At 39.6% G+C, this 72089-nt stretch overlaps 2 protein-coding genes across 2 annotated transcripts; one reads left to right on the top strand and one right to left on the bottom strand.

The window, feature by feature from the left end:
• Window positions 1-38379: 38379 nt before the first annotated feature.
• LOC107782355 (L-ascorbate peroxidase 3) lies at window positions 38380-42314 on the top strand. The gene is made up of 8 exons (XM_016603229.2): window positions 38380-38730; window positions 39729-39778; window positions 39999-40064; window positions 40180-40228; window positions 40705-40790; window positions 40893-40957; window positions 41058-41157; window positions 41842-42314. Exons 1-8 carry the CDS (start codon window positions 38487-38489, stop codon window positions 42100-42102), a joined length of 921 nt encoding a protein of 306 aa, XP_016458715.1. The 5' UTR covers window positions 38380-38486; the 3' UTR covers window positions 42103-42314.
• On the bottom strand, window positions 41813-44751 carry LOC107782354 (protein POLLENLESS 3-LIKE 2-like). The gene is made up of 4 exons (XM_075249991.1): window positions 44415-44751; window positions 43908-44120; window positions 43660-43815; window positions 41813-43563 (listed from the first exon to the last, which is right to left on the bottom strand). The coding sequence occupies exons 1-4, from the start codon at window positions 44580-44582 to the stop codon at window positions 42691-42693; spliced, it is 1410 nt and encodes a 469-aa protein (XP_075106092.1). The 5' UTR covers window positions 44583-44751; the 3' UTR covers window positions 41813-42690.
• Window positions 44752-72089: the final 27338 nt, after the last annotated feature.

Raw genomic sequence — 72089 nt, 5'->3', positions numbered from 1 at the left:
TACACTATATATAACTAAGAACATTTTGTTCTGAAACGCTAATTCAATTTCAAATCAGAGAAATTTAAGCCTTAATTTTCAAATTTTATATGACACATTTAAAAATATTTTTTTATTATCATAAATTTTATATCCCTTTAATCCAAGTACCTCCATCCAACTAAAACAATCTAATTCTTGTTCATACAAAAACTCGCATGAAAGTGTGAGATGAGAAATCGAAGTAGTTGCTCTATATTTTCCTACTCCTCTTTATGTTGTACTGTTGGGCTAAACTAGCCCAAATATATTCTTAACATGGTGTGATATTGTCCGCTTTGAGCCAAACCCGCATGGTTTTTCCCAAAAAGCTTCATACCATTAAGAGATTTCTACACATTATATGTAGACTCACAATCTTTTCAGCTACCAATGTGGCACTTTGTTCACACAAACAACAATATCTCCCTCGAATGTCAGATTATTATATGACAACCGAAGCCCGCACAAGCATCTTATTGTGTGCACGTCTCCAAGATTGTAAGGGTAAAGAAACCGAGCCCCACGCTATCATCCCGCCATCACTATACTCGTCCCGCTGAACCTGGGCTCTGATACTAGTTGTTGGACTAAACAATTCCAAATACACTCTGAACATGGTGCGATATTGTCTGTTTTGGGACAAACCCGCACGATTTTTCCCAAAAGGCCTCACACCATTAAGAGATCCCTACACCTTATATATAGACTCCCAATCTTTTTAGCTACTAATGTGGGACTTTGTTTGCAGACCCAACATGTATCTTCAATGAAACTAAAAGTTTGAAGGAAATTTTAAACTTAAAAAAACATAAAGATACGACATGGCAAGTTATTAAATGAATAAGCGAATAACTAAAAAAGTTATCATTATCACTAGTGAAGAATTTTTTGATATAAAGTACTCCATCTATTCCAGTTTATGTAAACCTATTTCCTTTTTGGTCCATTTCAAAAAGAATGATTCGTTTTTAAATTTGGAAATAATTTTGCTTAAATTTCCAGTTCTATCCTTAATGAGAAGCTTTTATAACCACACAAATACTCTGGACCCTTTTCTGACTTATTTAGGACCACAAATTTTAAAAGTCTTTATTTTTTAGAATTTTTTCGTTCTCATACACCATTTGAAATGTTATTACCAAAAATGTACCAGTTTCGGTATTTACCTGACCTAAACACGTTTTAGCTACAAAAAATATACATTTGTTTAAACTAGACTTCTTTATGTGGTAGGCTTCCTTATTAAGATGCGGGATTTTGGGATAGCTTATATTACAGTTAGAGATTTTAACAGCACAATCATCGCACCATAACCAAGGCAATATATCTGTAAAATCCTTCTATTACACAGATTTCCTCTAGTTATCATCGCACCATAATCAAGGCAACATATATGTAGAATCCTTCTATTAAGCAGATTTCCTCTGGTTTTCCATAAACAAGTCAACAAACTGGAAAAAAAGCTTTTAAAGAAAATAATTGCAAACAATTAGCTACAATTGAATTGAATTTCGCGGCATAATGTCAAAATTGACAATTATGCTTCAGCTCAATGGTCGGTAGGATAGTGTTGGGATATACAAAGATTTTGATGTTGAAGGAATTGTAGTCAATGAAGATTCAAATTATAGTAAACTGAATTCCGCAATTGTATCGAAATTAAATACACTGTCAACAAATGTTGTCCTCCAATGAAAATTCAAAATGATATGGGAGTTCGAGTATATATGGAGACGAATAAGGAAAATAAAAACTTAGGAATGTATCTGCTGTGTATAATAGTACGTGATTTTGATTTGGAATGCAGTATGTCGAATGCGAACACAATTGCAGGTTTGCTATGTTTTTCTAGTGCTGATGTTTTTCAATTTCAAGTGTTCTACAAATTTACAACAAATTATCTACAACTATACTACCTAACACATCTAGTTCAACTATTATGTCTCTAAATACAATTGAAGTGTAACTGTTACACATTACTTAAGGTCTGAAAAACTAAAATGTGATCACAGAGCAAAGTATCTACAAATATTCTATCAAATACTGAACACCTGAATATACAAAGGTCCGAATTACTATACTTTTAATTGAGTGCAGATACTTCTGATTATCGTAATACTAACGTGGTACAATTCTCAAACAATTGTAACACAATTGGAGAAGTATCAGGAATACTGAAGTTGAATGATGTGCCAACATCTCCGCAAATTGTAGAATATGAAAATATCATCATAATAGAACATACGCCAAATGTGATTGAAGTAGGCCAAGTTTACCAAGACAAACAAATAATTGTCAGTACAATGAGGCACTATTCTGTCATGAATAAGTTTCAATTTAGGGTGAAAAGGTCCAGTGCAAGAAGGTAGGAATATTTTATTTGTCAAGTTCATATTGTGTATAAGTTGTAGTTTTTATGTATATAAATTGTTTAAAATAATTTGTTGTGCATAAACAACTTTGTACTCTGTAGCTACAATTTGCATAAAAGTTTTTGAATTGTTTTTATTCTATAGCTACTACCTCATATGTGTTAGGGATAGTTGTCATGACCCAAATTCTCCCGCCGTGAACTGTCATGACGGCACCTAGTTTCTACAACTAGGTAAGCCTAACAATTTGCGGAAAAAAGGAAACAAAGATACAAAACTAGCAATTTACGGGTAATATAATAGAAAGTTTAAGATGCCGCTTGACATATACAATAACAACACTCTCGATCAATATTAACACTCCAAAACTCAGAATCTCATGAATCACAAACTAGAGGAAATACATAATGTCTAACTTTGGAAGTCTAAACAAAATACTTACAGAAGGTCTATAGCTAAAAGAGAGAATAGAGACGGACTCCTCGGTCAGCGGACGTGGAAAATATACCTCGAAGTCTCTGAGAATTGCCTCGTCTCACTGATAGTATGGCTGAGCCGAAGAACCTGGATCTGTATATGAAAAACATGTGCAGAAAAGGGTATGAGTACACCACAGCAGTACCCAGTAAGTGCCAAGCCTAACCTCGATCGAGTAGTGACGAGGAATTTCAGGGCCCTACTGGTTATATACATAAAAAAAGGTAAATAGTACGAAATGTGACAGTATAATTAAAGCACTAACAGTTAATAGAGAACAAAATCACACAAAGAATGTAACTCAATACATAGAGATAGCAACAGGGGATATCCCAGGATATCGTCCCGTAGTCCCATACGTAAAAGTGCAGGGGATCTCCTGGAATACCAATCTGTAGTCCCAAAGTAAATATCCAGTAAAGGGGAATCTCCGGGGTGTCGTCCCGTAGTCCTAAATATAAACATGCAGGTGGATCTCCCAGAATACTGATCCGTAGTCCCAAAGTAAACATGCAGGGGGATCTCCCAGGATATCGTCCCGTAGTCCCAAAGTAAACAAACAACAGTATCAAGAAAGAATCTATAGTTCTAATCATGGATAAATAGGAATTCTACTCTAAACATACTGCACAGAATACAATAAGCGGTTAAATTAGGTAAGAAAATTAGAACACATAAGCATGCTTTTCTTAAGCTAAACAAGAGGCTTCAAGTATAAGTATTGCACAATTATAAGAAAAACACAGATATTTACTTAATAAAAACGGGAATTTTCAACAATTAGCACGTGTACGCCCTCGTCACCTCACGTACACGACACTCATATAACAACAATACCAAAATCCTAAGGGGGGTTCCCCCCACAAGGTTAGGCAAGCAACTTACCTCGAACCGGCTCAAAATCAATGCGAAATCACGCTCTTGCCACGAGTATCTATCTCCGGGTGGCCCAAATCTAATCAAATTACTATCATAATGTAAATACAAGTACAAACAACTAATTTAGCTAATAAAATCGAAGCTAAGGCAAGAAATTAGAAAAATGCTCAAAAATCCTCCCCGGGCCCACATAATGAAATCAGGTAAAAGTTAGGGATTATGAACCCCCATTCACTCACGAGTTCACTCGTACCAAAATTATCCAAATCCAATGTCAAAATCCCAATCAAAACTCAAAATCTTAGTTGAAGAACTCTATTCCATTTTTTCCAATTTTTCACCCCAAATTCAAAATTAAAGGATAAAATTAATAATAGATTAGTGGGATATAACCAAAATCAAGTGTAGAATAATTACCCAATTTATATCTCTGAAAATCTCTCAAAACCTCGTCCAAATCCGAGCTCCCAAACTCTAGTTTTGATAAAAATGACTAACCCTCGATTTTGAAACTTTATAATCTGCCTAGGTAAATCCTTCTTCGCGAAAGCGGAAGGACCCTCGTGTTCGTGAAGAACAACTTGACTTGGACCATAATTCCTTCATCGCGAACTCGATGAACCAGAAGCAAACGCGATAGCCACTCTCTCAATCCTATGCGAACGGGGGACCCTTTTCGCGAACACGTAGGCATATGACCTCTCAGCTTTGCGAACGCAGAACCAACATCCCGAACGCGAAGCGTTAAATTCCCACATGCCCCAGCTCCTTTTCACGAACGCGAAACCCCACTCGCGAACATGAAGAAGGAAACCAGAACTGGAGACTTTTGAAATCTTCTTCTTAAGTCTAAAGGTTCGTTAACGACCCGAAATCAACCCGAGGCCCCCAGGACCTCAACCAAACATACCAACAAGTTCTAAAACACCATACGAACTTAGTTCAACCCTTAAATCACATCAAACAACGCTATAACCACGAATCGCCCTCCAATCCAAACCTAAAGAACTTGAAATTTCAAGAATTCTACAACCGATGCCGAAACCAACCAATCCAAGTCCGATTGACCCCCAAGTTTTGCACACAAGTCACATTCAGCACTACGGAGCTATTCCAACTCTCGGAATCGGATCCCAACACCGATATCAAAATCTCACTATCGATCCGAAAACTTCAAAAATTCAACTTTCGGCATTTCAAGCCTAAATAAGCTACGAACCTCCAAAACACAATCCGAACACGCCCCTAAGCCCGAAATCGCTCAACGGAGCTAACAAAATCGATAGAATTCCATTCTGAGGCCGTCTTCATACTGTTCTAACTATGGTCCAAATTCTAAAGTTTAAGCTCTCATTTAGGGACTAAGTGTCCCAAAACACTCCGAAACTCAAAACGAATCTTCCCGGCAACTCACAATAGTAGAAACAAACACGGGGAAATCAGTTAATAGGGGATCAGGGCGTTAATTCTCAAAATGACCGGCTGGGTCGTTACATCTTCCCTCACTTAAAACATTCGTTCGTCCTCGAATGAGCATATAGACATACCTGAAGTAGTGAAAAGATGAGGGTAACGACTGCGCATATCCTGCTCGGTCTCCCAAGTCATCTCCTCGACCAGCTTACCCCGCCACTGAACCTTCACTGATGCAATGTTCTTTAACCTCAACTTTCGAACCTACTTGTCCAATATCGCCACTAGCTCCTCAACATAGGATAGATCTTTGTACAACTGGACTAAATTGAAATCCAACATGTGCGACGGATCACCGTGATACCCCCGGAGCATCGAAACATGGAATACCGGATGAACTCCTGCCAAGCTGGGAGGTAAGGCAAGCTCATAAGCAACCTCCCCAACACGTCTCAATACCTCAAAAGGACCAACAAGCCTCAGACTCAATTTTCCCTTCTTCCCAAATCTCATAACGCCCTTCATAGGCGAAACCCAAAGCAAGAACCGCTCTCCCACCATATAGGAAACATCACCAACCTTTCGGTCTCCATAACTCTTCTATCTGGACAAGGCTGTGCGAAGTCTATCCTGAATCACCTTAACCTTCTCCAAGGCATCTTGAACCAAGTATGTGCTCAATAATCTAGCCTTGTCCGGCTCGAACCAACCCACCGGGGATCTACACCGCCTACAGTACAAAGCCTCATACAACGCCATCTGAATGTAGGATTGATAATTGTTGTTGTAGGTAAACTCCGCCAGTGGAAAGAACTGATCCCAAGACCCTCCAAACTCCATCACACACGCACAGAGCATATCCTTAAGAATCTGAATAGTGTGCTCGGACTGCCCATCTATCCGGGGGTGAAATGTTGTGCTCAACTCCACTTGAGTACCCAACTCATACTGTACGGCCCTCTAGAACCATGATGTGAACTAAGTACCTCTATCTGAAATGATGGAAACTGGAATACCATGAAGTCGAACATTCTCCCAGATATAAATCTCAGCCAACTACTCTGAAGAGTAGGTAGTACACACATGAATGAAATGTGCGGACTTGGTCAGTTTATCCATAATCACCCAAATGGCATCAAACTTCCTCGAAGTTCGTAGGAGTCCAACTATGAAGTCCATGGAGATATGCTCCCACTTCCACTCCGAAATCTCTATCTGCTAAAGCAAACCACCCGGTTTCTGGTGCTCATACTTTACCTGCTGACAATTAAGGCACCTAGTGATAACTGGGAATTATGATGCATTCTACACTTCTTCATGCTTACGTTTTGATAAGAAATGTGCACAAAATAGTCCCAAAAGGCTCACAAGTTGTGCTTGATTGCAGGTTTGATCAACAACGTGACAAGATGTCAAAAACCAGCTCAAAAAGGAGTGAAACTTGCACTAGTACCAAAACAAGACAAAGCTCAGTCAAACAGGGCATATGCGACCGCACACCATTCTGTGAGGTCCGTACAAGTAAAGTTCAGAGAGTATGCAACTCAGGCAAAAAGGGGCATTGCAGACGCACTTGATTGTCTGCGGTCCGTATTGGAGTCACTGTGGTCATACTCGATTTAGTGCGATCCACAAAGGCCAGCGTTCAGAGAGTTGCCAGTTGAGGATTGAAGCCCAATGCGGTCCGCGCTCCATTTAATGCGGACCGCACTAGAAGCCACCGCGACTGCACTCGATTTTGTGTGGTCCGCATTGCCCAAGTTCAGAGAGCTAGATATTCAAGTCAAGAGCCTTAGACCGGACGCACGTGATTTTGTGCGGTCTGCACTAGCCCCGCAAGGGTATTTTTGTCCAGATTTTTCAGCTTAGTATAAATTACTTCTTTGCCCATTTTTAGGTTATCAGATAGTTTGTATTGATGGCTGCGCTCGTGACTTCGATATTTTTAGCTGTTTTGAGTAATTTTAGCTTTCTTTCAACATTGAATCTTCAAGTTTAATTTAGAAATTAATTAATATGAGTTTTTCTTCATCTATTTCTTTTTTTTTTCTTTTCTAATTATGAGTAGCTAGACCCATAAGCTAGGGTTGTGGCTCAACCCTAGTGTGGGTAATTGATGGGTCTTGTGTTTTAGGGCCTGATTGACTATGGGTGTTTGATATTTGGACTAATTTCATGTTTAATTGCTGAATTAATGGTTGCAAACACTAGTTTGTATTTAGTTGACTTTGGCTCTTCTTGAAAAAGAGAGCCTAAGTCTCTGAAATTGGTCCAACAAGGAATTGGGGCGTACTCAAGAGATTGATAGCCCAAGTTAAAGGGTTAAACCTAGAGATAGTAATACCCAACTTGAACCTTGATTACTTTTGCATATTTATATACCCAATTGGTATTGAGAAAGTCAATTCGGGCAAAATCACTCGAACTACCGAGAGGTGTAGAGTGAGTAGAATCGTGCAATGGTTATATCATATTCCCCAAATGTGACAATCATGCCTTAGACTCAAGTAACCGTCAATTGACCACCTAGGCGAAAGTCACTACCCTAATGACTTTTATCCATTTGAACAACTCGCAATAGTTTAATCTTAACTTATTTTAGCTTAATTGATCATTGTAGTTCTATACAATTAGAAGTAAATCAAAACCCAAAATGTTTAGAAGTGCAATTAAGAGGAAATACACAACTCCACTTTAGATAGACACCTAACTCCAACTTCTAGCTCCCTGTGGAAATCAATCCCGACCTTATTCGGGTAAAAGCTGCTTCGACCTCTCTCGCTACTCAATAGTAGTTCAGGTTTGGCTTCGATCACTTTTTGGCGCCGTTGCCGGGGAGCTAACAGTTTTAGCTATCTATCTAAATAGATTTTTGTATTGTTCTTCTTTCCTTCTTTGTTACTAACTTGTTTGTGTCACAACTTCAGGTACGAAATGACAGCGAATGTTAATGACCCTCTTGGAAATGTGATTGCGGGGGAGAGGTAGATGATGTTGAAAATGATGAGGTGCCTCTTATACCTACAGGACAACGTAGATGCCGCCAGGCCAATGCTAATGCCAATGATAATATTCCAAGCCCTCCTCCACCACCTCCAAGAGTGGCTCCGAGAGTGCTTCCAAACCAAGGCTACGCAAGTGCAATTATCCCGCCCCGGATTCGGGCGGGCAATTTTCAAATAAGCAATGTGATGCTTGTTACACCCCGCAATACTACGTCAATATTATATCCCGCAGTATTATATTACGACAATGTTACCTTGTGCAGTAATATGTTATGATGGTGTTACCCTCTGCAGTAATATATTACGACGGTGTTACGTCCTGCAATAAAATATTACGATGATGTTATGCCTTGCAGTATTACATTACGATGATATCACGTTTCGCAGTATTAAGTTACGACGATATTGCACCCTATAGTATTGTGCGTTGAAATTTGTTGTAAGGTAATTGACATCAGTCCAAGGAAAAGATTATTTGGAGATTATAAGGATTATGCTATTTCACAAGTGATGAATAAATTCGTAAAGGTGAAAGGGGAAACAAGTCAAAGAAAATGAATTTTTCGTCCAAGTTTGGCATATTGGGGTAAAATGCGGTACGAGCTAAAATATCCGATAATTATGAACTAGTACCATGCAAGGTACCATATGACCACGGTAGTATAATGTATAAAGTATATATGAAGTATTTTAAAAGAATAAATAGAATTTTAAGTAACTTTGTGGTAATCTTTAAATTATGCGAGTAATTGATTAATTGCCGGGTAACGGGATATTACCCGGTTAACTAATAAATGGATAAATTAATAAAATCACACCCCAAGACACGTGGCAGCATGCCACCATCCAACATAGGACTCATAGTCATAAATATTTGCATAACTTGTAACGTGTAAAGGCACCAAAATGACTCATTCTAAATTAGTCATTTTAAAAGCAAGACTTGGTTTACTTAAGTAAAAGAGTCCTTTCCGATTCTTGGAAATATTTTCATAGACACTTTGTCTTTAAGAGCAAAAAATGTTCAAGAACAGAAGTGTAATCAAAATTTGTCCAATAATTTCAAAACCAAGCGAAATTCGTCCCATTTCAAGGAAATTTAATGTAAATTTCGCAAAAGCAAATTTCGTTCAACAATTTCGCAGAAACATGTATGTTAAGGCCCTCCCTTCTTTCTTTTGGCATGATCCAAATTATACTAAAGAAATGAGCAAATACACAGTTTCTATAAATTACTCTATTCATAGAAATAGTAGGGGTGTCTATATTCTTGATTCCCCATGAGAATTATTATTATCTTTTATTTATGGGTCTCAGAATAATACGCAGTTGGAAAAGTTTATCCGGAAAGAATATTGAGATTATTATATATTTTTCATGAATTTCACTCATTTATACATGTGCATTAACCCATGACCAAAAGGCGTTATATACGCGTAGATATGTAAATATATGTATATGGGATATGGGAAAAAAGTTACGGCGTTATATACGCACCACCACTTGATCAGCTGGTATATGATGATGATGTTGCCCGCAGTGGCTGAAATATGATTCAAACGGCGTTATATACGCGTATATATGTATGTATATATATGTATATGGAATATGGGAAAGGTTATGGCGTTATATACGCACCACCACCTGATCAGCTGGTATACGATGATGGTTTTACCCACAATGGCCAATATGATATGATGGGATGCCCTCAGAGGCTGATGATATTATGAAACATGTACCTATGCACGACATGACATTCATACGCATATGCATGACGCTAAAAGTAATTTATGATTTACAAAGTTATTCAGACTTACAGGTTGAGTCATGTACTCTATATTTCTTCCATGTCTCTTATGTACTTATTTATGTGCCTTACATACTCGGTACATTATTCGTACTGACGTCCCTTTTGCTTAGGGACACTGCGTTTCATGCCCGCAAGTCCCGATAGACAGGTCGAGAGCCCTCCAAGTAGGCTATCAGCTCAGCGGAAGATGTTGGTGCGCTCAATTTGCTTCGGAGTTACTTGTTTGGTTAGTATGATTTAGACGTGTATTGTTTGGTATGACGGGCCTCTCCCGACCTTTATGAAATTTATGTACTCTTAGAGGCTTTTAGACATATGTCGCATACATGAAAGATTGTACGGCCATGTCGGCCTATGTTTTGAGTTTATAAATGATTATATTGGCCTATTAGGCATGTATGTCACGTGTATATGATGATGTAATAAGAAAAATATATTATTGGTACTCGGTTAAGTAAGGTACCGGGTGCCCATCGTGGCCCATCAGTTTGGGTCGTGACAATGCTGACTTTGCTAGAGCAACGTGGGTATTTCACGGGTGCTGCAAATCAAAATGCTTACAAACATCTCAAGGGGTTCGTGGATACATGTTTGGGGAGCAAGCAAACTAATGTGTCTGAGGATGCTCTTTGGTTGAGACTCTTCTCATTCTCACTTATAGGGAAGGTATTGGATTGATTTGAGCGACTTCCCAACCATTCCATCACTACTTGGGATGAGTTGGTGGACAAGTTCATTGCAAGATTTTTCTCACCAGGGCATATGGCTGCATTGAGAGATGAGTTATTGGCCTTCAAGCAAGAGCCCACAGAACCTTTGTATAAGATTTGGGAGCGTTATGGAACAATGGTGAAGGAATGCCCCAACAATGATATGATTGAGGCGATGATCCAACAAACCTTCTACCGGGGCATTAATATACATAGTAAACCAACTTGCTGGGGGCAACTTTATGAAGCTGTCTTATGATGAGGCTTGTGACATTCCTGACGAGATGACTGACACTTCTTCTGCTTGGAAAAGTAGAGCCAATGTGTCCCAGGGTGACCCCACGGTTACTCATTTGAACAAGGAATTACATGATCATGGGCAGGCTATAGCTGAGTTGACAAATACGATGAACCAATTAGCAAAGACACAGTTGCAACAAGTTCAAAATCCTCGCCAAGTGAATGTCATGGAGGGTGTCAACATGCTTGTCAACAAAAGAAGACAAAGATGTCGACAAAACCAAGGGAATTCAGAGCAATTTGACAATGATTGTGGTGGATTTCAAGATGATGGTTTTGATAGACAAAGCGAAGAGGTGCAATACGTGAATAATTATCAAGGCCAAAGGGGCAATCCTTCCAACCAACAACAATGGAGACCCCAAGGCAATTGGGGCAATCAACAACAACAAGGCAATGGTAATTGGAGGAACGAAAACCAAAACTCTAACTAGGGCAATCAGAACAACAATCAAAACAATCAAGGAAATTGGAATGGCAACAACAATTGGGGTGGTAACAACAATCAAGGTTGATGGAACAATGGAAACCAAGGAAACCGGGGGCAAGGCTTTCAAAAACCCCCAATGTACCAACAACCAAACAATCTACCCCCATTTCCATCTCAAGGTCCCAGTTCTTCTAGCAATGATATGGGGAGAATTGAAATGATGTTCGAACAGATGATGAAAAAGAGTGCGGATTCTGATGCTCAGTTATCTTCTCATAATACTTCCATTAGAAATTTGGAGGTGCAGCTAGGCCAAATCTCACAATCCTTGAATACTCGCCCCAAGGGTGCTCTACCAAGTGATACGGTAGTGAACCCAAAGGGTGGGAACAATCATGTTATGGCAGTAACTACAAGGAGTGGACAAGGTGGTGATGTGAATGCCTCCAAACAAAAGCAAATTTTGAGTGATGATGCTGAGTTGCAAGAAGATGAAGTTCCTTTGGTGGTTGAAAATGTGATTGATGACAATGTGAATGAAGAAGTGAGGATTGATATTCAAGATGCCAAGGTGGAAACTCAAAATGATATCAACCCGTCTAGGGAACACATAATAGACATGCCAGAGCTGGTTGTGCTAACGCCAAGGCTCCTTTGCCAAGGCCACCTCCACCTTATCCTCAAAGGCTCGCGAAGCAGAAAAGTGATTATCAGTTTAAAAAGTTCATTGACATGATGAAGAGCTTATCCATTAATGTGCCTTTGGTGGAGGCTCTTTAACAAATGCCGGGCTATGCTAAATTCATGAAAGACTTAGTGATAAAGAAACGGTCTTTGGATTGTGAAACTATAAAGATAACTCATCAAGTTAGTGCAACGGTGCATTCAATGTCCCCGAAGCTTGAAGATCCCGGTGCTTTCACCATTCCTTGCACCATTGGGAGTGCGGATTTTGCTAAGGCTCTATGTGATTTGGGGGGTTAGTATCAATTTGATGCCCTACTCAGTTTTCAAAACTTTGGGTATTGGGCAACCTAGGCCGGCTTCCATGAGATTGCAAATGGCGGATCGAATGATATAGAGACCATTAAGTATTATTGATGATGTGCTTGTTCGGGTGGACAAATTTATCTTGCCAGCTGACTTTGTGATCTTGGACTGCGAGGTGGATTATGAAGTTCCTATCATATTGGGGAGACCTTTCCTTGCTACGGGGAAGGCCTTAGTTGATGTGGAAGCAGGGGAACTCACCTTCCAGGTGGGTGATGAAAAGGTGGTCTTTCATGTGTGCAAATCAATGAAGCAGCCTAACAGTACCGAGGTGTGCTATTTTGTGGACCTTGTCACAGCAGTGATAGTTGATGACACCAGTGCAATGATCAATGTGGAGGACCCTTTGGAGGCCGTATTGTTGAATCTTGATGTCAATGATAATGAGGGCCGAGTGGAGTGCGTGAATGCTTTACATGGGATGGGCTCTTACTTTTATGAGCCTAGGAAACTCTCTCTGGTTCTCGAGAATAGGAAGACTCCACCAACAAAACCTTCAATTGAGGAGCCTCCGGTGTTGGAGTTGAAACCGTTACCTCCACACCTCAGGTATGAGTTCTTAGGCTCAAATTCTACTTTGCCAGTTATTCTTTCCTCTTGTCTTACAAACAAGTAGGTTGATGCCACATTGGCGGTGCTTTAAAAGTGGAAAAGGCAATTGGATGGACTTTAGCTGATATTCGGGGATAAGCCCCGCATTTTGTATGCACAAGATTATTTTGGAAGATGATGCAAAGCCCTCCTTGGAGAATAAAAGGAGGTTGAATGAGGCAATGCAAGAGGTTGTGAAAAAAGAGGTGATCAAATGCTTGGATGCTGGGGTTGTGTACCCCATCTTTGATAGCTCATGGACTTCACCAGTGTAATATGTACTGAGGAAGGGTGGCATGACCGTGGTTGCAAATTCACAAAATGAGGTTATTCCTAACAAGACTGTCATCGGTAGGAGGGTATGCATGGACTACCGCAAGTTGAATAAAGTGACCAGCAAGGATCACTTTCCTTTGCCTTTTCTTGATCACATGTTAGACCGACTTACTAGGCGTGCCTTCTACTGTTTCTTGGATGGGTATTCTGTGTACAAGCAAATCTTAATTGCTTTGGAAGATCAGGAGAAGACCACATTCACTTGTCCATATGGCACCTTTGCTTTCTCTAGGATGCCTTTTGGGTTGTGTAATGCATCAACAACATTTCAACGGTGTATGTTGGCCATTTTCACCGATATGGTGGAATATATTTTGGAGGTGTTCATGGACGAGTTAAGTGTTGTGGGTGATTCATTTGATGAGTGCTTGAAGAATCTTGATAGAGTTTTGGCCCGTTGTGAAGAAACCAATCTTTTTCTCAATTGGGAGAAATGCCACTTTATGGTGGAAGAGGGCATAGTTCTTAGGCATAAAATTTCAAAGCATGGTATTGAGGTAGACAAAGCAAAAATTGATGTGATTTCAAGGCTCCCTCCCCCTACATCTGTCAAGAGAGTTCGAAGTTTTCTTGGGCATGCGGGGTTCTACCAAAGATTTATCAAAGACTTTTTGAAGGTGGTGAATCCCTTGTGCAAGTTGTTAGAAAAAGATGCCAAGTTCGTGTTTGATGAAAAATGTATGCAAGACTTTGAGCTTCTCAAGCATAAGTTGACCACCACTCCTATCATTACCACACCTAATTGGAGCTTGCCCTTTGAGCTCATGTGTGATGCAAGCGATATTGCGGTTGGGGCGGTTTTGGGTCAAAGAGTGAACAAAATGTTTCATCCGATGTACTATGCGAGCAAGACAATGAATGATGCTCAAGTGAACTACACAGTGATCGAGAAAGAACTTTTGCCTATTGTATTCACAATGGAGAAATTTCGGCTGTATCTCATAGGTGCCAAGGTCATAATCCATACCGACCATGTTGCACTCCGGTACTTGATGACGAAAAAGGATTCCAAAGCTAGACTGATATGATAGGTCTTGTTACTTCAAGAGTTTGATTTGGAGATTGTGGACCGGAAGGGTAGTGAGAACCAAGTGGCGGACCACTTGTCCCGCTTGGAGGAGGAGGGGAGGCCTCGTGATGGCCTAGAGATCAATGATTCATTTCCCGACGAACAACTCCTTTCGGTATCGATGAATGGTATGCCATGGTTTGTGGATATTACTAATTTCCTTGTGACTGGTATAATCCCATGTGAGCTCTCTTCTAACCAAAGGAAGAAGCTCAAGCGAGATAGTTTGGATTTCTATTAGGATGAGCCATACTTGTTCAAGATTTGCACGGATGGTGTGATCCGAAGGTGTGTCCTAGAGGAAGAGCAATTGAGTATCTTGGAGGCTTGTCATTCCTCTCCCTATGGTGGCCATCATGGCGGGGCGAGGATGGCTTCCAAAGTTCTTAATTATAGGTTTTATTGGCCAACTTTGTACAAAGATGCAAGTAAACTCGTGAAGAGGTGTGACGAATGTCAAAGTGCGGGCGGAATTTCAAAGAAAGATGAGATGCCTCTCAATACCATCCTCGGGGTTGATATTTTTGATGTATGGGGCATTGATTTTATGGGCCTGTTTGTTAGCTCGTGTGGGAACACATACATTCTTGTGGCGGTTGAAACCGTGGCTTTGCCCAACAATAAGGCCCGAAGTGTTGTTGCATTTCTCAAGAAGAGCATTTTTACAAGGTTTGGTACTCCTAGTGCAATTATAAGATGGAGGATCTCATTTTTGCAATAGAGCTTTTGACACTTTGCTTGCAAAGTATGGTGTCAATCACAAGGTTTCTGCTCCCTATCATCCTCAAGTGAGTGGACAAGTTAAAGTCTCCAATAGGGAAATCAAGAGCATATTATCAAAGACGGTCAATGCAAATAGGACTGATTGGTCAAAGAAGTTGGATCATGCTCTATGGGCTTATAGGACTGCTTACAGGATTCCGATTGGTATGTCTCTGTATCGGTTGGTGTTTGGGAAAGCTTGACATCTACCGGTTGAGTTGGAGCACAAGTCCATGTGGGCTTTGAGGAAGCTAAATCTTGAGTGGGAGGTTGCAGCCAATCTTTGTGTGGAGCAGCTTAATGAACTTGATGAATTTTGATTCCATGCCTACTCTAGTTCTTCCTTGTACAAGGACAAGATGAAGTACCTTCATGATAAATATGCTCGTAGTAAGGAGTTCAAAGTGGGTGATTTGATTCTCTTGTTCAACTCTCGATTACGTCCGTTTCTAGGAAAACTTAAGTCAAAATGGAGTGGACCTTTTGAAGTGGTGTGTGTGACCCCGTTTGGTGAACTTGATTTAAAGAACAAAAATGGGGAAGTTTTCAGTGTAAATGAGCATAGGGTCAAACACTACCTGGGAAAAATTGATGACAGCCACGTGGTGGCACTTCTTCATCTCAAATGATTTGATGGTAACCTGCGTCGTGCAGCGACGTTAAATCAGGCGCTTCTTGGGAGGCAACCCATGTATTTTTCTTCTTGTTTTTCTTTGATTTTCATTGTAGGATAAGATTTATTTTTGGACTGACTGGTTGTGAGATGTTACAGGTTTGTGTCGATGCAGTGCAGGACATGGTGAAAAAATTGTTCAAGTCTCTGAAGTTTTCAATGCTGACTGCACTACATTATGTGCGGCCGCAAAGAACTCAGTGCGGGGGGCACAAAATCAGTGCAGACCGCACTGATGATGGATGAAAATACCAACTCTCTGAAGTTTGCCACCGCGGCCGCATTACATTTTGTGCGGTCGCGGTGGACCACTGCGGCCGCAAAGTATTTTGTATGGACCGCAGTAGGTTGCCTTCTCAAACTTTGTCTAAGGCTATGTGATGTAGACCGTACTGCATTTTGTGCGGTCCGCATTGGGTAGGTGAGATGGGCTCCAGGACTTTTTCTGTAAATAGTACCTGAGGCCCTCATTTTGAACTTTTCGATCTTTTAACTCTCAGAGCTTTAAAATTACTGTTATCCCCACTCATTGCACATAACTGATTTCTAAGGCTTAATCTGCATCACAACATCTTACTTCTGGTAATTTCATCTCTTTTCAATTGTTAATTTTATTATTTTCAATAAATTTTTGTTTTCTTAGCTTTTTTTTTTCTGTTCTTCTCGTAGTTTCTTTCGATTTGGTAGCTTAGGGTAGTTAATTTCCTGTTTAAGTTAGGATTAGGTAGTTAAAAACATTGGGCAAACACTTAGGGATCTTTCATTTGGTGAAAAATGGACTTAAAATTGAACATTTCATAAACCCTAAGTTAGTGCTGCAGCTGGGCACTCAGACGGACCGCAATGGAAATTATGCGGTCCGCGGTGCCCTTGTGCGGTCCGCAAAGGCATTTTGTGCGGACCGCATTGAAGAATGCTCTGAACCTTGATCATCGAGGACCACATCCGCATTGCATTTTATGAGGTCCGCGATGCCTCAATGCGGACCGCATTGCCATTTTGTACGGTCTGCGGAGCAATTGTTCAAAGAGTGGGTAGTCTGAACCCTACCTCTGTGAGTCTTGTGTTTTAGGGCCTGATTGACTATGGGTGTTTGATATCTGGACTAATTTCATGTTTAATTGTTGAATTAGTAGTTGCAAACACTAGTTTGTGTTTAGTTGACTTTGGATCTTCTTGAGAAAGAGAGCCCTAAGTCTCTGAAATTGGTCCAACAAGGAATTAGGGCGTACTCAAGAGATTGATTGCCCCAATTAAAGGGTTAAACCTAGAGATAGTAATACCCAACTTGAACCTTGATTGCTTGTGCAAATTTGTATACCCAATTGGTCTTGAGAAAGTCAATTCGGGCAAAATCACTCAAATTAACGAGAGGTGTGAGTGAGTATAATCGTGCAATGATTATATCATACTCCCCAAATATGACAATCATGCTTTAGACTCAAGTAACCGTCAATTGACCACCTAGGCGAAAGTCACTACCCTAGTGCCTTTAATCCATTTGAACAACTCGCAATAGTTTAATCTTAGCTTATTTTAGCTTAATTGATCATTGTAGTTCTATACAATTAGAAGTAAATCAAAACCCAAAATATTTAGAAGTGCAATTAAGAGCAAATACACAACTCCACTTTAGATAGACACCCGACTCCAACTTCTAGCTCCCTGTGGAAATCGATCCCTACCTTAATCGGGTAAAAGCTGCTTCAACCTCTCTTGCTACTCAATAGTAGTGCTGGGCTAGCTTCGATCACTGAGCTACAAACCCAACTATATCTTTCTTCATCTGCCTCCACCAATAGTGCTGTCTCAAATCCTGGTACTTTTTCGCAGCACCCGGATGGATGGAATACCATGAACTATGGGCCTCCTGTAGAATCAACTCCCGAAGCCCATCAACATTGGGTAAACAAATCCGACCCTGCATCCTCAATACCCCGTCATCAACAATGGTCACATATCTGGCATCACCATGCAAAACCTTGTCCTTGAGGACAAGCAAATGAGGGTCATCATACTGATGCTCTCGAATACGATCGAACAAAGAAGACCGAGAAATCACGCAAGTTAGAACCCGACTGTGCTCCGTAAGATCCAATCTCACAAACTGGATAGCTAAGGCCTGAAAATCCATTGCCATGGGCCTCTCCACTGCTGGTAAATAAGCAAAACTCCCAAAACTCTCCGCCCGGCGACTCATAGCATCAGCCACCACATTGGCCTTGCCCGGGTGATACAAGATAGTGATATCATAGTCCTTCAACAACTCTAACTACCTCCTCTGGTGCAAACTAAGATCCTTCTGCTTGAACAGATGCTGCAAACTCTAGTGATCAGTATAAATCTCACAAGGAACACCATACAAATAATGGCGCTGGATCTTCAAGGCGTGAACAATAGCAGCTAACTCGATATCATGGACAGGATAATTCTTCTCATGTACCTTCAACTGTTTGGATGCGTAGGCAATCACCCTACTATCCTGCATCAATACCTCTCCAAGGCCAATCCTTGAGGAATCACAATAGACATTATAAGACCCTGAACCTGTAGGCAATATCAAAACTAGGGCTGTAGTCAAAGCTGTCTTGAGCTTCTGGAAGCTCTCCTCACACTCTTTCGTCCATTGGAATGAATCACCCTTCTGGGTCATCCTGGTCATAGGTGATTCAATAGATGAAAAACCCTCAACAAATCATCGGTAATAACCCGCCAAGCCAAGAAAACTATGGATCTTTGTAGCTGAGGATGGTCTGGGCCAACTCTGCACTACTTCCACTTTCTTCGGATCCATCTTGACCCCTTCACTCGATACCACGTGACCCAAGAATGCCACGAAATCCAACCAAAACTCACATTTTGAGAACTTTGCATATAATTTCGTTTCCCTCAAAGTCTGAAGCACTATCCTCAGGTGCTGCTCATGATCTTCCTGAAGCCGGGAGTATACCAGAATATCATCAATAAAGACAATGATGAACGAGTTAAAATATGGTCGGAACACACTGTGCATCAAATGAATAAAGGCTGCTGGGGAATTGGTCAGCCCAAATGACATAACAAGGAACTCGTAATGACCATATTGAGTCCTAAAAGCAGTCTTCGAGATATCTGGCTCCCGAATCTTCAACTGATGGTAACCTGAACGCAAGTCAATCTTAGAATCACTCGTTCACCCTATAGCTTGTCAAACAAATCATCAATATGAGGCAAAGGATATCGGTTCTTCACTGTAACTTTGTTCAACTGACAATAATCAATGCACATATACATAGAACTATCGTTTTTCTTCACAAACAAGATAGGAGCACCCAAGGTGATACACTGGGCCAAATAAAACAATTATCAAGCAATTCTTGTAACTGATCCTTCAACTCAGAAGGAGCCATAGGATAAGGAGGAATAAAAATAGGCTGAGTGCCCAGCAACAAATCAATGCCGAAATCAATATCTCTGTTGGGTGGCATATCCGGAAGATCAGCTGGGAACACATCAGGGAAGTCCCGTACTACTGGGACTAAATAGAGGTATCAACACTAACATCTCTCACATAAGCCAGATACGGATCACACCCCTTCTCAACCATTTGCTGAGCCTTAAGGAATGAAATAACTCTACTGGGAGTGTGATCTAAAATACCCCTCCACTCTACTCATGGCACACCTGGCATAGCCAGAACCACTATTTTGGGGTGACAATCAAGAATAGCATAATAGGGCGACAACTAGTCCATGCCCAAGATAACATCAAAATCTACCATGATGAGCAATAATAAATCGGTTTTGTTCTTAAAAACACTAAGAGCAACCAAACAAGACTGATAAATATGGTCCATAATAAGAGAATCTCCCAAGGGAGTAGAAACATAAATAGGGGAACTCAAAGAATCTCGAGATACGCCCAAATGTGGGAAAAAATAAGAGGACACATAATAATAAGTGGAGCCTGGATCGAATAGAACCGATGCATCTCTATGAAAGACAGGAACAAGACCTGTGATGACAGAATCGAGGCAACAACCTCGGTAGAGGCAGGAAGGGCATAGTATCTGGCCTGACCTCCCCCTCTAGGGTGACATTTACCTCCCCGACCTCCACCTCTAGCTGGCTGGGCAGGCGAGGTGGCAACTGGTGCTGTAATCATAGCCTGAGGACCTGGTGGAGCACGCTGTGGCTGGGAAGTTTGTGGAGATGCACCCCTCTTAATTTTGGGAAAATCCCTCACCATATGGCATGTGTCGCCACACTCAAAACAAGCTCTAGGAGGATGTGGCGGCTGTGGTTGGCTCGAGCCAGGTCTACTGGTCTGACCGCTAGAAGCACCCCGTGCAGGAGGTGCACTAGATACTGGAGGTGCATAATAAGACTCCTGAGGTCTATGAGGAGTTGGAATACCACTGGCTGTTGGAAGAGCTGAATGAGCAGGGCGACTTATATAACCTCTACCATGACGAACTGCAGCTGGAGCACGAGCATCAGAATAATGGCCCGACTCTCGAGACCCCTTGGCCTCTATCTCTACTCTATCCTGAGCATGCATACCCTCTACTCTCCTAGAAATGCTCACCACCTGCTGATAAGAGATATCTATCTCCAACTCCCGAGCAATGCTAGACCTGATGCTGGGAATGAGCTCCTCAATAAACCGGTGAACTCTCTCATGAACAGTAGAAACCAAGGCTGGTGCATGCCTAGCCAAATCAGTGAAATGGATAGCATACTCCAAAATATTCATAGTACCCTCGCACAAATGCTCAAACTCTGCGCGTCATGCGTCCCTGAGGCTCTGAGGAACATACTCCCTAAAAAATATATCTGAAAACTAGGTCCATGTAAGGGATGCTGCCTCAGCTGGACTATCCAACTCAAAAGTACACCACCACTGATAGTTTGCTCCTCGAAGCTGGAAGACAGTGAATGAAACCCCACTCAATCCTGATATACCCATAGTGCGGAGGATACAATAACACTCCTCCAGAAATTCCAGGGCATCATATGATGCTAAACCACTAAATACAAGAGGCTTGTACTTCTTGAACCTCTCAAGCCTCCGCTGCTCATCCTCTGAAGCTGTTGCCCTATCCTCGGGCTGAACTAGGGCTATAGGAGATACGGGTATAACCTTTGGGATCTGATTAACTTGAACCCGCTGCTCAGGAGTGCAGGTGGAGGGAGTCTATGCTCCTTCCCCGGCATGAGATGTGGATGCAGCAAGGAGAATCAACCCTGCCTGAGCTAGAGTGGTGTACATGCTCATGAACTGTGCAAGGGTCTCCTGAAGAGTTGGAATAGTAGTAGCATTAGGCGTATCAGGTGCCTGAACTCCAGCTGGAGCTGTTGGTGGCTCCTCGATGGTAGCTTGCACTGGTGCTCTGTCTGCACCACGTGCGCGTCCTCAGCCTCTACCCTGGCCCCGACCTCTGACGGCTCTAGCAGGGGGCGCAAGTGCCTGGTCATCTCTGGTAGCACGTGTCCTTACCAACTGCGAGAAAATAGAAGACAAAAGTTTAGAATTTCTATAGCAAAAATCTCGCACGACAAGGAAATGAAATGAAGTAGAATTTTCCTATCAGTTACATAGCCTCTCGTAGATAAGTACAAACGTCTCCATACTGATCTGTGAGACTATAACAATCCGGTTTGTGATTTATGACTCTTATGATCCTAGAACTCTAACACCAACTTGTCACGACCCAAACTCTCCCTCCGTGAACTACCGTGACGACACCTAGTCTCTACGACTAGGTAAGCCTAACAATTTTTGCGAAAAAAGAAGCAAAGATACGAAACTAGCAATTTATGGGTAATATTAATAGAAATTTTCAGATGTCGCTCGGCATATACAATAACAACACTCTCAATCAATATTAACACTCCCAAAACCCCAAATCTCATAAATAACAAACTAGATGAAATACATAATGTCTAACTCCGGAAGTCTAAACAAAATAATTACAGAAGGTCTATAGCTAAAAGAGAGAATAGATAGGGACTCCTCGATTTGCGGACGCGACAGATATACCTAGAAGTCTCTGAAAATCGCCTCGCCTTACTGATAGTATGGCTAAGCCGAAGAACCTAGATCTGCACATGAAAAACATGTGCATAAAAGGGCATGATGATAGCACAACGGTACCCAATAAGTGCCAAGACTTACCTCGGTCGAGTAGTGACGAGGAAGGCCAGTGCCATACTGGTTATATACATAAAACAAGGTAAACATTACGAAATGTGACAATATAATTAAAGCACTAACAATTAATAGAGAACAAAATCACAGAAAGAATGTAACTCAGTACACAGAGATAGCAATAGGGGATCTCCCAGGATATCGTCCCGTACTCATAAACATAAAAGTGCAGGGGATATCCCGGAATACCAATCCGTAGTCCCAAAGTAAATATCCAGCACAAGGGAATCTCCCGGGTGTCGTCTCGTAGTCCCAAATATAAACGTGCAGGGGGATCTCCCAGAATACTGATCCGTAGTCCCAATGTAAACATGCAGGGGGATCTCCCGGGATATCGTCCCGTAGAATCTACAGTTCTATTCGTGGATAAACAGGAATTCTACTCTAAATATGCTGCACATAATACAAGTAAACAGTTAAAGCAGGTAAGACAATTAGAACACATAAGCATGTTTTTCCTAAACTAAACAAGAGGCTTCAAGTACAAGTATTGCTGAATTACAAGAAAAACACATATATTTATTTAATAAAAACGGGATTTTTCAACAATTAGCACGTGTGCACCCTCGTCACCTCACGTACACGACACTCATATAACAACAATACCAAAATTCTAAGGGGAGTTCCCCCACACAAGGTTAGACAAGCCACTTACCTCGAACCGGCTCAAAATCAATCCGAAATCACGCTCTTGCCACTAGTATCCAACTTCGGGAGGCTCAAATCAAATCAAATTAATATCATAACGTAAATACAACTATAAACAACTAATTTAGCTAATGAAATCGAAGCTAAGGCAAGAAAATAGAAAAATGTCCAAAAATTCTTCCCAGGCCCACGTCTCGAAATCGGGTAAAAGCTATAGATTATGAACCCCCATTCACTCATGAGTTCACTCGTACCAAAATTATCCAAATCCTATGTCAAAATCCCAATTAAAACTCAAAATCTTAGTTGAAGAGCTCTATTCCATTTTTTCCAATTTTTCACCCCAAAATCAAAATTAAAAGATAACATTAATGATAGATTAGTGGGATATAACCAAAATCAAGTGTACAATCATTACCAATTGATATCTCTGAAAATCCCTCAAAACCTCGTCCAAATCCGAGCTTCCAAACTCTAGTTTTGATAAAAATGACTAACCCTCAATTTTGAAACTTTAAATCTGCCCAGGTAAATCCTTATTCGCGAACGCGGAAGGCCCCTCGCATTCGTGAAGCACAACTTGACTTGGACCAGTTTTCTTTCATCGCGAACGTGATGACCTAGACGCAAACGCGATAGCCACTCTCTCACTCCTATGCGAACGGGGGACCCTCTTCGCGAACGCGTAGGCATATGACCTCTCAGCTTCGCGAACGCGAGGCTAACATCGTGAACGCGAAGCATTAAATTCCCACCTACCCCAGCTCCTCTTAGCGAATGTGAGACCCCACTCGCAAACACGAAGAAGGAAACCAGAAATGGAGACTTCTGCAATTTCTGCAATCTTCTTCTTAAGTCAAAGAGGTCCGTTAACCACCCGAAATCAACCCGAGGCCTCCGAATCCATACGAACTTAATCCAACCCTCGAATCACATCAAAGAACGCTAAAACCACGAATCACCCTCCAGTCCAAACCTAAATAACTTGAAATTTCAAGAATCCTACAACTGATGCCGAAACTAACCAATCCAAGTCCGATTGACCTCTAATCTTGCACACAAGTCACATTCAGCATTATGGAGCTATTCTAACTTTCAGAATCGGATCCCGACTCCGATATCAAAATCTCACCATCGATCTGGAAACTTTAAAAATTCAACTTTTGGCATTTCAAGCCTAAATAAGCTACAGACCTTCAAAACACAATCCAAACATGCCCCTAACCCCTAAATCACTCAACGGAGCTAACAAAATCGACGGAATTCCATTCCAAGGACGACTTCTCACTATTCCAACTACGGTCCAAATTCTAAAGCTTAAGCTCTCATTTAGGGACTAAGTGTCACGCCCTAACCTTGGGAGGCGTGGCTGGCACCCGGTACCGCACTGGCCCGAGCGAACCACTCTGTATCTCATTTATTCCTTTTGTAACTATCATGGGCCAACATATCCACAACTCATAATGTACAACTATAAGTGAGAAAATACTGTATCATTGAACCATTTTTCTTAAAAGATGAATACATTTGGGCCGCCAAGGCCTCTGACATTCTGTACAAAATGAACCTCTGTTTACAAAGCCTTTAAGATTATTTGACATTAAATGGGACAGGGTACCGACCTACCCATAAGTCTATAGAAAATATCTAACACGATGACTCATAGACTCGGCTGCACTCCGAATGAGGTGGAGTCTTACTGATCCTTAGCTGAAGCCAATCTCGTCATATATGATAGCTCGTTAAACTGACTATCTATACCTGCAGGCATGAATGCAGCGTCCCCAACAGAAGGACATCAGTACGAATATTGTACCGAATATGTAAGGTATGTATTGAAATCTGAAACTGAACTGATAATATAGTAAGTGAAAGCAACTGGAAGTCGAAGATAATTTGTAGATATGTTTACCTGCTGATACTGGCTCAACTCTCTCAATATAGTAAGTAAAATAGTTTTCCGCCCCTATAAGGCTCGGTATATATATATATGCCATAGTAGGATCGCTCATAGGCGCTCGACCATACTAGGCTCTATATCTCGACCAACTAGGCTCGCTCATAAGCGCTCGGCCGCAGTAGGCTCGGTATATATATAACTGCTCTGTCGTAGTAGGCTCGCTCATAGGCGCTAGGTCATACTAAGCTCTGTATCTCGACCAACTGGGCTGACTCATAAGCGGTCGGCCACAGTAGGCTCGGTATATAACTTACCATCTGATCCAGAAGTTGCCCAATAGGGGCCTGCCCATCGATTATAGCTCGATGGTAATAAAAATACTATAATACTGTATATATAGACTCTCTTCTCTCTTGACTGGAAGAAAGAAATACTCAATTGAATATGAAATCCTGATAATGAGAATATTGTAACTTACAAGGCTAGAAAAATATATGTAACTTGCGAGACTAGCAAAATATACGTAAATTCCGAAATATAAATTTTTATTTATGATTCATTATCAAACTTGTGCAATTACGAGATCGTGCAAAATAAAGGAAGAACTTAGCCATAACATACCTGAGCCGATTCTTTTGACAATCCGTATTAATATTTTGCAGCTTAGAACATGCGGAAAGAAGGTTTGACTTCAACATCTCACATTCTAACTCTACACCACTACTCTGTTTTGAAACAAAAACAGTTACTATGGTCCAAAGGTATATCCGTTAAGTGTAGACACCGTTCTATTAGTAAGTAGATCATATCATTCCATTCACGCAGAGAAAGCTGAACCAATTTTTCATCACCAAAAACAATTATTAATCTGAATGGACAAGCAAATAAAGCTTGATCCTTAAACTTTATATACTATTCTGCATCCGATTGGCACGAAAGAGAAAAAACAAAAGAAACTGTAACCCACTTTAGAAGAAATAATGGCAAACACAAAACTCGTCTTACAACATAAATACATGAGATATATAATAACTTATCCAAAAGTTCTCCTAACATGCCACCAATGTTTAAAGACCAATGAGTCATTGCATGTTAAGTCTCTTGTTGCGACCTTACTTTGTGAATTAAAGAGTCATTTGGTTGATTATCTCATGCTGCCACATTTGGAGTGGGTGGGATACCTGGTAATTAATTAATTACCCGCATAATTAAGAAGTATTTTAAATTACTTAAAATTTTATTTATTTTTAATACACCTTATACATCCTACTATCATGGTCATATGGTAACACATAAAATAAATACATACACTATTATTTTTATTAAAATATCCATGTAAAAATATACATATTTTCTCAACTTATAATTTTCCTAACCTCATATAAAGAGTATAAATTTACATATGCTTAATTCTTAAAAGGGTAAAAAGATAATCTTCTTTTCTTGTGAGAAAATAATTTCTATCTTTACAATAAAGAAAATCTCATAAACTTTTCTCATATTATGTGTATAATTTAAAACTATATGAAAGTAGTAATATTAATAACTATATAAAATTATATTCTTCAAGCCATTTTTTTTTCAAAAATATTCCACACAAACTACCATGTAATATATATATATAGGTTATTAAACTTAGGGGGTGTAACACTAAGTGTCCTAAAACACTTCAAAACTCAAAACGAATCTTCCGGCAATTCACAGTAGAAGAAACAAACACGGGAAAAGAAGTTAATAGGGGATCAGGGCATTAATTCTCAAAACAACCGGCCGAGTCGTTACAATAGTTCTACGTGGCACTTCAAGTCCACTAACATAAATGAATCAGCATTGTTCAAGGTTCGAAAATTCAACAGCTTGCACACATGCTCTTTGATGGACAACACATATATACAATGCAAAGCTACTGCCATGGTAGTTGGCAGCATGGTGATGCCAAAATATGCGGATCCTAAGGCAATATACACACTGAAAGACATACAAACTGACATGTTGTCGGAACATGGTGTGAACTTAACATACATGCAAGCTTGGAGAGTAAAGAAAAAGGCTTTAAAATTTTTGAGAGGTCATCCTGCTGATTCCTACTGTCGCTTGCCGAGTTAATTTCTATATTCTGGAGAAGACTTATCCGGGGTCGGTAGTAAAATTGTAGAAGACTGAAGATGACTGTTTCTTTTATGCATTTATTGCACTTAGTACGTCCATCAAGGGTTAGGAGAATTGTAGGCTAGTTGTAGTAGTCGATGGTACCTTCTTGAAGTCGGCATATATGAGAATCATGCTAATAACTAGCACAATGGATACAACAAGTAATGTAGATTAATTATGAAAATATTGTTATAAAGTTGAAGGCAACATCTATTGTTTATACCAGCATGCCTCATTATTCTTACATATGGCATATTTGGACAAATGTAAGGTCAATGTTCAACAAAGGTCATCTAAAGTTAAGCGAATTGTACTTTGCCATGGCACGAACATACACGTTTGATGAATTTAATGAAAGAATGTCAAAGATTGAAGAGATCGACACACGTGTTAAAACATACCCATACGATATTGGCTATCCCAGATGGTCTCAGGTACATGCTACAGTGAATAGAACATGGACGATGACATCAAACATTGCAGAGTCCTTGAATGCGGTATTCAAAGATGCAAGAGATCTATCCGTAGTTGAACTATTAGAGTACATGAGGACTCTTCTTGAATAGTGGACTAAAGAAAAGTTATTGAATGAAAAGGGTATGTTCACATAGCTTGAGAAAAAATACAACAAAGATTTGGAGGACAACAGGACATTATCGCAGAAGATGAGAGTAAGTTATGGCCAATATCATCAGATCATTGATTTCATCAAATTAAATATATACTGATAATGGTAGATATTTTATTGTATAATTGTAATTATTTTGTCTTGTATCTGTTGCTGACAACTTGTTGTGTGCTTGTAATGAAATTGTAGGTAAGGGCTTCAACAGATTACATCCATACTGTGATAGATGGTGTGAAACGCTTCATTGTTTGCCTTCAAAATAAGAGATGTAGTTGTGGACAATTTTCAACTTGATGAACTTTCTTATCCACATGTTTTGGCGGCTTTGAGGCATATGAACGAGTCTTATGAAAACTATTGTTCTCCTTATTATACAAGGGAGAGCCTTCTACAGACTTATAAAATACCAGTAGACCCGATGTCTGATGAAAACAAATGGAATATACCATAACATATAGTTGAAGAAGTTGTAAGGCCACCTACTGGGAAAAGACAGCCAGAGAGACCTCAAAAATAAATATACAAACTATATGATAAGGTAAATGCAAAGACGTACAGGGTTTCATGTGGCAACTGCGGACAAGAAGGGCGTAACAAAAGATCCTGTAGAAATGCTTCCAAAAAGAAATAAAAATTGATATAGTATAAAGATTTTTTTTTTACTGAGTACTGTTGATGATAATCTGTCCTTTAAGACATATTCAGTTGTATTTGTTCTGTTCTGGAGAATTATTGTTATGATGTATTTATATTGCTAATTTGAAAAAAGATTGTCTCCTATAATTAATGTTTGGTAAACAGATTTTAACTCTTAATGCAATTGGTTTGTAGTTATTTTGTTCAAAAACTGGGTTTATTTATTATTTTTAAGCTTTTCCTAACAACATTGCCAAAATTAAATAGATTTTGTATTTTTTTTATAGTAGTTGTAGATATTATTGCAGTTATGCTGTAAAGAAACTATATAGTACCAATATCGAGATCAATTACCAATAACGTTCAACCAAAAAACTTGCCAAATATATTTTCTATTATAAGTAGTAGAATTCTGGACAAAATAACAAAATAAAAGGTAAAACAACTGTACCACAAAGCTGCTACAAATAAATTGCATCTGACTTGTTCTTAATAAATAATTTTCCTACAACATTAATATAATCTAGCTACAACTAAACACTTTAACTATAATTTTTCTACTGAAAAGGGCAAATAATTCTTTTTGTTCCGAACTTGTGTTCTCACCCTCACAGCTAGCGCACCTTTTCTTCTTGCTAATCTGCCAATCACCTCACTTTCACTAATTGCATCAAGCTCTTGCTTTTTCCTAGCATAATACCATAGGAGTGGTTCATAGCGTCTACGATGTTGATCAATAGCAGAAAAGTCTTCCTTTAAAATCGATAGCTCTCCAATGCTGACATATTCTGCAAATGCCACCACATATACACCACAGTCACTGTAAAAAATAATAGGGAAAAAGATTTAGTATTCAATGTAAAAGAAAATTGGTTAAATTGAAGGAAAAGCAACACATACAGTGATCCTTCTTTTTGCTGGGGTATCTTATCGACAAACCACTAAATGTCAAGAGGGTCAGTAACACCTTTTTCAATGTATGACTTTGTGTTCTTGTAGTTGATATCTGGACGCTTGTTATAGAAGTCGGTGCATGACAAGTATATGGGGATCATAATAACAAACTTGTCGACAACAGATTCAACAAGTTTGTAATTTTGTGAAGAGGCCATAAAATTATAAATATATAAAACCCTATCAGTAATGTCAAACACAACCAACATCCAAAGAAATTTCTCCACAACGATTATGGGCATAATCACAAAATCAACTTTGTCTTATGCAACATTTTCAAGTAATCGATACCTCAATATGTATTCTGATACGATGTCTGGGGCAAACAACAACAAGCTTCCTATCGGCAGGAGCATTAATATACCTCTCATAAATTTGTTCAATTCTAGTCTTGAAGATACAGTCAGTGATTGTAAACCGTGTTTTGTTTTTAGGATCATACTTTCTTCTTTTCCTCAAATAGTATAAAATACCATCATTGTTCTGCAAAAAATAGGTTTCATTATTTCTCAATGTTGAATACAATTTAACTACAATTTTCAAACAAAACAATCTACAGATATCTAAAATAATAGAATATTACAACTAATCATTATATTCTTCAAGGGTATGAGTGTACCGTGTTATTCAAGATTTATCCGGGATGTGCCAAAATATAAAACCGATCCTTTTTATCAACTTTCTTCACTCCAAGATCAAACCACGGGTTGAGCTGGTTATCTTTTAAAGTATAAGGCGCCGTCTTCCTATTTAAAGACATAACAAGTACAATTATTATGTAGTTTTAGTTGGAAAACCATAAATTGTATGGACTCGATAATATGAAAAAAGTGTATAATCTAACCTCTTTGAAACCGTGTCGGACCTAAATATAACCACTTATTGAATTGTTCCAACAAGTCAGGATCAACATCGTTGTCAATAACCCCAGTAAATGGATGCTTGGTGTTGAAAATTGGAGGAGGTCCAACAGAGGTGCTTCCCTAGAACTAAAATAAGGGAGAAAGGGGGATCTGGCATGCTTTACAGGAACCCTTGTTCTTCCTTGATGCACATGGATAGTTTCATATTCATTAACCTCACCGAACTTAACAATCTGTGAGAAGTTCTCTGGCAGCTCAAAATCATCAAGTGTTACTGCCCTTTTTTCAGCCCTGGAGTCGTTGTCCGAATCACCTACATTGATGAAGTCGACTGGTTCATCTATAAAATTAAAAACAAAATAACAACATTGTACGTTTGTTGCATATTTTTTTGGGAAAACTGAAACATATATGAAAGTTGTTGTGTTTTTTCCTACAATTATATTGTAATATATAATACCACTGAAATCTTCATTGCAATCGTCTCCTTATTGTATAACATTTGCTTCTTGAATTGGAGATTGCAAATGCATAGTCTCATTCTCCTCATTTAAATGCTCTCCTTGTATGCGAACTTTTGCATCCTGTTTTGGAGAGTGCACATGTATAGTTTCCTTCTCTATGACAACAAATGTGTACAACTTAATAAAATTGTAGATCATTTTGTATTAAACAAAAACTTCACTGTAGGTAAATTGTAGTTAATTTTTTGAAATGATGTCCTGTAGCTGAGATGTAATATGCATTGTAAAATATATAGATAAAATGTACTAAATCATACCTGCAGTTTCTTCCTCCAATGCCTCTTGAAATTGGGAAGATAAGTCAACACCTACCGGGCATGATATATTCAGAAATGTGTCCTGTATCTAAGACATGTGTCCTGTATCTAAGACAACAATTGAAAATATAATGTCAGACGTGTCCTTTATCTAAGACAACAATTGAAAATATAATATAGATTATTTGTTGGTAATTTGCTATATGTAGATATAATGCAGGTATAACATAAATATAATTAGATTATTTGTCATCAAATTGTGTTAAAATTGTTAAAATATTTGTTTTACTGCTGCTGCCCAACACTTGTTTACCACTACTGCCATGATACTGTTGTTTGTTCTTTTCTTTGTAATGCTCATCATTTTTTGCAGAATTACCAGTAAATTACAAGCAAAATTTGTTAGGCTATATACTTTATGAATGCCAATATAAACATAAACATGGTAAAAAATATTTTCCAAAATTAATATATTTTGAATGAAACCATAGCATCAATGTTATTATCATGTTGACTTTTTATTGCCTGTAACAAAGACTTGATGCAATCATTTAGTAGCAGAATGCTACCTAATTCTTCAAAAACCTAAAGAACAAAAACTGCTTATAATGTATCTGACAATAAGAGCTTATATATATATATATATATATAAAACACTAAAAATTAAGAATTAGGTATACCTCTTTCTTGAATAATTCAAGGTCTGAACCGACCTAAATATTAAAGTAGAAAGAGTTAAAGAAATAATTTGGATAATATAAATTAAAGAAACCAGCTAGGAATAACATCAATTGTTACCTTATCAACATCTTTTCTTAATTTTTTAGTTGTTTCAGAATATCTTTCTTGTCATCTATTCCCATTGCCTACTTATTGCCAGATAAAGATGAAGCATCTATCGGATGCTCGACCTGCGTTTCAGCTTCTTCAAGGATGTATTCAACTTTGTCTGGCAAAGTCATTCTAGAAAGCTCTTCTGGAGTTTCAATCATGTTGGTGAACTGAGTGAAATAAAAAAATGTGAGGGACCTAGTCATCATATGTATAAAATGTGTAGATAATTTGTATTTATATTGTCTGCACGATACAATTATAGTCTAGCTATATTAAGTATGTCAATATTTTGAGATACCTTATACAGAAGTGAAAGACATTTACCTTGATCAATGATGGGTTGATCATCCTATCTTTCAATGCAGAAATCCATATCTTGTCCTTACTAGCTGTCCGGTTAAGTATGCGGGGGATCGAATTACCAACCCTTGTAGCTATACCAATGTTGACTATAAAGCAACACTCATATAACTAGATTTGCATAGCGAGTAAACAACCTCGAATGAGATAAAACGCACAGAAGGGTTCAAATTATGCCTAACAGACTGAAGCAATTATGTATAAACTTTGATACCCCATGTGAAATTCGCATATTGCCCCGAGTCCACCAAATAGAACCTAAAGCGTTCTATCAAACCATTATCTTTCTCTGAAGGACAGAGGAAGAATTCTATCAGATAGAGAATACACAGCTTGACTTCATCCTAATCATTCACACAACTACGACTGGTTATAATTTGTTTCAAGTACCACTTCTCAACTTTTTCCTTGTTCGAAAAATAGCTAATCATTTTTTTACCGCCATACTTAGTTGAGTAACGAAAGTCTGTTACTTCTGTAAAACACCTAAGGCCAGTGATAAGGGCAAACTCCCCCAACCCAAAATTCAGCCTCCCACCCTTTATCTCTAGTGTAAAAAAAAAGAGAATGAGATGTGTTCAATTCATACTTTATGAGAAGGTGAATTGCCTGATTTTGGATACATATTTTGGGCATGCAAAGAAAGTGCCTAAAACATGTCTTCTCAAATAACTTTAACCCATTTTTAGACAATAACACCTTGATTTGGGCAAGAACAATAGGGTCAGATAATATATGGAACCTAGTGATGCCATAATCAAAATTATATGGTGCAAACAATATTTGATTCTACACCAAAAAAAAATAATAAGTTAATAAAACATGTTTAAAGACCAAAAAAATAAAATAATAACAATTCTACTACACTTTAGCTACAGCCAGAAAGACATTTATACATTGCATACAAATAAGTTACAAAATTAGTAAACATATAAAACAAATGAACTATATTGAAGCTACAAATGCACTGACAAATTTATGTTTAGAGCAAGAAAGTAGAAACTAACAACTAGACATAATATATACAATTTGTTTGCAGAAAATGAAACTCACATCTACAAATAGAGCAAAAAATAACCAATAAAACCAACTAAATTATGTTGTACATTCCCTAACAAAATTAATTTAAATAATATACGACAAATCTACAATTTTCAGGAAAATGTAGAAAAGTTGATAACTAACAACAAATATACACAATATGTGCACAATCCCTAATTGGTTTCACCCTCAAATCCATAGCCAATTGTTACAGATCTACAAATTGGTTCGTCCATTACTGTAGCAAAATAATGTATCTTGGCAACTTCTTCTTTTCTGTGCGATGTAGTGTTGAAACTTTTGCGTAATAGAGCCCTTCCATGGCATCCAACGTCTCTCCCCAGCCTTTGGCTATGGGAGAGCAGAATCCAAACTCAAATAAAGTTACTCCAAACATCAACAACTTTGTTACATATGCAGCAAGTCTGAATCAAAAGCAATCTGCCACATCTCTCACAAAAACGAGTTTGAAACCTTTTGAAATTGTTCATGGAGTTCCTACGATTCAATTTTCCATGGATGAACGTGAAGAATTTGCAAAGGAGGAAGGATTACATCAAGCAGTGATGATAAAACTATCCAGCGATGCACCAAATTTACAGATTTTAAGGAGTATTCTGCCGAAAATCTTTGGTATCAAAGGTAATTGCTTGTTCGGTTCTTTAGCTCCACGACAAATTTTAATTCATTGTGATCAACATGAAGATTATGCTGCTTGTTTGGCAAGAGCTGTAAACTATTTTCAACATAATGGAAGGGAGCATCAATATAGAGTTTTCCCATGGAGTGTTGGATATAATCCAAACCAGGAAACTTCGAAGGTGGCTATTTGGATTTCTTTGCCGAATTTGTCGCCTGAACTGTTTGCTCATAAGCCTTTATTGTCCATTGCGGCTGCTATTGGAAAACCAATCACAATAATAAGGCAACACAAGTTAGATCTCGTCCTAGCACGGCAAGAGTCAAGGTTATCATTGATTTACTTGACAAACTTCCTGAAAAGATTAGGCTTCAATATCTTGATGTTAAAACTGGTAAGATTGTTGAGGATTACCAGGAAATTATCTATGATAATTTGCCTTCGTATTGTGGCCATTGTAAGCATCAAGGACACGAAGAAAATCAATGTCGGCGCTTAAAAGGAAAGGCAGTTCAAGCAACTCGTGTTTGTGATGAGAATGAGCATCAAATAGTTGAAAAATTGCATGGTGATGCAAGAGATTTTTTGAATGCTAAGAGAGCTGGGCAACAACTTATAGAAGGATCAGAAAATGATAAGAATGCTAGGCAGCAGGTGTGTGATGATTTGAGTAAAAGGGCAGATGCAACAGGTGTTAGAGGTGATGTGCAAGTAGAAAAAACTGATGTTAATATCCCTGATGGTGCACAGATTCTTAGCAATTCTGGGATCTCAAAGAGTGTCGCTATTGTTCCTGTCGATCGTGCCTTAGCTAGGATGTCTCAAGCTATGTTTGTAGAAGCAGGAAATAAGGTGTTCAAAGATCGAGGGAATGACAGTAGTATAAGGACAGTAGCGGGAGGTGATCGACCTATTAATGGTACAGGTGAACAAGCTGATAATGCAGCAGGATACAAAGCTATTATTGTGAATGAGAAGGGGCAGGAACATGTAAGTACTGAGGCCTTGGAGTGTGCTGATGCTACAGCCTATAAGGCTGTGAATATGGAAAATTCAGCTGCAGGTGTACAGGCTAATACTGGAGCTTTGAAACCTACAACTCCTTTGAAACATACTGCTGGGACTCTAGAAAATAGTAATGATCGAGCTGTTACTTCAAAAAAAAAATTGGTGTGGAAACTACTGTTGAGGTAAACCATGTAGATGTTATGGAGTTGGAATATGCAGCTTCAACAGGGTATAAAGTGTTGAATGTACAAACTAAACAACTTCAAGTCTCAGCTGCGGGGATGGCTAACATTGCTAATAACCAACTAAAGGTAGCAGGGGAAGGACATAGTGGTGTAGGTGCACATTCGGAGTCTACTACTGCATTGAAAACAACTGTTGATCGTGTTGCTGCACTGGTTGAACCAGTTGAGAAATCAACAGCAGCAGGTACAACTCCTGTAGATGTATCTACTGCTGTTTTAGTTCCAGCTGAAATTGTTTCAACACCTACTGATGCTGGACAAGATACAAAGGAAGCTGGGCAGCAAATTAGTAAGAATAACTGGACAACGGTTTCCAGCAAAAAAAACACTCCAAATAGAAAAAAATGATGCAGGCTGAGAAGATTTCGAGAAATTGTGCGAATCCTTTCAATGCACTAGCCAACGTGAATGACTACCATGAGAAGATTGGGAACACAATATCCTTAAATGATGGTTCTTTTAACCAATAAATAGTCCCAATTTCAAGCAGTAACAAGGGAGGCAGAACCAGCAACCAGTTGGCTAAGGTTTCTGGAGAGCGACAAAATGCTATAAATAGCAGTGTAGCAGAAGTGTCAAAGGGAGAGCTTGTACCAAGGTCCAGCACTCCTACGATTCTTTTTTCCAGTTCACAAGTGGAAAACATTATCAAACAGGCCCAGGCAGAAATGGTAATGAACACCACCTTGGTTAAACAACCAATGGTGACTTTGAACACATCCGTGTTTGATGTCCCTTATCAGTTAGTAGAGTCTTTTGGGGAGTTCAAAGGTGAATCTGGGCAGCTTGTCCTGTCAACTGGGAACAACAATGAGGTTATCCAACAAAAGATAAAGGAAATGGCTATCAATTCTAAGCGGTGGCGTGAACAACAAGAGGAGGATGATGAAGAGGATTGGGGTGATGGGTTTGCTGGCTATTCATCTGAAGAAGGTGAGCAGGAGATTGATCAGGAGAGTGCAGGTGAGGAGATCGATCCTCCAATAAAGCCAAAGCCTTATGAGGCAACAACATCAAGTCCCACGACCAAATTGAACATTCATGCTCCTATTTTCATCCCCAGAAATTCTCCTACTGTTGCTATGCCAGATGCAACAGCTGGAAGGTTGGTTAGCGCTGCGGAAACATGTGCCAAGCAGGCCACTCCAGGTGTTAATACAAGTCAAATTGTGATTACACCAACACTTAAAATGTAGCAGCAACAAAATGATCTGCACGCCTCAACTAGTATGCATACTGGTGATCGCACAGCAGCAACAAAACCAAATTCTGGGCAGCGGCAACTCACAACAACTACTCCAATTATTTCGGTTGAGGAGAGACAACTACTGGATGCAATTGTAAGTACTGCTTCTCTACGTTCTTTAAGTCATACAATCTCTCGCACTGGTCGTGGGAATGTGAGCAAGAACAAATCATAAAAACAACAACAAAGTACGGCAAATATGGTTCCTGCACAAGCTGGAAATACATTGATGACTCAAGGTGTTTCTCAACACATGCCAAATCCAATTTTGGTAGGTAGAGATATATATGAAGAAGGGGAGGAAGATGATATCTTAAATCAATGCCGGGCAGAGGCATCAAGAAAAGGTGACCTATCACCTATGCATAGTGAAAAAATAAAAAAGGCACATACAAGAAAAAATAGTTGGAACGACAAGGTCAGTAATTTTTTAAATGTTAGGCGACCTCCAATGAGAGTTGTCAAACAAAAGAAGGCTGCCCCAACTACCTCAACGAGGTCCAACCGTTCAAAAAAGAAATGATGATTTTTGAATACTTTTTGAACACGGTTGAGGAAAATAACAAAGAACTGCAAATTGAAGATTTTACATGTTTGGAAAAGAAGGGACATGAACCAAATTGGTACTTCATTCTATTATACCACTTTATTTGCATTCTCATTTGTAATATCATCACAGAGTATGTTATAAACTCTGTGATGATCATTGAATATTTGGTACTCTCCAGTTCTTATTTTTTACATGCGTGCTAGTAGGTGCGGCCTTTTCATTGCCTCAATAGGATTAGTAAGGTAAGGTTTAGCCCGGTTTGAGTTGTCTTGGTCCTATGCCTTTGGAAAAATATCCACACGGCTATGAGATTATATGCCCTCGTGAGACTTTGTCGGCAGCTACACCATGAATCCTCTACATGTGGCTACCATCATAACGCAATGTGAGGCGCATAGGAGTGATTATATAGCCAAGGCATATAGGTAACAATACCGGTGCTATTGTCCCCCTTATTTGTACTGTTCCTAATTGTTGTATTTTCTGTTCTTTTTTCTTTTTTTTATTAATAAAAAAATAGCCCTAGGCGCTTGCCTAACGGATTGCTAAAAAAAATAAAAATATACACAATGTAGACACAATTTCTACAAATACAGAAAAATAAAAAATAGGTATAGTCATGATAATGAAAATAGATTTTTTAACTAAAAAAAAAGAGAAAAAATTGTAAATACTAAAATTTTACCTTCTTCTCTAGTGACTGTTTCGGTATGTTTTTAGGAGATTTTTGAACCTTCTTCCTTTTTGAAGGTTTGACAGTAGGAGAAACTTTGACTTTTTTTTTGTAGGTTTCGGGATAATTTCTTCTTCGACGAAATCATCATCACGAGCAATTTCTTTGCCCTTCCGCTTTACTGATTTAGCAGATGTCGAAGCTTCACCAGCGTCCCTGTCATGCTTGAATTTTGTTCGCACATCTGCCCTAGCTTCACGAGGGGAAAGCTTGGACTTTATCTCTGGTTTTGCATGTGTCGATTCCACTATTTTTTTGGGTGAATCCTATGAGAAAATATCCAAATCAAAAGTAGGAATATCACCAACACTAGCTTTTTTAGGATTATTCTTTGGAAATCCTTTCTTCTTCATCATAAGGGAAGGAAATTTTAAGCTGTTACTAATTTCGTAGGTTTTTGAGAGAGAAATCAGAAAGTTTGAGAGAGATTATAAAAGATTTTTGAACAACAATGGAAGAGAGCGTTAATGGAGGGAGAGAGTATCAGAATCGTGGGGGTATGGACAGAGAAACATGGGAGGAGTGAGTTATGTACGTTAGCGAGACTATAGGAGTTAATTGATTCTCATTTAATTCCTAAAATTTATATAATTGGTAAATTATATATGCATATGTAATTAAATTGAAACTTGAGTAGGGAGGGTAATAAAGTTTCAAATAGTGTATAGGAAGGTAAAAATCCCTTATTTTTTTCTTAAAACTCCGTGCCTTGTCAAACAGGTTCACGTAAATTGAAATAGAGGAATCATTAGGTTTTCTAGTCCATTATTGACAACAATATAGTCCATATACAGTTTTTTCCCTTCAAATTTAATTAGCAAATAGTAGTAAATATTTATACTCATTCCTTATCGAGTAATACGGATATTCCTTATTTTTTCCAATAAAAGACCCACACCACACGTAGCACGATTTATTTCCGGATTTGCCCCCTCCATGTTATTCACGTTCAGTGTCATTAGAAGAAGCAAAATAACCAATTCGTTTCTTTTGTTGTTCCATATTCGTTGCTTCTTTGCTTCACGCTTATAGAATTCCCCTCCCTTTTGCTCTATATATAATCCTCCTTTCGTAACACTAAATTATTCATTCATCAAAGTTAGAAGAAAAGCTGGTGACGATCGACCTCTATTGGCATATACAAATATAAAGTTTCAGTACTGAGTATTATATATAAATCAATGGCAGTACCAGTAGTAGATGCGGAGTATAGGAACGAGATAGAGAAAGCACGAATTGAGCTTCAAAATCTTATAGTCAGCAAAAAGTACAGTGCTCGTGATCTGCTTCGTTTAGCGTACGCTTGCCAATTCTCTATTTCTTCTGCCGCCAATTCTCATATTGATGATGCAGGAAGTAGTACATCTAGTACTGATGCTAAAATAAAGACTCAAGCTGCCAATAATGATCTCAGAACAGCAATTGGTGAGCTTCATTTTTAGCCTTTAATGCCAAATTTATAGTATTCTCGTTGATAAAATCAATTTTTAGTGCAATGGTTGTTGCTTAATTGATTTCAGTTTGAAGTGTGTAACCATTTCATTTAAAAGTTTAAGCTGTTAGAGATCACACTTTTTTTGTTAGAGAGGACCTTTGTGTGCTATAATGTCACGGGGAAGTACGTAACCATCTCATCTAAAATCTTGCTAGAGAGAAAACATTTTTTTATATTTAATTATGTCGTATATGAACACTTTTGCCTGCTCGTGGATCCTTGCAGCTATTAGTTTATGTTTCGTTATGCTTACCTTTACGGAGTTTTCATTTGAAGATGAAAAGTTGATCATTCGATTCTATTCGAAAATCCCCTTGGGATTAGCAAGAGGAGAAGCCCAGATGCTCCAGTACGGAGGTGTGAGCAGCTGGTTGTGGAGGGCACGAGAAGAGGTAGAGGGCGGCCTAAGAAGTATTGGGGAGAGGTGATCAGGCAGGATATGGCGAGGCTTCAGATTTCCGAGGACATGACACTTGATAGGAAGATGTGGAGGTCGAGTATTAGAGGTTATAGGTCAGGAGGTAGTTGAGTCTTGCCTTTGTATTTTTGCGAGACTAGTCTGGTAGGTTTTTATTTATTTATTATTATTTTATTTGCTATTTCGCTTTTCAGTACCGGACATATTTACTAGCTATGCTTTCCATCTTTCTTCTGGATTTCATGTTGTTCCTATTCTTCATATAATTTCTGTAGTGATACTAATATTGTCTCCTTTTGTCTTTTTCTTTTCTTGAGCCGAGGGCCTTTCGGAAACAACCTCTCTGCTCTTTAGGGTAGGGGTAAGGTGTGCGTACATGCTACCCTCCCCAGTCCCTACTAGTGGGATTTTACTGGGTTGTTGTTTGTCCAAAGATAAACCAGGTGGTTCTTTTGCTAATACTAACTTATAATTAATTAATGCCTTATATATATTTTATCTGGAGTGCAGAAAATATCAAGGTCAATCACCCCACAATAACTTATCCTGACCTCTATCAGGTGAGATACTTGTTATGTTGATAATTTATAGTCCATTTTGGAGAAGGAAGGGAGCCTTAGAGCAACAATCAAGTTGTCTCAGTGTGATTTATAAGTCACAGATTCTAGCCGTATGATCAGCTTGATGCTTGCATCAGGGTAGGCTGCCAACATTTCAGAGAAGGGGCTGCTTAATTTTGTGTGATAATTAGTGGAATACCTTTTTTATTTGGGAGTGCAGCTTGCTGGGGTTGTTGCTGTTAAAGCACTTGGTGGTCCAATAATCGAATTCATCCCTGGTAGAAAGGTATGCAAAGGAAGGATAAAAAATTAATTACTTCTTTTATTTATTATAAAGTTTAAACCCATGTAAATGAACTTACTTATATTCAGTACTAACTTCCACCTTTAATTTATACTAGGATTCATCAATTTCACCAAATGAAGGGTGCCTTCCTGATGGCAAACAAGGTTGTTCAGCTGAAAAGTGTTGACTTTGCTGATCATTCATTTTACTTAAACTAATAAAGATTTGATTCAGTGCATAAATGAAGCTTTATCATTCCATTTATTTCTCTTAGCTTCGTTCTACATCTATACGGTTACATGTTGATAATCTTGGAGATGACAGTTTCTTACTTTCTTTGTGATTTGCACTAATTGCGTAGTCTTCTAAGTGTGTTCTACTTGCAACTCCATTTATTTCTTAGGAGAACTTTTGAAAAAACAAAAGCATATTCCAACTGGTGAAGCTCTTGAATATAATAAACAGTGACCGTGAACTGGATTGGATTGCTAATATTGTGAATATAGTTAAAACTGTTATCAGCAACCCTGGAGAAATTATAATATTTGATATAAATTTCTGAGTGCTCTAGGGCTCAGTGTTGTATTTCTCCGCACGTCTTATATCGCTTACTGTGTTCCTCTTTTGGACGCTTTTTTAGGTCCAAAAGAATTAAGGGACATCTTTCACAGCATCGGACTTTCTGAAGACAAGGATATAGTGGCATTATCTGCAGGCCTCAAACTGGTATTAGTATATAATATGGATCTGCATCAAGATATTGATATTTCTCACACATAAATGCAGTTTGTCTTAATTTTCCTTTAATTTTTTTGTGTGTTGCTGCAGGCTGCAAGGGCTGATTCAAAGAGCTCTGGAGTTGAGGGCCCTAAATTTGATAACTCATACTTTGTGTATGATTTACTATACATTCTGACTTCTTTTATATTTCGCCCTTGATTAAAAAGAAAAATTCTCATTTTTATTTGCCCAAATGGTACTATGATCTCTCAGGAAGCTCCTCAAGCAAGATTCAGGTCTCTTGCAACTTCCCTCTGATAAAGCTCTACTTGAGGATCCAAAATTCCACAGCTATGTGCTACTTTATGAAAAGGTATTGTTAATATAGCTCATACCATGTGGATTGTCATAGTTCAATTATTGCAACACATCAGAAACTGTCATCATACAACTTGCGTCATTTAAGAAGGAAAGTAACACTATAAAACCAGCAAGACCAGCTAAGTAACTGGAGATTTTATCTTTTCATGTTTGTGATCATGTCTTTGCTTCTCTTACATGCGACATCTACCACCCTGCAACTTTTGGTCTCGTATCAGAGCTGCTATAACTCACATGGATGATAAGTCCAGCACGTCTCAACATTGATTGTTATGAAATATTGCGGACCATTATGTCCTTTTGGTGGTTTGATAAGCATAAAACCCCACATGATGGGAATGCCACTGGAATATGTTGTAACTTAGGGAGGTGTTTTACTGTGAGATTCCTGGCACTGAACCTATGGTATGACCGATCCAGGCTCTCAGATCATGAGTGACAGTGAGCAAATGAATGGAATTGCTTGTATCACGATAAAGCAACAATGCTGTTTTAGAGCTTTCTTCTAATTTAACAGTATGAACATCTACAACCTATAAAAAAACAGTATGCACATCTACTGTGGCCAAAAGAGCTGCATAATTGTTAACTTTTCTCTAGCTAAACAGTCTCACTCAAAACTTTTTCTGTAATAATTGATACTTGTTCTGTTACTTTAAACTTAATTATGTGACAGGACCAAAAGGCTTTCTTCAGGGACTACGAAGAGTCACACAAGAAGCTCTCTGAGCTTGGATTACCACATTCATCATTTTTCAGATCTACATTGGAAAAAGGCAGATCCGCATTGGAAAAAGGAACGTTAGCAGTGAAGAACACCCCGGTGGCACAAAGGGCTGTTGGAGTTGCTGTTGCAGCCGCTGTTGTAATATTCAGTTTCTTCTATCTAATCCACAGGAGGAGAGCTAGTAAGCATTCGTCACAGCAGTTCCAGTAACATTGGTGGTGAACTCAATAGAAGTAATAAATTGGAAACCAAAACTGATCACAAGAGACTGGAAACTGAATAGCTCCATGTTTCGTTATTCATTAAATAATAAATCTTGGTGTATAATCTCCTTGTTTCATCAATAACTTGAGTGTGTAATCTACTCAAACATGTTAATATAAAAATGTGTCGTTGGTATTCAGAATTCCGTTGTTCAATTATTCCTGATTGAGCAAGAATTGTTCATAGATTGCATGACATTTTGCATACCACTTGGAGAGTGACAAACCTGGTCAGAAAAGAGAACAGAAACTAAGCCAATTACATGAGAAAGAAGAAATAACTTTTTATTGAAGATTAGTTGCCATATAGGCAAAAATAAAAGATGTCTGAATTCCAAAGGCACCAAATAACAATAATTATACCCTGCCTAAAGACATTAGGGTGTTACCAACATACTGCAGACGACCTCCTTGAGGAAGTATGAGTAAAGGAGAACAAGTTTATCTCCAATGATTGTTAAAAATCAATGATCTTACTTAATTTAAAAATGCAATTAGATTACTACTAATCATAGTTAAAAATCAATAATGTTAGTCAGGCTCGCGGACTCATGGACAAGGTAATGTCTTGAAAAACCCTCAACCTTTTGTCAACTTTCCTTGGAGGGATTCCACTATCTTTAGGCTTGAATGTTTCTTCACTTGAGCCCAGAGCAGCAGCAATTATAGCCTCTTCAAAATCCTTGCTATCAGGCAGCAATCCTGCCCATCTATCCTCTGTTTTCTCTGGTGAAATTGACTGCTTTCTCATCTTATTCTCTGGTTCTCTGAATGTTCCCTGAGACTCTTTTCTCATAAAGTTAGCTGCATTTCCAGATCTTGTTCTTTTAAGACCTTCTGGAAACAGGGTACTCGCCGGCTCTTTCATAATCTTGGATGAATAAAATGGTGGAGCGTCGATATTGAGGTTCATATATGGTTTCAACATGCTCTTTTGCAGTGAAGGAACTATCTGGTTTGTAATGATGTTAGTAGAATTGATGTTCTCATTAGCAAATTCATCTTGAGGTTGGATTGACTTGGCATTACTACTCAAAGTGCTGCTATTATGTTCCTTGCAAGGCTGAGGCTGCCAGATAGCAGAAGAGCCCAAGAATGCATCAAATAGCTTGCTTTGTTCAATTCTATCACCACCTTTATTCATCATTTCAGACTCGAGATCACGGAGCATTTGTTGTGCTCTTTCGTAGGCCTTGAGATGGGAATCTACACCTCTAGGGCCATCTACCACTGCTGGTTTAACTCTCCGAAGTGTCTCTTTCGCTTCGCCAACTCTCCCTTGTTTCATCAAACAAATGCCCAAATTGCACATCTTGTTATTGTCTGGTGCAATTACTAGTGCTCTCCTATAAGCATCTTCTGCTTCAATGTAGTTATTTTGCTGCATCAGCGCCCACCCTAAATTCCCCTGGAAGATATATAAAAAGAATTGATTTTTATCTTATACTATTGTGTAAGACCAAAAGACTAGGAATTTAAAATGTCTCAGAATTGTGTTATTTACCAGTAATCTAGTTGCTTCTTGCTCCACAGAAACCTGAAACTTCTTCCCCTGGGATCTCGCTGTCTTGGTTCGCTTTCCATTAAAGGCCAAACCTTGTTGTATCAAAAACAACTTGTGCCTCAACAGCTTTATTTGGTCATCCAATCTCCCACATCTCTGAAGGTATCACAGTTTTACAGATTGTTATCGATAGGCAGAATTCAGAAGAAAAAATGAAAGCTTTTTGCACATTGAAAATGAAAGCAGACCTTGTATAGGTCCAACAGAATGTTGTCAAGAGCTTCTTGTGCTTGATCTGAACACCTACTTCTCAAAGATTTAATAGCTTCAACGGCTTCTTCAGCCCGATTTTGTTGCTTCATTACAATTGCCATATCTTTGAGAGCACTATCCACTCTATCTCCTGCATTTATAGCTGCCCAAAACAATGGAATTGCCCTTTCTGGATCCTTTTCTACCAACTGAAAGTAAAACATCACATCAATTCATAGTAGAACCAACCAATCAGAACAATACAACTTATAAAATGAACAGACTTTTCCTTTTAAAGGTAACGAAAGATGCATCTAAATAATGGTAGATCCACAATTTGAACTTTATGGGTTCCACTTCAATAATTTGTACTTAGTGAAGTTACGAGCCAAAGTGATTAGGTTCGGATGAACCCATATCTTACCGTATACATCCAAACGAGAATTTTCTGATAGGTTAAGACTCAAAAAGATTATATGGGGTAGCGCAAGAAAGAAGCTTACTTGAACATTTTTGGCTCGGACGTAAGGGCTGTCTCCAATGGGGACTTTGTGGGCAACGTGAAAGGATTCAGAGCGAGTTCTTGAGACTCCAAGGGGTTTAGCCGGAGAAGATGGAGCCGATTTCGTGGGTCTGAAACCTGGGGGAGCATTCCACATATCTTGCAACATTTTCTACTATTAGATTATATCTTGAATTCGCACTTGCTATGTTGCCAAGAATATGTGAAATGTGAACAGAAAATTGGCAAGAATATGTGGAGTGGAAACACCAATGGAGGGCGAGTTGAGAGGTATAAAGAGAAGAATAGAATAAAAATAGAAAAGAGGGGAGAGAGACGGACTGACAAAGTTACGAGTTGGGTCTAATTTAGGGAGAGTATTTTCGAATTATTCGACCGTTGAGGAGGTTACCGTTTTACTTACTAGCCGTTGTGTTTCTCATTATTTTTTTACGAAGATGCGCGATGCGCCATTCCCGTCTTTGTTCCCCCCTAACTTTCCGTTTATGTTTATTCGTCCTCCAAGTATACCCAGTTTCGTTTTGCCCCCTGGCTTTAATTCTACACTTAATTAGTGAAGATGGTGAAGGGTAATTTTGTTTCCTAAGATGAATGGGATTTCACTGTTTGGGAAAGTTTCCGTGCTTGGTAATAAATGAGTAAGTAATACATGTCCTTTTTAAAATTAGATTAGGCACATCCCATATGTTATGTACCCAGAGTTTAAGTTATATGCATCGACAGTATAAATAACTTTTACACGCCACTCAAAGGATATTTACACGTAAAATTGAAATAAAATTATAGGTAAACCACTTTAAAAATGTGGGACTTATGATCTTAAAAACAAAATATATTACCTGCTAAAAAAATCAAACTTGACATGAAGATGTAAATTTCCTTGGCTTAACGCTGGGAGCGCCGACATAAATCCCAGTATCCCACCATCTAAAAGAGCTAAAGTCCATTAAAAGAGCTTCCGTCTAAAGTCAATGCTCATTTTAAACACAGTGAGCTTCCATCTGAAAGAGCTTTAGTCCAAGACGTAATTCGTTACATTATTCACTGTAATTGAAGCATTTTTTTCTCTGTAAATCAGAGGCGGATTCAGAATTTGAAAGTTGCGGGTGCCACTATACATATAGTAACCAGAAAGACCAAATAGGAAGAATAGATAATTTAATTAATTTTTGGTTAATCCAGTTAGGCCTTTTATTTAAAAATACAAATAAATTCAATTTTAGTTTAACTTTTTTACGCTTGATTTACTATTACCCAGATAAAGGTACAAAAAGAAATTATCCATGAAAGTACCCATGCAATTAGAAATTTTCTTAAGGAGTAGCTTATATAATGTTTGATTTGATTAATTGATCATTATGCTTGGGTTAATCAACACTCTTCCCTCAAATTGGGTGATGAAAAAACGTTAATCAAACCCAACTTGCAAACCATCTCACTATGTAGCTGTTTTCCAAGTACCATGGTTAGTATATCTGCAATTTGATCCTTACTGGAACATATGTTGTTTTAATCATACCCTGTTATAGCTTTTCACGGATAAAGTGGCAGATAATCTTTATGTGCTTTGTGCGCTCGTGATACATTGGATTTGAAGCAATATGTATGACTGCTTTGTTGTTACAGTACAACTCCATAGGTAAATCAACTTGCATTCCTAATTCCTCCGGCAGCTCATGTATCCAAGTTAACTCAGCCATAGTGGTGACCATGCTTATGTACTCAGCCTCTGTTGTGCTTCTTGAAATTGTGCTCTGTTTCTTTGATTTCTAAGAGATCATGGAGTCTCCAAGTTTTATGCAGAAATGTGTAACCTACTTCCTAGTTAGTGAACAATATGGCTAGTTTGCCTCACAGAATGCAGTTACCTTCCTATTCAATCTGCTACTCATTAACAAACCTTGTTCTGAACAATTCTTAATATATCTCTCAAACCTCAATGTTGCATTATAATGGGACTATTTTGGTGCATTCATAAATTGACTGTGGACTGCAAATGAAATACGGCCTTGTTATTGCCAAATACAAGAGTCTCCCAACAAGTCTCTGATACACTCTTTTGTCTTCAAATCTGTATCATGTTCTTGCATAGCAAAAAGCTTGTCATATTCCACACTAGTAAGTTTCATGTTCTGATCCAAAGAAGAAGTGCTTGGTTTACCTCCCCCTAGGCCACATTCTGACATAAGCTCTAAGGCATCTTTCCTCTGGTTCATAAGGATTTGATAGAATATATGAGTCCACCAAACTATATAGAGACCAGGTGCTATATATGTTTCCACAGATAATGCTAATGCAACAGTAAGTAAATGGAACATGGAGCTTTTACGTGGAAAAATCCCTGCTCAAAGAGATAAAAAATTATGGCCTACACTGGTAGGATTTCAACTTCACTATGAGCACACTTTAGATTACAACCTATGCAATCTAGGAATTAAATTCTTAATCCCTCACTAACTTATAATACACCTATTACAAGCCACTTTGCAATACACCTATTACAAAGACTTCAACTCATGACTAACTCTAGTCACGACACAAACACTGAAGGTTTATAGTTTAGAAGAGGTTCCTATTTAAAGCTTCTAGATAAGCAAAGTAGGAATTACAATGAAGAACTATTATAAAGTTACAACTCAACTAAGGACATACAAGAGACTTGTTGTAGGAACTAGTCCGTAGTAGTGTTGTACTTTGTTCTTGATGTACTTGAGAATTGAATGCTTGACAGATGAATAGTTGGAGTGCTTGAATTGAATTCTCTAATGTTCAAGTGATGTTTTATTATAATGCTCTTTGTTAGTACAACTTGGATGACATCACTTGAATGATGTAATCACTTGGTAGGTCAATGGGGAGTGACTGTTGTACTGTGCTGCACTGTTTGCGTGTACAGTGCAGGCCTGCAGCATGCAGTCACTTTCCAGCTGTAGACAGTTGACTTCGTACTGCTATAAGGAAAACCCAAAGGGATCAGGTCCCTATGTTGATTCTTTATCTTCTGAAGCCATATCAACTCACATTAGCTTGAGTCCATTGATTGAGCTGTGTACCAATTATGTCAGGTCCCTTATCTGGTTCTTTGATAGTAAGTTTGTTAGATCATCAAAATATAAAGTTAAGGTACTGTAAACCCATCAATTTTCCCCTTTTTGATGATGACAAACTTAGAAATTGACAATCATGTTTAGACCAACAAAAAATAGATAAAGTACCAGGAAATTCACAAGTTCCCCCTGACTTTGTGCTTCCCCCTTAATCAGATCCCCCATGTTTTCTTTTTCCCCCTTTTGGCATCATTAAAAGTATACAAGCAAGCAATCAACATAAAGAAGTCTAGCTTAGCTAACGCATGCCACATATGTGCACACAACATGATAGAAAAGAGAAACAGAGAAACATAAACATTTACAGCAAAAGAAGAGAATCTTCATTAATTTTATAAAAACATAAGCCTTTTCCATTAAGCAAAAGCAGATTTTGACTGTTAATAGCGAGAGTAGTACAAGTTAATTCCATCCATACCACAAAAAAAAAAAACAACTACCACAGAGTCATCACAACAAAAGAGATAAACTGGAAACTGGTCACTTGTCACTGGAGGATTAGCCTAGGGGACACTAGAGGTAAAGGGCTTGGAAGCAGCAACAAGAGTGTTGAGAACAAGATCAATCCTAGCATTTGCTCTACGAGCAGTTTCTCCTTCAGGTTCATAACCTGTTGTCTAAGATCAGTATTTTCTTTGGTCAAACGTGCAACCTCTACATTAGAAGAATTGGAGGACCCTGATGCCTCTTGAACTTGACTTAGCTGAGTCTCTAGAATGGCATTCCTTTCCTTCAACTTCCTAATCTCCTCAGTAGCACTGTTCTGGGCATTGATAAGCTGTGAGATCGTCGAAGTACTTCCTACCCCTCCACCTTTTTCAATACATTCACATTCCTCTAGAGTCGTTTGCGAGAAGGTCTACTTCTTGGTCCCCATCTTGGGCAGTCCCAAGGGCACATCAAAGAACTTGAAGACATGCATGAGAAGAAATCCATAAGGAAGACCATAATTCCCATCTTTGAAATCTGCCACCTTTTATATGTGCTTAATCATTATGGCTGGCAGATTAACAAATCGAAAACCATCCAGTGCTTCCATTAGATATAGATCAGACTTGGATGTGATAGACCTCCTTTTAGCACGAGGTAGCAGGACCTTGTTTACCAACTTAGATAGGAGCTGATACACAGGAAGTAAAGCTTTCTTATGTACTCGTTCCCCCCGCTGGACAGCTCCCTCCTTTACTATAACATGCCTAAAGTTTGAGCCACAAACATCCTTAACAGAAGACATACCGTCAGCAGGAACCTTGAGTATGTCTCCGAGCAGAGTCCATCACAATGTCAACTCCATTGACTAGTGCACAGATATGGTCAGATTCAACAGTGAAGAGGTTAGCATAAAAACTTTGGAACTCATCCTTATAAACCTTGGGCACATCCACTTTGAACAGATGTCCCCACTGTTGAAATTCGACTATTTCAAGGATTTGTCTCATGCTAGTCATCTCAGATATCTCTAGGTTAAATGTGTAACCCCATAGGACCTTTTGGTACCTCAAACTTTCTTTACCAGACACACTTTCACGTTTCACTTTCTTCACAGAACTGGTTCCTTCATGTTCTCCAATTTTATTTTACTAGACTTCACACTAGACTTACGCTTTCCACTCGATTTCACTAGAATATCATTATTAGACATTGACTCTTCAGCCACCACTTGCTTCATCTTGTCACCACTTTTCACTGACTTTTTACTAGGCGTTCAACAGCTTCTTCTAAATCACTTTTAGCAGATTGTTTCTTTTTTTGAGATCTCTTGACTAAGGAACTTGGTTCCTCTTTAGCTTCCTCATCTACTTCCACTACAGGAATATTCTCGTCACAAACAATCTCTCAATCCTTCACTAGCCTCTTTTTCTTGTTCTTGCTACTCCTTTTACTCTTCTGTAGGGCAGACCCAAGAGCCTCCTTTGTCTGCAACCTTGTAGTAGGTCGCTTAGGAGAGGGCTCAGGAATGGCTACTGGCTTCCTTCTATCAATGAACACATCTAGAGCAACATTATCCTGATCTTCTTCATCATTGGACCTCATAGCAGGAGCCACTGCTTCTAAAGGATCAACATCAAAGTGAGGAGAAGGAGCAAGGTCAAAACTGATCTGGGAAGAAGATCTTTGACCTGTTTCCTCGGGAGAGGGGTCAGGTCCTTCAAGAGGGGTCCCAGTAGTTTTTTCTGGTGTAGGATTTTCAAAGAGCACCATAGTTCCTTCTCCCACCAATGACTGAGTCTCTTCCCCCTGAGACTCAGGCATAGTAGAGGTGAACCCATATACTATTCCTTCAGCAGATATGTCCAATATGTTTTCTATGCCCTCTCTCTCTTGAGATTCCATGGGTACAACAAACTCCGAGACGGGAGTACCTATAGACTGATCAACACTAACCTTAGAAACCTTTTCTGCCTGTAGAGTCTCACTCTATTCTCTATCTTTGCTTTGTTCTGTGAGAATCTCAGGCGACAAAGATGAGAAACTATCGAGTTTGGGGGTTTCTGAGTTCTCAACAGTTAGAGGGAGAGAAGGGTCTGAGGGAGTGGTGAGAGAGACAGAGGGTGAAAGAGAATCAGGTTTAGGTGCTTCAATTTAAATAGTGGTAGAAAGGGGAATGTTGAGAGGTGTTTCAGTAGGAGCGGAGGAGCCGAGGGTTTTCTCAAGAGATGTGGGAAGGGTTGTTTGATTTTTAGCCATGGCGTTACTAGTTTTGAAAGCTCTGGAGAGGTTGAGAAAGAGAGAGATGATCGTTTAAGGTTTGGAGACGAGAGGATTTTAAGGAAGATGAAGGCAATTATGAGGGAAAGAGAAGCAGGTTCTGAAACGGTGGTAGATTTTTGGGAAGATGCAACGTTTCAAAGGGAAGTGAAGGGATTTGAACGAAAAGACATGACATACAGGGTATGAAAAGGTTGATGACATGGCATTTAATTTTTTTGTTTCTTTTTGAGATATGTATAAGAAAAACACAAGACTATTAACCTGTGGTATAAGAACCAGGTTCTTGACCGTTCTTTCAAAAAATCTCCTCCCTCTTTTACCCCTGATGCAGTGCTTTTGCAGCTTCTATAATCATCATGCGTGTCTATCTATAATGGTATTGAAGTGAGTTAGACTTGGCCGGAAAATACTTTAGCTAATATTACCTAAATGTAACTTTCATAGCCATATGGTAGGAATCATGTTCTCAATTAGGCTTTATTAGCCCGAGTTCCAACCTATTTCTCTCAAAATGTTCTTTGCTTAGTGCTTTGGTGAAGATATATGCAATTTGGTCTTCTGTACTATAGAACTTCATGCAGATAAGCCCCTTCTCCACATTGTCTATGAGAAAATGATGTATCACATTAATGTGCTTGGTTCTTTTATGTTGGACCAAGTTCTTTGCCATGTTGAGTGCACTTGTGTTGTCACATAGAAGAGGCACACAGTCAGTGTACACATTGTTGCACCCCATTTTTTCCTCGCGGAGTCCAGGTTTCGACATTCTTTGGGATAACTCATTTCCTTTTGGGAATTGGGTATAGAATTTGAAGAGTCGCCACCTAACAGATTTAAGGTGCATTAGGGAACCTAGAGCAAATAACTCATAAACTGGTTTGTATTACCAGAGATTGGGTAAGGGCTCAAAATAACCTTGGGGAGAAGGTGTTAGGCACCCCTCGAGGTCCACAAAGGTGAGTCTCGGCCAAACTCGAATTAGGTGAAATAGTCATATAAGTAAGCAAAGCAATTTAGATAAATAAGGATTATTTAAATGGGCATAAAAAGGGGTCCTAGGTTTATTAGCATATAGGATCACTTCTGTGCAATACTTGGTAATCGTCCCCAAGTTGGGGTGCTACACATAGCGTTAGCGCATATGTCATCATATCTTTTACTACTCGATTACCCTCCCCTTAACTATTGTTACCTAAGCGTTCTAATAGTATCCAGTGCGTGCCTTATGCATGCATTACCCGTCCGTTGCCTGTGGCCCAGGAGGTATTTAGTACCTCTATTTAATGAAGTTCTAGACTTACCTATGTCGTTTCAAAAAGAGAAAACTAAGCAACAAACAAAAAGTCAAGTAGGACTATCACATAAAGATGCAATTAAGGGCTCATATTTACCTCCACAAATAAACAAACAGTTGCACGCCTTAAACAAACAGTTTTAAAAATGTTAAGAGTCCTATATGCAGGATACCTAAATGAGCATGAACAAAATAGATAGTAGTTATTAGGCGAAACAATAAATACCTAATCAATTTGCCTACTGATTTTGTTACTTCCTGAACCTTGGGCAGTTTATAAGCAGTCAAACAGTTTTCATGATTTTAATTACCCTATAGGCTTGCCTAAGTGATAGCTTGGCAGACTCTTATGGCATCTAAATATTAATCGGACCATGATTATGACCCAGAGGTTAAAGCAGGCAGGATTTTATCTTTTAGACCCTACGAACATGATATCTAAGTATAGAAGAACTGATCTTAAGACCTTATAGGCATGGTATCTAAAACACATAAATGATTTTGAAAATTCCTATAGACATGGTATCTAAATGCAGAAATGATTCTGAAATTTCCTATAGACATGGTATCTATTTTTTTTTTAAATTTCCTATAAACAAGATATCTAAACGCAGAAGTGACTTAAAAACTTTATAGGCATGGTTTTGAAAATGCAGAACTGAGTTTAAAACTTTGCATGCATGTATTTAAATGTAGAAAATTAATTTGACAACCTTATAGGCATGATATCTAAATGCAGTAACGTGAATCTTGAAAGGATATTCAGAATTATTTTGGTCATATAAGCATGGTATCTAAATGCAGTAACGTGAATCGTGAAAGGATATTCAAAATTATTTTGGTCCTATAAGCATGACATCTAAAAGTGGACCAAAACATGTTGAACAAATCAAATCGTATAGGCATGTTATTCAATGCATGCAATAACAAAATATAATTGAACAAGTGAATACTCTATAGGCAGGATATCTATCATGTAATAGTGAAAATATTTGAAAGAATAGCACCTAAAGTAGGATTTCTACCCTGTGCTCATGTAGACATTAAACTAGGCCCAATTTCTCCAATTCACTATTGCCCCATCGTTATTACAAATCATTATTACAGACCATAAGAAAATGAATAAATTACAAAGTGTATAACTATAGGAGGCCTACAGTAGGCCCAATACATCCAGATAACTCAGGCCTTCAAACCATATGCTCCAAAGCTCAGAGATACACAGTAACCATTGGCAAAGCACCAACAACCCAAATCTCTAGTGTGTCAGAGTTCCCAAGAGTTTCGAGAACCCCAGGGTAGTGCACACACTAGAGAACAAATGTTTAAAAGTAGTTTTTAAAGGATTGGAAACCAGCCCCAATGTGTTAGAGTTTAGAGGAGTCTCATGGACCCTAAGCAGTGCTCACATTGGGGGTGGCAAGACCCTAGTTAACTAAGAGTAGGAGTTGAAAATAATATATGAAAATAGGAGACATCTTTGTTTTAGAAAATAGCTTGGATTTCAGAAGTGCATAAAAGTAGATTACTAGATTACAAGAACCACATGCAGCACACATTTAGTAGAAAGAGTTCAACCATGAACTCCAGTAATCACAATAGATAGGATAGAGTAATATTTAGTTTGAACAATGTTTCACATGGCTTTAATCCATTAGCTATTACTAGGTGAACCTATAGGCATACATGAATTAGAGAATAACATGTTGGGGATCAAATTACTGATCAGACAATCACACAGAAAGGTAGCAAAAGTTGAGAGTATAGAAATCATGAATTATTCAGGAGTTTGTTAGGGGTGAACACTTAAAACAGGACAGAAATCATGCTAGTTGAGAAACAAATAGACATAGGTCTAACAGACATACTGAAAACAAGAAGAACATAGGTAGGCATGATGATTAAGGGTAATAAACATGAAGCACATAGGTCTATTTACATAGAAGTAGATATACTGATTGAGATCAATAGGCATGAAGCACAAAGGTCTAATTGCAGCATATTGAATGATGGCAGAAGTGGAGACATACCAGTTAAGAAATAGCAAACAGGAAGTTGAAAGTATGCAGGATCTAATAGTCTAGCCTTGGCTTTCACCCGGCTAGACAATGTAGCAAACACAAGTAACATAAAGGTTTGAATGAGACCAAGAGCTTGTGTGTGTGTGTTTCTTTCTGAGCGTTCGTGTAAGTGTGTGTTGAAAATCAAAACAAGAAGGTTTTTATAGCATGCAATAGGGTAAGTCACATAAGGTAATGAATCAATCACATATACATAAGGTATGAAAATCAATTAGCAATTAGTCAAGGATCAATTAAGAGGACAGAATCTAATAAGTACCACTTAATTTAAGGAAAAATCTCATCCAGAATCAATCCGTAATTAAGAGCAAGGTTAATAAGGTAAGAAATAATTTTCGGAATCAATTAGAAATCAGGACACACAATATAGCCAATAATACGGATACATAAATAGGGTAAGGACAAGTAAAACCTAAATAAGGAAATAAGGGTACTAAATTCAAACCCTAATTCAGGTAAGTAAATCAATTAACAACTTAATTGACAGAGTTAGAGGGTAACAGGTAAAAGACAACAGGATAAATTGTCAGAGAATCGGAACTCTAGAATATGTCAAAGGTATAGAGATGAAACTCAAAAGAATCAGTCGAAATAGTAAAGAAGAAAACATAGTTGAAAGCATTTCAATGTCTAAGCATTTTCACAGAAAACCCTAGGGTAAAGAATATAGTCATGAGAATAAAAAACAAAGAAATTAGGGTTAAATACTTAAACAATTAGTATTTTTTAGAAACTTAAAGAGGTGAAACCCTAGTTTTAGAGAAGACAAAAAAATCGGTTAATAATAAGAAACCCAGGAAGTTTTTTAAGATAAATAACAAAATAAACTTAAAACTATCTCATATCTACAAGGATCTAAACGGATTCGAGCAGTAAGAGACTAGGGTTTTAAGAGAATGATAGAGATAAAAGAAAATCTGCTTTGGAACCAGAGATTCGAGCCATAAACACAAGATAATAGTACTTACAAACGGAGATGACCATAGGTAGACTCATAAACGGTTTCAAATAAATCTGAGTTGGATCTCTTCGAGATTCTTTCATAAAACTACAAAATCAAACAACCATAAGAGGTAAGAGGCCGACAGGGGCTTGAAATCATAGAGGAACCCCATGAAACGGATAAGAATCGAAGAGGTTTGGGGAAATTTTGGGGTGACAGCGGCTAGGGTTAGGGATAGTTTCAAAGAGAACAGAGAAGAAGAGGGAAACAAGGGAGACGGGTTTTAGACAAATGACTAGAGTTAGGGGAGGGGTCGTTGGATTAAAAAGGAAAAGGGAAACATGGACCGTTGATCTTAGAGATCAACGACCACGATTAGAGGAGGTTCTAGGTCGGGTTAGACAGGGAATTGGGCTGGGGCAGATTTTTTAATTTGAATTGGGCTCGAGGGTACGAAATTTAACCATAATAAAAGGCGTTATTCGTTAAATACCTAATTTATTAATAAAATAATTTGTAAAAATAGCTAATTAAATGATAAAAATGATTTTTATGCCTGAAGATGATTTAAAATAATTAATTAACATCATAAAAATATAAAAAGTTATTTTCTGTATAGATAATGTAGTTATGCATATGTAAGGGCTATTTAGCAACGAAGTTCTTGGTAATTAGCAAGGAGGAAGGAGGATCTCCACTCATTTCATTCATTCGGTGCCTGCGGTTGTTGTAAAATATGTAATTATAGTCTTAAAAATGCAAATGTAATTGTAAAAATACAATTAAAATATTTGAATACTTATATGAGCTTAAATGATGAATTTAGATGATTAAATCATCGTAAAGTAATATGAGGGATAATTATTGAATATTTATATAATTAAAAATGCAGAAATAAAATTTATTTAAGGTCTTCAAAAATTATAGAAAAAATGTAAAAATACTTGTGCATGTTTGTAAATGCATGTACAATATTTTAAAAGTATGTATGCATATTAAAAAATATATGAGGGAAAAATTGGGTATCAACAACTGCTCCTTTTTACCTGAGAAGGATGAAAGAGTTTTCGGGTAAAGAAATGATGACCGATTTTGACCAAATGGAATATTTTGAAAAATAGAGGCTGAACCCAGGTCTCTAAGCTACCTACATATCCCTGGATTTATAGGAATCAGGCCATGTGTAGTTCTGGACCCAGCAGTGAATGAAGCCGATGGAGTTATTATAGGAATGGTGGCAAGTTTCGGAAAGACTCCTTCTTTGGGGAGGATAATATCAAATGGGTCTATGCTGAGTTATGAGTATGAGTCTGAAGTATGACGAATGTATCATAGGACAGATATTTGAACAGTCATAGAGTAAAGGTGTGTAATTGATGGCGGTCGATCACGTTTGAAATAATGGTAAGGCACGACTGGTAACCGGAAGGGTATGAATGGAAACCGGGGCGAAAGTTGCTCCTGTTTGAAGAACGGTTACTTCCTAGATTACCTGCAAAACTTAAAACACAATGCATGCGAGTATATAGAGTATTGCGAGAATTTAAACATGATGCAATTTCCCTTTGGATCATGAAAGATTGTCTTTAGACAGTGAAGATGATGTCCTCAGGCTATGATGTCCGGGGCTATGAATTATGAGATAGGAGATTCACAGGCCATGAAAGGGTGTTCTCGGGCCATTAGAATGGTGCCTCTGAACCATGATGCCTTTGAATAATGATGCGCAGTGTTGAGGGATCCTCAGGCCATGACATGGTGTCTTCAAGTTATGAGGATGATGCCTTTGGACTATGATGCCTTTGGACAAATTGGCTATACATCAGCCCATGAAATGTAGAGACATGACACCAAAGGTGACGACAAGACAGAACTTAGTCTTGTGCAGAGTTTTGGGGCAGAGCTTAGCCCTGAGGAAAGAAGATAATGTAAAATCTAGAATAGAGCAACAACTATGCGGAGGGTTACCAAGCTTAATCTCACGAGAAGGCAGTGCTTAGCCTTATGCAAATACGGAGGCAGGGCTTAGCCTCATGTAAGCTTTGAGACAAGGCTTAGTCTCATGCAAAGGGAAGGCAATGCTTAGCCTTATGCAAATGTGGAGGCAGGGCTTAGCCTCATGCAAGATTTGAGACAGAGCTTAGTCTCTCAAAAAGAAGGCAATGCTTAGCCTTATGCAAATGTGGAGGCAGGGCTTAGCCTCATGCAAGATTTGCGACAGAGCTTAGTCTCAAGCAAAGAGAAGGCAATGCTTAGCCTTACACAAATGTGGAGGCAGGGCTAGCCTCATGCAAGATTTGAGACAAAGCTTAGTCTCATGCAAAGATAAGGCAATGCTTAGCCTTATGCAGATGTGGAGGCAGGGCTTAGCCTCATGCAAGATTTGAGACAAGGCTTAGTCTCATGCAAAGAGAAGACAATTATTAGCCTCACGCAGTGAAGAAGTAGCAAATAGGAGTATAATATTTCTTAGTTGGAAATATATTTGCGTCTGGTGGCCTGATCGATAGTGATTTTGATACATGTATATTTGCGGATACTCCCGTTATGTTCACCGTGCCTGCATCCATAGAAAAATCATGAGTTTTGAGGGAAAGGTTGGTTTGTGCCTTTGTCTGCTCGCTATTCTAGAGGCCCTGTTTGAGTTGCCCTGGGTAACACCTGGCTTCCACGAAAATAAAGTTTTCAAAAGTATGCACTTATTAATGAAATAGAGTTATTTTAGAAAACATAGTGAAATATCAAGTAATTTAGATGACCTAATTACTTTAACACATTTTAGAGACATTGCAGCCTTCTTGCATTAGAATTTTGAGGGTCCTCCTCGAAATTCTACCCCAGTTTGGTAAATGATCCTTTACCATTTTGAGTGCGACAAAATTTCCTGAACCTTCTCCGGAATTTTGAGAATCCTTCTCAAAATTCTGCCCTAGTTTCTTAACTGATTTCTGACTTTCTGGCGTATGATGGTGTTGGCTGGACTTGCTCCAGAATTTCTGCCCTAATTCTGGTTCTGAGGGAAAATGAAGATTTTATTAAGATATGACTGAACCTATAGGGCTTCATATGTATCCCCTCTTAAACGGGAATCAGGTCAAGCATAGTTCAGTTACATCATATGAAGGAATGTAAACAATCTAAACATAGTATCTCTTGACTGTTCTGAATTGATTGGTTTCGGCCAAACTTCTCCGTCCATTTTTTCAAGTACGAGTGCTCCTCTAATTAGCAACTGGTGGACCATGTAAGGACCTTGCCAATTGGGAGAGAATCCCTTTGGCTTCATCTTGATGCGGGAAGATCTTCTTCAGCACCAACTATCCCGGTGCGAATTGTCTTGGCTTGACCCTTTTGTTGAAAGCTCTGGACATTCTATTCTGATAAAGCTGACCGTGACATACCGCGTTCATCTTTTTTCTGTCTATAAGGACCAATTGCTCATAGTTGCTCCTTATCCATTCTGCATCACCGAGTTCGGCTTCCTGTATGATCCTTAAAGAAGGGATTTCTACCTCGGCTGGAATGACAACTTCGGTACCATAAACCAATAAATAGGGAGTTGCCCCAGTTGATGTGTGGACCATAGTGCGGTACCCCATTAGGGCAAAGGGTAACTTATTGTGCCATTGTTTGTGGTTTTCTACCATCTTCCTTAGTATCTTCTTGATGTTTTGTTGGCAGCTTCCACAGATCCATTCATTTGAGGCCTGTATGCTGTAGAGTTTTTGTGCTTGATTTTGAAAGTTTCACACATGGCTTTAATCAGATCACTATTAAGGTTGGCGGCATTATCAGTGATAATGGACTCGGGAACCCCGAATTGGCAAACAATACGATCCTTGACAAAGTCTGTGACGACTTTCTTGGTTACGGCTTTGTAAGATGCAGCCTTTACCCATTTTGTGAAGTAGTCGATGACCACTAGAATGAACGGTGACCGTTTGAGGCGGTGGGCTCGATTGGATCGATGACATCCATTCCCCAAGCAGCAAAAGGCCAAGGTGCACTTGTTGCATTGAGCTCATTAGGTGGTACCCTTATCATGTCTGCATGTATCTAGCATTGGTGGCATTTCTGTACGTACCAGATACAATCCGTTTCCATGGTCATCCAAAAATATCTAGCTCTGAGTATTTTCTTGGCTAGAACAGAACCATTCATATGTGGTCCGTAGTTCTGGCATATATCTCTTCAAGCAATTTGGAAGCCTTATTTGCGTCAACACACCTTAACAATCCTAGATAAGGAGTTTTTCTATACACGAACCCTTCGCTTTGGAAGAAATGATTAGACAGCCTTCACAGAGTGCATTTCTGAGTATGGTTTGCCTGTTTCGGATATTCTCCCTTTGCTAAATATTGTTTGATGTCGTAGAACCAAGGTTTTCCACTCAACTACCCTGTGGACTTTGGTTTTGATTTGCTTAGTGACTTCCACCTTGATTTTCAGGCTGGTGTGTGATTTGAATTTTCTGAGTTTCCACTTCATTGGCGAACACATTGGATTGGTAGGCAACTTATGAGCCACTATGGACGTGCTCAGACCGGTCATGTCATCATATTACCATGCAAAGATATCCTCATATTCCTTCAGGAAACAAATGTACTCTTCCTTCTCTGGCGGTGATAAGTGAATGCTTATGCGAGTCTCCTTGACGGTTTCGGAATCTCCCAAATTGATTGCTTCGGTTTCGTCCAGGTTGGACTTAGGTTTGTTTTCAAAGTTCTCAAATTTTTTGATAATTTCCTTAGGTATTTGATCCTCTTCTTCTGAGTCACTATCCTTATGTTGCGTTGTCTCATTACATGTCACAGTTATTGGTTCATCAAAAAAAGTAATAATAACGGTGTAGAAAGAAAATGTAAAAGATAATAATGAATAATAAATAGCAATGCATTGATTAAATTTGAAAATATCCAGAACAAGTACGGCTCAATGAATCGAGCAATTATTTTGAAATGAAAGGCATCTTCAAAAAAACAAATTGCTGAAAACATCTGAAATGCCTAGCATGGTGACTATAAGAAAAATAAATCAGGCTAAATGCCAAGCTACACAAGGACTCGGTGGGTCCAGGATAGTGTGGCGGTCCAATTCCTGAGAATAGCTCCCTTCTCCACAGTCTGAATGGTGAGGCCTTATTCCTCATCCTCCTCAATTTTTGCACTGCAATCCATAACCTCGTCTTCTAGGAACAGGTTTCTTAGTCCATCCAAAGCTTCTTCCTCTGTAGATCCCCATATTGTATCAGCCTGGTGAAAAGTCTGATCCAGATGTGGCACTGGTTGCTCGAGAGGGCAATAAGGACCACTCCATGGAGGCGACTAGTCATTATACTCCTGCCAGGTGTATGAGTACTCCAGCCCGAAAGTTGTGCCGTGATGTTTCAATTGTACCAGCTTAGTAATGCCCTAGAGTTCCCTCCCAAGTCTTTTGCCTAGTTCGTACCCAGACCATGCTAGTATGCTTTCTATTTTATTACTCCACCATTTGTCTTTCTCAACTGCATTTACATGTTCAATATGGTGATAAGTTTCCCCTCCTAGCCTTCTTCTATTCTTAATAACCGGGATAGTTTGACTGGTGTAAATGGGGTTACTTCCATCTCCGTGAATGATCACCTCCTGATGATTCCATTCGAACTTCACGACCTAGTGTAGCGTGGAAGCTACGTCCCCAGCGGCATGTATCCAAGGTCGACCCAACAGAAGATTGTATGTAGCTTATATGTCAAGCACTTGGAATTTAACATCGAACCAAGTTGGCTCCATTTGAAGGCAAAGGTTAACCTCCCCATTCGTGGCCCTTTAAGAGCCATCAAAGGCTTTCACGTTCATACTTCCTACCCGTATCTCGCGGAAATCTTTGCCTAATCTTTTCAAAGTAGTTAATGGACAAATGTTGAGGCTTGAACCCCTGTTTATTAGGACCCTAACAGTGAATTTGTCTTCAAACTGTACCGTGATATGCAGTTCCCTGTTATGACTTAACCCTTCAAGTGGTAGTTCATCCTCATGGAAAGTGATTTTGTGACTCTCCAGAACTTGCCCTACCATGTTGGCCATTTCTCCGCAGGTGATATTGTTGGGCACATAATCTTCGTTTAACACCTTCATCAGAGCATTCTTATGCACCTCTGTATTTCGCAATAGTGACAGGATGGATATCTGGGCGGTGGTCTTGTTTAAATGATCGACGATGGAGTATTCCCTCGCCTATACTTTCCTCCAAAGATCATCTAGTTCAATTTCAATGACAGATTATTTAGTAACAGCCTCCTTGCTTGATCCTCCCAAATGTTCGGGTGTATAGATCCTCCCAGTTCTGATCATTCCTTGTGCGACATCAGATTCTTCCATCTTTGTTTTTCCCTTTCGCCTGGCTTTAGCAACGTAATCCTAAGGTATGGCGTTGGACTTGAAAAGAAGGTGTAGTTTCTACTGTCACTGTGAAAGGTGTGACCACTTCTACCTCAAATGGAACAGGTGTGGCTGCAGGTGGAGCTATCTCTACCTCAAATGGAACCGATGCGGTTACCTCAACTTCGACTGACGGTTGTATCGGTACCACAATAGGAGTGAGTGTGACTGTAGGTTTAAAGTCATTGCCTTCCCGAATAAGCCTGATTGACCCCTTATGATCCCATTCTTCATCTGTCTCTATCACATGTACCCCATCGTCCCTATGATGTGGGAGAGGATTGTTGCGGTAGTTGGGTGTAACTTCCTTCGCTTGTATGACCTTGTTATCAATCAATGTCTGGATCTTATCTTTCAATGTCCGGCACTCGTCAATGGTGTTCCCCTTCATACCGAAATGATATGCACATGTTTTATTTGGGTTGACCCATTGAGATGAATTCTCCATTGCCACAGCAGGAATAGGGGTGACATAACCAGCAGCCTTCAATCTTTCGTACAGCTGGTCGATAGGTTCAGCAATGGCGGTGTATTGTTTGGGTGGTTTGTGATCAAAGTTAGGTTGGGGTTTCTGGTAATTTGGGCGAGTTGGAGGTAAAAGATAGTAGGCGGGCTGGGTGTTATAAAGTGATAGGTGGTGGCGACTTGGTAATATCTGGGAGGTGAGGGTTGGTATGTAGGTGGAGGTATTTGGTATGTGAGTTGGGATTTTGGACCTTGGGCCACCATTACCGCCCCTGCTTCTTTCTTCTTTAATATGCCCCCTAATTGTAATGCTATGTTCCTGGTCTGCAGTGCCTCGAAATATTTCACCATCCTGCTTTTGATACCCTCTCCAATCCTTTCTCCAAGTTTGATGATGTTAGAGAACTTGTCATTCTCAATAACCATTAGCCTTTTATAATATTGTGGGGTCCAGTTCCCTGGCAAAGAACTTGTTCATCTGTTCCTTTTCTAGTGTTGGTCTGACCTTGGCTGCTTCCGACCTCCACCGAGTAGCCTACTCGCGGAAAGTGTCAGTTAGATTTTTCTTTAAGTTATGGATATAGAAGACATCCAGTGCGGTTTCTGTATTAAACCTGAACCGATCCATAAATTATAATGCCATGCTTACCCAATTAGCCCACTTCTTAGGATTCTGGCTTATGTATCAGGATAGGGCATCTCCAGTAAGACTTCTCATGAAAAGCTTCATTTGAATCCTTTCATCTTTTCCGACCCCCACGAGCTTGTCACAGTAAGTTCTCAAATGAACCTTGGGATCACCTGTTCCATCAAATATTTCGAACTTGCGAGGTTTGTAACCCTTTGGTAGTTTCACGTCTGGTTGAATGCACATATTCTCATAATTCAGACCTTCTATCCATTTTCCTCCTTCAACACCCTGAACTCGACTTGTCAATTTCTTGATTTCCTCGGCCATGTTCTTGATGAGCAGGTCCTTTTCAGCGGATTCTGGTGTATAGGAGATTGGTTGAGTGGAGTGAGGTACAGTTTCCATGTATATGGGGTGTTTTGGTGAGTGCCAGGGATTTGGGTATAGTGGTGGTCGTTGGTTGAGTTTTGAGGATCTGGAATAGGTTGTGGTGTGTTCTGGGGAGTATGATAGGTAGTTGTTTGTGGGTACTGGGTTGGTTAATGATGGTGTTGTGAAGGAGTTGGTATCGGTGAAAGATTGGGGTTTTGAGGTCGAGCTGCATATTGATGGGTTACGGGAGGATTTTGTGGACGTTGGTTTGGCGCATTTTGAGGAGGTGCTGGATTTTGAGCATTTTGTTGGTTAACGTCTGGGACGTTCAGAGTGAGGGAGAGGTTTGATAAGTTGCGGACTTGCTCAAGTTCTCCTTGTAACTCCAGTATCTTTTGTTCCAATCGCAAAACCAAGTCATTCTGGGCTGGAGTACTCTGACCGTCTGAAGTTTCCGCATTCTCAGAATTTTCTTTTCGTATACCACTCAAGTCATCCATCTTAGCTTTTCCTCTGCTTTTTTTATTACTTTGAGGAGGAGGAGGTGGAGGGCCTCTAGATCTGGTGTGATATGTTGATGATGCCAGTATGTGCAAACCATCCTTAGGGGATAGGAATAAAAAAAAAAAGAAAAAAAGGTAAACAAGTTAGTATGGATTCTGAAATGCTTGTAGCATTTAAACACATATTGCGGGATTGTAAATTTGCTTCCTAATTTGGGAGCCTCGTTGTGCCCGAGGTAGGTCTAGGGACAAATAGATTTGGAGAATTCTAGTGCCAATAATTGCCTCATTTCATTAATGTAAAATAGACGAACCCCAAAACGACACTAAATAAGATAATTCACTAATGGCACTTGGCCTTATTACATTGAAAAAGCAAATAAACCTAATCTATTTGGTCCCAGAAGGACCTTCTCTAGGCTAGATGCTCTTATCGATCAAATCCCCCAGTTCCCACAAGTTCAACAGTAAGTATGCCCTTGCCAAATGTCCTCCTTCACTTTCTTCAGCTTTTTGGCAATCAGTGACTCTCTTCCTCATTTTCCCTTCCAATTCCATCAGAATGTACTCCAGATATTCTAACCTTTATTTAACGGGCCTCTCTTTCCACTCATTGATTATTTCTATATCGGCCTTGTGTTGCTCCATATGCTCGGCTACAGACTCGCAAAATCTTTTGTGCAATTTGTTATATTTCACTTGTGCTTCGGCAACTTCGTCTATGACCCTGTTTCCAAGACCAACCCCTGGCTTGAATATTCCCCCTATGTTATCATCCAACTATGAGGGGTAAAGGTAAACGTGACCAGCGTGATATCGATCCGGCTCGATGGTATCCTTTTCCATGATGATCTTCAAGTGCCACATATGTTGTGCTTCACTTTTATAAAGAATGGCATCTCCGTGAAAATCAGCTATGAAGTGACTTATTTTAGCAACTCATGGTATGACCTGCTTCCTGCTTGTCTGTCTCATAACCCCGAGGGGAGCATAAGAGTATATTCCCCTTAACCCAATTAGTAACAATTGTGGAAATCCCTAGATCTGATGATGAACTCATCGGTAGGTAACTACTCGAACATCCATTGAACCTGATCCTTGGTCAAATTGTTGAAAAACTGTACCCATCCTACAACATCCTCTGGTTGAGCAAACCTGTCTGGGATATGGGTCATTTTCCTGGGATGATGGAAGGCTATATGATCATTCCACGGCCTTCGCATAAATTCCTGACGGTATTGACCTTTTTGGAGATATTCTAACAGCCAAACTTGTAGGAGCAGATTGCAATCTTCGAAGTATTTGTACCCCTTCTGGCAGTGCTCTAAAGCCCATTATATGTCTGCTATGATCATAGGGACAATAGTATATGTCTGTCCTTCAATACCCTCCATCAAGGTTTTGGCCACCATGGCTAGTCTGGTGTGGATTCTGTTCCCTTTGATTAGGAACACTAGCATACCCAAGAAACAAACGATGAACACAAAATTTTACATCTCGCGTTTTCGTATGTGAAAAATTTCATCTTCAGTTAATCGACGTAGTCTCGGGGATGAGATTATCTTGACGTTAATATATTTACCCTATTTATAACAAGCGAGAAATAAGTGTTATGAAGGATAAAGGGTACACGAATTAAAGAAAATGAGTTTCGTTGAAAATGGCCAATTTGGGATAAAATACGGGTTGAGTAACAATATTCGATAATTATGAACTAGTACCATACAAGGTACCATATGAACACGGTAGTATAATTTATAAAGTATATTAAAAATAAGTTGAATTTTATGTAATTTGAGGCAATTTTTAAACTATGCAGGTAATTGACTAATTATCGGGTAACAGGACATTATCCAATTAACTAATAAGTGGATAAAAATTTAATAATTTACACCCCAAGTGATGTGACAACATAAAGTGACTTTTAGTCACTCTAAGTATTAGGTGGCAACCTAGGCTTAACCTGATTATCCAAAACAAGACATAAGTCTTGTTATAATTCAATATGGATCAAAAATAGAACAAAATAAACATTAGAAGGCTTCCTTTCTTGGTTTGAAAAGTTGGGGAACAGAAGATTAACAAAAAATCGCTCCTCACTTCAACAAGCAAGAAGCTTGAAATTTTTGTTCAATTTGTTCAAAGAAGCAGAAGCTAAATCGTTCAACAATTTCAAAAAGCAGAAGCTTAATCCAATTTTTGAGGTTCTAAGTTCAATCCACAAAGGTTTCCAATGGAATATTATACGAAGTTTTCCCTACTCCAGGTATGTTAAGGCCATCCCTTCTTTCGTTTGGCATGATCCAAATTATACTGAAGAAACGAGCAAACGCACAGTTTCCATAAATTACTCTATTCATAGAAATACTAGGGGTTTCTATATTCTTGATTTCCCCATGTGAATTATTATTATCTTCTGTTCATGGGTCTCAGAATAATACGCAGTTGAAAAAGTTTATCCAAAAGGAATATTGAGATTTTTACGTATTTTTCATGCATTTCACCCATTTATACATGTGCATTGACCCATGACAAGATGGGATATATACGCGTATATATGTAAATATATGTATATGAGATATGGGAAAAGGTTACGGTGTTATTACGGACCACCACCTGATCAGCTGGTATATATTGATGATGTTGCCCCGAGTGGCCGAGACGATATGATGGGATACCCTCAGTGGCTTGATGAAATGTACACCCTTACCTATGCATGACACGACATTTATATTGTCATGGGTTACTTTCCAGACACGCCCCATGACCCCTTGGCTGCGCCCCATGGCGGTCTAGCAAGCCTCACAATGAATAGCGCCATGGTCGGCCTCGTGGTCTTGGCTGCGCCAAGTGACAAGCGCGCATGCACCTCTGTCACCCCACCGATGCCTCTTGCCAACGCCCAGCGGCTGGCCAATGACAACAGCGTCGCGCGCACTAACAATGCCGCGCGCGCAGATCCTGATGCCTCGCTAGCGCCCAGCTGCAGAACCATTCCAGCAGCGCCTCGCGCACAGACCCTGATGCCAAGCACCAGTGCCCAGCCTCAGGCAAACACAACAAGTGTCGCGCGCGCCAACAGCACCACGCGCGCAGACCCTGATCCACAAGACAAAGTTACTATCATCGGACTTGTTTCTACATTGTAATAAACTAAGTCCTTTTCATTATAATTATAGGCTAGTTTACACTATTTTCATTCAGTGTGCTTTTACAGCTTTATTAGGGCAAGTCATGTAACTTTGGTTTATTTTTTTAAGCATTATTAGGGAGGATCAAGCAATCAACATCTTTAAGCAATCAATTTTCTGTATTGGTGTCTCCCCCTCGACACAGCATCTTTTGTAATCAACTTTCATTCATCAATAAAATCATCATCATCATCATTCAAAACTCAATTCTCTCTCAGTGTGCGTGCAGAGGGGACCTCATTGGCGGACAACAACCGCACTGACATCGGTTTCTTAGCCTTATGTTGCCCTTCCAAGGAACATCAGGAAGACGTTTCGTAATAGTTGGTATCAGAGCCTTGGCTCGGTATCGAACGAGGGAACGCATTACCATTACTACCATTTCTGACCATGGTGAATCATGGGGAATGCATTGCGACCCTTGAACAGTCGCTTGACGGATTACGGCCCATTGTGGATATGGTGCCTGATCAAAACAACAACCTAGTGCAAAGGTTGGACGACCTCGACCGCCAAATGCGCCAGGCAAAAAATGACATTGCAAACATCAGTCGTGACTCTGAGGATGACCGACAAACGGCAGCCATCAAAACTGCCAATATTCATGGCAAATTTGAGGACCTCCAACAGGAGCGTGCCGACGATTTATCCCATCGAGAACAAAAAGCAGACAGACTAACTGCCATGCAACAAACCATAGACGACTTAACAGGCTAGCTCAATGTTGTCAATGCTGCCCTATAGAGCCTACTTCGAGGAGGCGACAACCATATCAGGGTGCAACAAACCTCACCCCCATTCCACAAAAACTTAAGATACCGGAGCCAAAGCCATACGATGGATCCCGAAATGCTAAAGAAGTGGAAAACTTCATCTACGACATCAAGGGCGATGTATCTTCAGGGCGATGACATGTATCTTCAGGGCGATGCAAAACATTGGTGGCGGGTCAAATACGAAGCCATCAAGGCCAGTGAAGATACTCTCCAGACATGGGATGAATTGAAGGCAGCCATCCGCCTACAGTTCTTCCCCAAAAATGTGGAATACAATGCAAGGAGAAAGCTACGGGAGCTCCGCCACACCAGGTCAGTGCGGGAGTACGTGCGCGAATTCTCCGCACTCATGCTAAACATACACGACATGGGGGACAAAGACAAGATCTTCGCATTCATAGAAGGTTTGAAACGTCATGCCCATATGGAACTACAAAGACAATGGGTAGACACCCTGCCCAAGGCCATTCAAGCTGCAGAATGCCTTGGCAATTATCACTTGGGAACTCAAAACGACAGGACCCAGCCACCTGTCCGAGGGGAATTCAACGGGAACCATCCCAACAATGGTGGCCCAAGCAAAAGTAGGGGAGATCGGAGTACATCCAAAACTAAGACTCCTCCCTCCAGCAGCAACAGTGCTGCATCCATCAACAAGAATCAAGGGAGAAAGCCTCCCTCAGAATGTTGTCATTGCGGCGGGGCACATTGGAACAATGAATGCCTAAACATAAAGATCAATGCTCATCAAACTGACGAGGATGAGTCAGATGCATCAGACACATCAGAATCAGACCAGGTAGGCGCCTTCAAGGCAATTGTTGGCTCTATCCTACATGCCTTAGCGGGGACCAATGCATGTCCTCCTAAGAAAATCTCAAGCCCAATCACTAAGAAAATGAAGGAAAAGATAGACGAGGGGCCTCCTAAGTAAGTGAGGACTGTAATGTTCATCGAATTGAAAGTGAGTGGCAAGCCCATTCATGCATTGATAGACAGGGTGCTACCCACAACTACTTGGCTTCAACTCAGGTAGAGCGCTTGAGTCTAGTTGTGCAAAAGAGCAAAAGCCGCGTCAAGGCTATCAACTCGCCACCCTAGACATTGGGTGGAACAACTACAAATGTCCTAGTAAAACTTGGCCCATATAAAGGAAGCATCAACCTGCGCATTGCAATCATAGATGACTTCGACATGATAGTGGGTTTGGAGTTCATGAGGTAGACCAACACCATACCAGTACCATATGCCAACATGCTCCTGATGTTGGGAGAAAACGGGCCAAGCCCTGCACCATACCATGCTTTCCTATAAAGATGGCCGCTGGAAACATCTCAGCCATGCAGTTGGAGAAGGTAGTCAACAGACATGAACCCCTGGTTCTAGCTACCCTTCGCAACAACAATCAGCCATCAGGTCATCGGCCTTAAAAGACTAGTGACGCTCCTTAGTGTGTGAAGACTTTTCAGCCATGCCACAAGGACAAGTTGGATCACTCATCACAAACGGAACCCTTGCAGCTATTACATGTCCCGTAGAGTCTATGGGAAAGTGTTTCCCTCAAATTCATCACGGGATAGCCCCAAGTCGGTAATCTTGCATCCATCTTGGTTGTCATAGATCAGTTTTCAAACTATGCAACCTTCGTAGCAGCCCCGCAAAATATCTCAGCAGAAGATACAACTCGACTTTTCTTATCGCACATTGTCAAACATTGGGGCCTGCCTAAAGACATTGTTAGTAGGCCCGACTCACGCTTCACTCGCAACTTTTGGACCCATCTCTTCAGGTGATTTGGATCAACATTGAGTCACAACTCAGACATCCATCTACCATCAGATGGCTATACAGAGCAGTTCGATGGCATGCTGGGGGAATATCTCCGCGACTTTGCAACCGGATCACAGAAGCATTGGGTGAAGCTCTTGGATGCTGCTCAACTGTGTTTCAATTCTCAAAAGAGCCATCATACAAACAAAATCCCTTTTGAAATTGTTACCGGACAACAACCGCTTCTCCCGCAAATGATGAATGCATCAACCATGCCGAAATCTCCTCGAGCTACCAACTTCTCGAGCGAATGGGAGAGCAACATGGGGATAGTGCGGAGCTATCTTGTCAAAGCCTAAGAGCGGGCAAAAAGGTTCATCGAACAAAATCTTTGCTTTGCCCAACATCAAGCAGGGGACAAAGTAATGCTATGCATCCCAAAGCGATACTTGTTTGCAGAGAGGACCCATGACCCTCGCCTGCAACAAAAATATATCGGGCCCCTGCCCATTGAGAAACGTATTGGGAAGTCCACACACCAGGTGAAAACTCCATCCTGGTGGAAGATCCATCTAGTCTTCCATGTCAGCCGCATGAAATCATTGCATCGCTATAACAGCAAGCTCAAAGAACGAAGGGGCGCAAACCTCCCAACCATCAACCAGCAGAACAATCATCATCATATAACAGATAAAAACAAATGCATGAGTGCAATGCAATGCGTATTGTCATGAGATGCTTTCCAAACACGCCCCATGACCCCTTGGCCACGCCCCATGGCGGCCTAGCAAGCCTCACAATGCCTAGCGCCATGGTCGGCCCCGTGGTCTTGGCTGCGCCAAGTGACAAGCGCGCATACGCCTCTGTTGCCCCACCGATGCCTCTCACCAGCACCCATCGGCTGGCCAATGACAACAGCGCCGCGCGCATTGACAATGTCGCGCGTGCAGATCCTGATACCTCGCCAGCGCCCAGCTACAGGACCATTCCAGTAGCGCCTCGCCCAAAGACCCTGATGCCAAGCACCAAAGCCCAACCTCAATCAAACACAACAAGTGTCGCGCGCGCCAACAGCACCGTGCGTGCAGACCCTGACCTACAGGACAAGGTTGCTGCCATCGGACTTGTTTCTACATTGTAATAAACTAAGCCCTTTTCATTGTAATTATAGGCTAGTTTACATTATTTTCATTCAGTGTGCTTCTATAGCTTTATTAGGGAAAGTCATGTAACTTTGGTTTATTTGTTTTAAGCATTATTAGGGGGGGATCAAGCAATCAAATATTTTCAAGCAATCAATTTTCTGTACTGTTGTCTCTCCCCCTCGACACCGCATCTTTTGTAATAAGATTTAATTCATCAATAAAATCATCATCATCATTCAAAACTCAATTCTCTCTCAGCTTCCGCAATTGCTCGTGACATTGGTTTTCCCGCACGGCACTGACAATCTAGTCTAGCGTGCGGAGGGGACCTCATTGGCGGACAACAACTGCACTGACATCGGTTGCTTAGCCTTACGTTGCCCTTATAAGGAACATCATGAAGGAGTTTCGTAACAATATGCACGTGCATGACATTATAAATGTTTTAGAATTTACAAAGTTATTCAGATTTAAGGATGTGTTTCTTTATTCCATGTATCATCTATGTCTTTTACGTACTACTTTTCATGCCTTACATACTAAGTACATTTTTCGTACTGACGCCTTATTTCAAGGGGCCTACATTTCATGCCTGCAGGTGCAGGTAAGCAAGCTGACGGTCCCCTTTTTTAGGATCCCTGATCAGCGAGAGTTGGCGTGCTCCACTTGACCCGAAACTGCTCCCTGATCAGCGAGAGTTGGCGTGCTCCACTTTATCCAGAGTTTCTTTTGATTTTTGTACGATACTTTGTATATATATATGGGTATGACATGGCTCAGTCCCGTCTTTGTATAGTTATGTTTCTATTAGAGGTCTATAGACAGTATGTCTAGTTGGGTTGTATGTTGCCTTATTGACTTTCATTTTTAGATGTATAGTTGTCTATAGAAGCCTTGGCTGCTCGCCCACTATAGTCTGCATGTATACGTACATATGCTTTGTAATTCAGCAGATGTTTCCTTCATCTATGTTATTTTTGTAATTCAGTAGATGTTATTCAGGTTCATATCTTAGACATATGCTTAGAGGTGTTTGACAGGTAGGACTCAGGAACCCGTCGCGAACCATCGGTTTGGGTCGTGACAAAAGTGGTATCAAAGAAGTTCTGTCTTGGGGTTGTCTATAGACCGTGTCTAGTAGAGTCTTGTTTATGGGTGTATTGTGCACCATACTTATAAACAGGAGGCTATAGGACATATATGATGTTATCCTCTCTTTTTATCTCAGATCGTGCGATACAAAAATTCATGTTCCTAACGATATGTTATATTTTCATGATGCCTCCAAAGAGTACGACCGCCCGTAAGGGAAAGTCCATGGCTGGTGAGACTACAAGTCGAGCGCTATGAGTTACCAAGGCTCGGGGAGAGTCTCATGGTGAGGTTCTATCTCAGACTTTACATACCCCGCCCTTTCCGGAAGAGCTCCGAGAGGCACCGGATCCAGCGCCTGCCCTTATACATTCAACACCTCAGTCAGATACACCGAGTCAGGAGATGAGAGAAGTTATTCAGTTATTGACCCGATTAGTAGCCGCACAGGCTCGATGTCAGGAAGTAGATATTGGTCATGCAGATAGGTCCATGAGTGTGAGGGTTCGTGACTTTATTAATATAGACCCTCTGGTATTCATTGGAGCAGATCCAAATGAGGACCCTCAGGTATTTATTGATAGAATGCAGAGGACGTTAAGGGTAATGAAGGCCACTGCGACTGAGTCAGTTGAGCTAGCTTCCTATAGACTCTAAGATGTTGCAGTTAATTGGTACGAGTCTTGGGAATTGTCCATAGGTGAGGATGCCCCTCCAGCAGTATGGAAGGAGTTTACAGAGGCTTTTCTTCGTCATTATCTACCACCAGAGTTTACACGGGCTAGAGCTGATAGGTTCTTGACCCTTCGGCAGGGTAACATGAGTGTTCGGGAGTACAGTCTTCAGTTTGATTTATTGGCTAGGTATGCTCCTACTATTATATCTAAGATGGAGGACCGGGTTCACCGGTTCGTGATGGGATTAGAGCCTCACTTGCTTAACGATTGTATGTCGGTCTCACTTAAGACAGACATGGATATTTATCGTATTCAAGCCTATGCTCAGGGTGTAGAGGAGCATAAGTAGAAACAGAGGGCCGATCATAAGCATGATAGGGACCAGAATAAGAGGGCGAGGTCTTCGGGTCCATCTGGTGAGTTTCGAGGTGGTCAGAGGTTGCAGTACCCGAGGTATCTAGCCCAGTCATTGGTTAT

This window comes from Nicotiana tabacum, chromosome 3, assembly GCF_000715075.1.
Source record: "Nicotiana tabacum cultivar K326 chromosome 3, ASM71507v2, whole genome shotgun sequence".
NCBI lineage: Eukaryota > Viridiplantae > Streptophyta > Magnoliopsida > Solanales > Solanaceae > Nicotiana > Nicotiana tabacum.
This window is presented reverse-complemented; position numbering and strand designations above follow the sequence as displayed.

Coding starts and splice junctions, on each gene's coding strand:
- LOC107782355 (XM_016603229.2), top strand. CDS start 38,487: ATGGCAGTACCAGTAGTAGATGCGGAGTATAGGAACGAGATAGAGAAA. Junction 40,065..40,179: donor AATTCATCCCTGGTAGAAAG/GTATGCAAAGGA, acceptor AATTTATACTAG/GATTCATCAATTTCACCAAA. Junction 40,791..40,892: donor TATCTGCAGGCCTCAAACTG/GTATTAGTATAT, acceptor GTGTTGCTGCAG/GCTGCAAGGGCTGATTCAAA.
- LOC107782354 (XM_075249991.1), bottom strand. CDS start 44,582: ATGTTGCAAGATATGTGGAATGCTCCCCCAGGTTTCAGACCCACGAAA. Junction 44,121..44,414: donor TCCGAGCCAAAAATGTTCAA/GTAAGCTTCTTT, acceptor TTTTACTTTCAG/TTGGTAGAAAAGGATCCAGA. Junction 43,816..43,907: donor TTCTGTTGGACCTATACAAG/GTCTGCTTTCAT, acceptor TGATACCTTCAG/AGATGTGGGAGATTGGATGA.